The sequence below is a fragment of the Glandiceps talaboti genome, chromosome 9, assembly GCF_964340395.1.
Source record: "Glandiceps talaboti chromosome 9, keGlaTala1.1, whole genome shotgun sequence".
In the NCBI taxonomy this organism is placed as follows: Eukaryota; Metazoa; Hemichordata; class Enteropneusta; family Spengelidae; genus Glandiceps; species Glandiceps talaboti.
In genome coordinates this window covers 5,177,752-5,249,840 of record NC_135557.1, presented here as the reverse complement: position 1 = coordinate 5,249,840, position 72,089 = coordinate 5,177,752, and the positions used below count along the sequence as shown (strand labels likewise).

General features: G+C 34.9%; 3 protein-coding genes across 3 annotated transcripts; 1 reads left to right on the top strand and 2 right to left on the bottom strand.

The window, feature by feature from the left end:
* The first annotated feature begins 5,498 nt into the window (after window positions 1-5,498).
* LOC144440465 (uncharacterized) lies at window positions 5,499-9,653 on the top strand. Its single transcript, XM_078129833.1, has 2 exons — window positions 5,499-5,642; window positions 8,581-9,653. Exons 1-2 carry the CDS (start codon window positions 5,505-5,507, stop codon window positions 8,938-8,940), a joined length of 498 nt encoding a protein of 165 aa, XP_077985959.1. The 5' UTR covers window positions 5,499-5,504; the 3' UTR covers window positions 8,941-9,653.
* A 17,231-nt stretch (window positions 9,654-26,884) lies between these two features.
* LOC144440204 (protein mono-ADP-ribosyltransferase PARP14-like) lies at window positions 26,885-44,106 on the bottom strand. The gene is made up of 18 exons (XM_078129507.1): window positions 43,941-44,106; window positions 42,708-42,817; window positions 41,870-42,065; window positions 40,105-41,253; window positions 38,892-39,362; window positions 38,439-38,593; window positions 37,292-37,537; window positions 36,639-36,860; window positions 35,626-35,767; window positions 35,066-35,200; window positions 34,574-34,639; window positions 34,004-34,177; window positions 31,855-32,043; window positions 30,898-31,100; window positions 29,667-29,952; window positions 29,134-29,282; window positions 28,596-28,776; window positions 26,885-27,909 (listed from the first exon to the last, which is right to left on the bottom strand). The coding sequence occupies exons 1-18, from the start codon at window positions 44,050-44,052 to the stop codon at window positions 27,584-27,586; spliced, it is 4,512 nt and encodes a 1,503-aa protein (XP_077985633.1). The 5' UTR covers window positions 44,053-44,106; the 3' UTR covers window positions 26,885-27,583.
* Window positions 44,107-46,422: 2,316 nt separating this feature from the next.
* LOC144440451 (monocarboxylate transporter 12-like) lies at window positions 46,423-52,538 on the bottom strand. The gene is made up of 4 exons (XM_078129822.1): window positions 52,287-52,538; window positions 50,170-50,313; window positions 47,042-47,887; window positions 46,423-46,619 (listed from the first exon to the last, which is right to left on the bottom strand). The coding sequence occupies exons 1-4, from the start codon at window positions 52,501-52,503 to the stop codon at window positions 46,423-46,425; spliced, it is 1,404 nt and encodes a 467-aa protein (XP_077985948.1). The 5' UTR covers window positions 52,504-52,538.
* Window positions 52,539-72,089: the final 19,551 nt, after the last annotated feature.

Sequence of the window (72,089 nt, the reverse complement as noted above, 5' to 3'; positions counted from 1 at the left end):
GTCGTCTTCGGCCACGGTAAACAACAGAATCAACTGCACATATGGTCTATTGTTTCGGATAACGTAAGAGACTTACAGACTACAAGCTAGTATAGAATTCTAAACTGGTACAATTACGTTTTAATAACTTCATTACTAATACCATATTAGTATTGAAGTTTTTAAAACCAGTTTAGAATTCTAGAATGATTTCAAGCCAACAGAGCCAAATTTAATCACTATACAGCGGACGATATATGCATATATTTTGCCACAAAGCACCGGAAACAAGAGAACACCTCATCAGTAACTGTGAAACTCATACTAAATACAGAAAGAAGTTCATCAACACTATCAAGAACTCTACCCAGAAATAAAAATAATCACCAATACACCAACCATGCTAATAAGTCAGATTTCACCAAACTGGAGAACATACAAAACAAACTAACACACGCTTCCGGTGCGAGACTTGAAAATCTACAGACAGTCATCACAGCACAGCGATCACAGTGGCATGCCAGTATGTTGCTTCCATGTGTATATCGAGAAACAGGCTAATATTGGCTATTGCAACATACTGAACTGAACTGATGGCTGAAGGTCGGACGTCTGGTTATGGTGCCGATGGAAGGGGTGACCACGTACGTGCTAGAAAGTATTCGTCAAGTGACGACGGACTGAGAGATGTTTTCAGCATGCGAAAACGTCAACGAAGCGATAGTTCATATTCTAGTTTAAATTCGCCAGCCCCATTGCCTTGTTGTGGGTGCCCCGTGAGTGATTTTGGAAGAATCTTATATAGATCGTCGTGGACTGACAAACAAGTTAGGGCGTTGAAGTTTACTTCTAGTGGATTTCCACGTGTCGACTTTACAAAAGTGCCTTCATCTACGGTTTATCCTCTGCACTGCGCTAATGATGTTGTTGGTTCCATTTTTAAGCGCTCGTTTATGTCCATTCTACAATGGCTATTTGAGAGCGTTGAGTTCCAAACAGTCGACGGCACTCTGTTTGCTGGTAGTACTATACCTGTAAGCCAGGATGTAATTGATGTTATAGAAAAAGAACTGAAAGGTAAGAGAATATCTTTGAATATATAGGTTCATCTTTTTGTAAATAAATAATTTTGAAAATGATTTGCTTGGATTTTGACCACAGGCACTCGAATCAATCTGTATGATTTTTTTTGTTTAAATATAAAGTGAATAAGACTGGAATGTATTATATATTTTGTGAGTCATCACTTGAAACCACTAACCACTTTATTACTTTGCTAAACAAAACTGCATAGCGGAATAGCAGAAAAAAAGAAATATAATTCTATTTGGTTGTTATTATCTGTGACTGTCAAAATAATGATTTTTTTGCTGTAAGTGTAAACTATCCCATTTTCAAAAATTAAATGACATGTGGACGCAACAACAACATAAACATGTTTATACGAACGCTATGGGAGGGCCACAGGAATGTGTGTGAATTGAGGAACTTTGACCAGATTGTGGTTAGGGTTAGAAACAATAGGTTAGCATCCAGACTACATGTAGCTACCAATGTACAGCTGGATTGCGTCATCTTGCCCTAGTAGTTATGGAATGCAAACAGAGATGCCATGCACACCAATGTCAATTTAGTCCTGTTCAATATTCTCAGAATTTTTGGTTAAACAATCATGTTATCGTAAATATTAAGTAGTTCACAAACAAGCTGTATTAAAATCTTGTGTACTTCTCATGACAATCAAAGTTTTTTTATTCTATAGTTAATTTAAATTGAAAGGTACTCTTGTAGTTGTACTGAGCTTAAAAGAATACTCTTGTTGGTACATCTACATTTTAAAAAATATATTTGCTCATTCCTTATCAAATTTAAACTGTGAAACAAAATGTATGTACATGTATCCCATTGTAATATTATGTCACCCATTCACATGATAAAGAGTTGCAGAATAACTGGATTATTTCATTTACCAAGAATATAAAAATCAAAATAAATTTACAAAATAAAAATACAAGTCTATATTGTGCAGAGATTGGTCTGTGGTATTGCTCAAAATAAATGTGTTTGACAGCTTAATCGTCTTTCTCTGTAACTTGTACTTGTGTACAAACAAATACCCCTTGGGGAGAAAATGATTTTAAAAGATGTGATGAATTTGTTGATTTAATGCAGGATGGAACATTACAATGTAAATTCACATTTTAGCATCTACAATAGAAATAAATAGTAAACTGGCAACATTTAGTTTAGCATTATAGAGTCAAGATTTTGATGGCGGCAAAGTTTAGTATGACTGTTACTGTTAAAATACTCACGATAACAATGATAACATAATAAGACAAAATATCAGAAATTAGACAATGTAAAAACAAACGGTGTAATATTGTCAATGTTTAAAGTTTGTGGCTAATGACCTTTCTATGTGGCTAATTGAAAATGAATAATATTATTAGCCAAATGTGGTTAATGTGGCTAATGATTTTTGAAACCCAGCGTTAGCATTGATTGTGACAAAATACACATTACATGTAGGTGTTGGTTGTGGTTGTTGGAATTCTCGCTACCTGCAATAAAATTCGACACATCACTGTGGAGTCAAATTCACGTGTATTGACATAGGCGACCGGAAGTGTAGGTGTCGACAAATGCAAGCGCGGTAGCGAGACTGCGTTCCATTTGACTCCTTAGCGATGCATAGAATTGTATTGCAGATAGCGAGAATTGAAAGTAAATGGTAGATGCAAGTCATTAGGTTAGTGAGTAAATTGTGATAATTTTATTTCAATGAAACCCCCCCCCCCCACCCCGGCATTTGCAATGTTAGGGTATTTCATAAATTAAATGTGAGTGATTTTCTTCAAAATCCTGATGAAATTTCATCTAAATGCTACATTGTACATGTGTTTTTATTTTAGCTGATTATTAAGAGCTGTTCATGATTTTGAATATTTGTACGTGTCCTAAATTTGCACTAAAACTTACGTACATGTATAATATTCTATGTACAGAGTCCAGCTTTTGTAAGATGGCAGTAGCCATTCAAGAGGAAATAGAGCTGAAACGGGGAAATATGACTCATGGCAAAATGTGTGACATTATCATGGTAAGTATTTACTTAACATTTATATAATTGAACTACAATACATGTAATTAGTGAGGGTGCAATATTACAATTTATCACCCTCACAAGTGCTGACACTCTTCACCACATTGTTTATGGTGAAGAGACGTAAGCGAAGAGGGTGGCAGCCAAGTGTATGTGATAGCCTTTTTACTGAGCTCACTCTTCTACAATGACTGAACTACATGACTAGTGTGGAATACTCGAGGTATTTCCACAAGTGCTTGTAGTGTTCTCTGCTCCTGTACTTTCACGAGCATAAGGTAAGTTTGTCAAGATAATGTCTACAGCCATTCCATAGACGGTCATCAGGAGATACGTTATAATCTCTCTCCAGCCAAAGCTTAAGTCATTAGCCCTGTTTATACAGTGGTAACATTGCACACATGATGTATTATCACATTTTTGACAAGGCTCTCCTGCCTTTTTTCTGGATGGGCCTGCTGACTCAATAGAAGCACATCTCCCATTCCACTCATATGCACATACATATGTATGGTGGAACTGTTATGTTAATTAGCCCCCGTATGCAAATATCCTCAGCAACCATGACCACACCCATAGCCACGGCCAAACGGTGGTGTTTTTTACAATGATAACAACAGGGATTTTTAGACAAGTGAACAAACATTTTAAAAATGTGTCCAAATGAACCTAGCAAAAAGACCACGCCCATAACAACAGCCAAATGATCACGCATATCGAATTTCTTTTGTAAACAGGCTGTTTCAGATATTCCTGATGATGTCCGTATTATGGTTCTACAGTTATTCAAAACATGGTTTGAAGTTTATGAGTCGGCCAACCTAGCAGAAAGAATGTTGGATGATTTGCTAAGCCAAGTTGTTAACTACGTATACAGTGGTGAATATAACAAATTGATAAATGTGGGTTACAAGGTAAGGTGAGTGAGTATGCCTCCTCAAGGCACAGTTAAAGGGCTACATCACTCTGAAGAAATAGAAGTAATTTTTTTTTTAGCACAACTGAACTGATATGGTTTAGTAGACTAGTGCTAAAGGCATGGCAAAGTGTCTGTCTGTCTATATTGTTGTGTGTGTGTGAGTGTGTGTAAACCACTTAAAAGTCAAAAACCTCTGGTCCGATTGCCATGATATTTTGTGGGTATTACCTTGGTTGACTTGTTGGGAATGTTTTTAAACTGAAATAATCGAACCACTGGTGTAGGATTTGGGTCAAAAAATGTGATTTTTGATAAAAAAAACTTAAACTCCAAAACTACTCAACAGATCGATCTGAAATTTGGTTGGAACGGTTTTTAGAAGTGTTTACATTAAAAATTGTTCATTAGTGACATGCATGTTGTCAAGCTTATTGGTGTAGGCACAGAATCATCTAAGTATCAAGAAATGTTTTTTTCAAGTTCCCAGTGCATAAAAACGCTAGTGATTCTTTTTCGTTGTGTATGTGATAGTATAAAAAATGGTGTCTTGACCTAGACCACAGGGGCTTGAAATAAGCCTCATTTTACATTATTTCTTAACAATAATAGGTGTTTTTTTTAATTATTATTTTTTTTGTATTTTTGTTGTTGTTCTTTTTGCTATCAAGGTGCCATGTAATAAAGTGATTTGAAAATCTGGTGGTTTTTTTCTAAATCAATTTTAACTCGTTCTTTTGTTGTTTGTAATACCTTTTCTACACTAAGACGACCTTATTAATTATTTATGAGTTAGTTCTAATGAGCGCCCTCAATCTTTAATTGTTGACCCGCTCAGATTCAGCATAGCTGTACCATTACATCAGTACAAGCCATCAGTTACTCATGCTGACTATATATACATTGTGATTACACATATCGTTTGTCAAGGTATGTGTGAGCTTACATTTAGGCAAAATATTCAGACGTAAGCCGACACTACTGTTTGGCTAAATTTATGTGACAATGCACACAATCTAATTTTTGAGCTAAATGATAACATGGTGACTCCGTTGTGGTTTAGAAAATAGACATACTACTAGTTACAAAAATTCTTGTGTTTGACATTTGAAACTGGGCAAAATTTAATGCAAAATTTTGATAAATTTTAATAAATTCAAAACTGATTTGCTTCGGGGTAATCCTGCTGGGAAAAGTGAAGTTTAGACACACGCACGGTCGTTATCAATAGCACCGTAGATCTGCCTCCTGACAGATTAACATCATGACATGTTGTATTGTAAGATATTTATATACTATTTTAAAATGACAGCTTGTATTCTCATACTACGAACATTTTGAAACCAAGCCTTGAAATTAATCTTTAGCACAACTGAACTGAATTTCAAATTACACAAAATCTTAATAATATTCATACCAATCAAACCCTGGAAATTATGTCAGCAGTTGTGCTATATAATGTCCATTGGTTCTATTCTTTTTTCCAGATTAGACAGACAAACCATGAGATGTTTTGAAGTATGTGGTCAGAAATGTTCTTCATCATGTGATGTGGATGTGCTAACATATCAGGATGAGAGAACTTTCCCCCCCAAAGAGGACGACAACGATAGCTTATTAAAAGTGATAATGATATCTGAGGTATGGTTTTTTTTTATCACCAAACACCAGGCTTCAAAATTAATTTTTGTAACCCACCTACCCAGTTGGCAGGAAAATTACATGCCCAACCCAAATTTCTACCAGTACCTGCCCATTTTTTTAGCTCTGCTGTCCAGTGGTTGAGGTCACTTTTTCTGATGTGTCTGTGGGACAAGTTCCTACCAAAATTAGCGTCAAAATCCCATTATGGTGTGTCTTGATATCCACACTTGTGTTTACTGGAAGCCTGTCTCTGCACATGCTCTGACCACTCAAGTCAACACATTTGGCCCAGATTATGGCAGTCGTTGCATCACAAACTATTGCGAGTGTATAATAAATCTTTTAGTTCATGGGATATTTGACAGATATGGTGCCTGCATATAGATGTATTCAACCTTTTTGTATTTTGACAGTCTAATTTATCTGTGGACATTTAGATTGAAATAATTTCAGCTTCCCTAAGAAAAATATTCAAAAACCCTAGTTGAAAAAATTGATATCTAAAGTGACGAGTTTCTTACTGGTGCTTATAGTTTGGAATGAGTGATAAATTGTCCTTTAACTTTCCTTTGGCCATATGTAGTACTTACTACTTGTGTGTTATTATGATATACTTTGATTTTATCGTTAAGTTACTCATTAATATAATCTACTATAATATGAACTGTAGGAAGTGATACTGTAAGCACCATCGACATGTTATGCATGTGTACAAATTACGGTCATCTTGCTTCAGTCGAATCGCTAGCCTGCGGAAATGGTCAGCAAGATCAAAAGAATCAATTTGAAAATAACTGCACTGAACCATCTCTCAAGCTAAACCAGGGCTCGAAATTAACTGTGGTCTGCCATCCAAAAGCCACCACTTTTTAGCCTCTACGTTGTGCTCCGTTTGTCTGTCTGTCTGTCTGTCTATCAGTCCGTTCGTATCCACCTCAGTGTATCTCCAATATGCATGTGCAATTTCAACCAAACCTGGTACAAATGTCATGTTATGGGGGGCATATGCACGTCACTTGGTTTTACAACCCTCGCAACAACAGTGAAATTGCTGCCATATTTGTCGTAAGTAATCACACTTTGCCGAATAACTCTTGAAGTTTAACAGATGGAGACCTTGAAGTTTAACAGATAGAGACCTCATTCAAGTGTCTTTGGCGATGTAATCAATCATGAGCTTTTTAATGGCATATTGACTTTTGACCTTGACCTCCATCTCCATGGTCAAATAGCCGTATTATTGTCAAAGTGTTTATGTATATCTCTGATATGCATGGACTGATTTCAACCAAACCTTGTACTAATGTCAGAAGCTATAATCTGCATATACATATTGCTTCGTTTTCAATTCAGTGATAACAGCAAAATGGCAACCATATTTGTTGTAAATAATCACACTTTGCCCAATAGCTCTTGAAGTTTAACAGATAGAAACCAGATTCAAGTGTCTTCACCCATGTTATATATCATGAGCTTTTTAATGGCACATTGGCAGCCATATTTGTCATAAATATTCACATTTTGGCCGATAACTCTTGACGCTTAACAGATACAGACCCTATTCAAGTGCCTTCATCGTGGTTAGCAATGATGAGCTTTCTAATGACACACTGACTTTCGACCTTGGCCTTCATCTTGAGGGTCAAATAGCTATGTCTGCCTATTTTGAAATCATTAAGATAATATAAATATTAATGCTAAAGTACCTGAAATTGTCAAGGATCTACACATAATAGATAAGAAATGAACAACCCTTTCAGGTGTTGTCAGTGTATCTTTTTGATTGCCTTAATGGCCATGCCATAGTTGTTATCCTTTTTGAACTGAAAGCCTGCGACATAATGTACAAACTAAAAAACTTGGTGTAGTCACTACAAGAAATACTTTTGTGGTGGGGGGGGGGGGACTATGCCCTCCATGAAGACTTGTTAACTTAGGACCACCAAATTCAAAAAGTTGGTGGTCCATGTGTACCACCACTTAAATTTTGTTTGTTTTGTGTACTTTGGTGATGGCCTTGTTCGATAAATGACTGAACATCACTTCCCTAGTTGTTCTATGATCTTAGCTGCAAAGGCCAACTGAATCGCTGTATTGCCACTCCCAGCTGTCACTCATCTGCTTGTATTTGATCAAAAACCATTTCGCCTATCCATCAAACGAGTAACGTATGTGACTACATTTCCCAGGTATCCATGAAACTAATGAGAAATATGCAATAGCTACTTATCATATATGACATTTTGCAATACTATTGAACATCACCATTGGATACACTGTACAGCTGAAAGTATATCATGAATAAATTATGATAATAAAGGTTATCAAATGCCATACAGTTCTGTAATATTTACCGAGATTCCAAATATTGCAAGTCTGTGATCACTGACTTATTAGGACCATGTGGGAAAGTTCCTTTGATATTGAAAAGTTGACATTCCGAATAGGAGTGGCAGTTTATGTAAGTTTGGATTTAAATGAGTCCGTTCTGAGGCAAGTGATGACCCAGTCTCAGCGGGAAATGCAAGCTCAAGTACATTTATATCTCGTGGTGAGTGGACTTGCGCGATCACAGAAACAAATTTAATTTTACCTCTTTCATATACAGTTGGCTAAATACGTCAATAATAACGACGATATTATTGACATTTGATTGTACTGTGATGGAAACATTCTGTCAGAGTTCTATCTACCCTTGAGACACTTTGTTCTGTTTACTGATCTGATAACTGTAAGAGACACAAAGTAGTTTTATAAATCATATTATAAATACATATGTATCAATAATATGTTTCAAACCTTTATCTAATTTTGTATATTGCTAAGTAAATTGGGGATGCAATCTATATATAATTGCTTTTACCATTTATAGTTTTAATCATATTTTGAAAACTTGATAACTCTCCTGACAATTCTACCTTTTCTTCACTTTCAGAATAAAGTCGGTAAATATGGAATGACCACAGCATTCCCACAAATGGCTTGTCAGTTTGCAGCAGCTGCTAAAGATTCACCTTTTCACTCAAAGGATCATCATATTGTGTACGGTGTTTCAGCATGTGGTGTAGAAGGGATACTTCTATCAAGAGGTCATGTTTGCAAGAAAATGGCACAGAGAAAAGATAAATGTCTAAGGGAAGGCCCAAAATTTGAAGGGTCTCATGTGTTTTTCAGTTATTTGACATTCCCGATCCCCTATCAGCGTAATGATATCTACATGTTACTAAGTGTGTACTGGGCTGTCAAGGCTGTTGTTTTACTTGACAGGGAAAATAAAAAGAACAAGGCATGTTAATTGGCCCTTGCCAGACGTAGTCTGGGACAGATTCTTATAGAGTGGGCTGCATGTGTCCATCTGTGCATCCGGAGCCATTTCTTGGACACTCATTAACCATAGGGAGGCACATAGTGGAAAATAAGAGTGATTTTGAGGTTTCTCCACTTTTTAACAGTTAATAATATCTGATTTACTGGGATCACAAGGCTAAAGAACTTAGAAAATGGCGCCACCAACGTCAAATGTCATAATTGTGACATTGGACATAATTGTGGACATCAGTGATATACAATTTAGACTTGTTAGTCCCAGGAGGCACCACCCGGAGGTACATTGGGTTCTGTCTGTGTGTTAACCTTCATATCTCTAGATTCTAACCAAACCTTGCATAAAGGTAACATACTAGTGAGACATATGCACGCCACTTTAGTTTACAACCGAACCAAATAAATCCTCGCTTTCAACCAGAGTATTCCGGTATTTCTCAGGGATGTGAAGTCATGTGTTGTTTACGCAAGTCTCACATCAAAATATTGTCATAGACGTGTGTTAAAGTGTATCGGCCCACGTCTCTCATCAGACTCTGCATCACAGGACAATAGTTGCTAAATATTTCATCAAATGCAATGTACTTGAGGACATCCATATCTTCAGATATTATTTTAGAAGACAATAATCATAGATGTGTAAATGTTGGTATGTTTATGTGTGATTAATTAATTTTGAGTTGAATGAAGTGGCCAAGCATGAATTCAAGCTATGATTTGTAATTTTTCAAATATGTGCTCAGTAATGATACAGTAATTAAATAAAGCTGTCAATGATAAGTAAAATGCATACATTTTGTTGTATGTGCTTGTTAATTTCTTTCATATCTTGTCGAAAGGTGATCCACAACAAGGGATATCATGTGCATGACGTATGTTGTATATATTTCGTCTTTCGGATTATTATCTTGTGGGCATATGAGTAGGGATGTTTGCAAGCAAGGTTTCATGTTTTCTAGCACAACTGAACTGATCAGGTTGTGTGTGTGTGTGTGTTAACAACTTAGTCAAAAACCGCTGAACTGTTTGCCATGACATTTGGTGGGTGTATTACCTTGGGTGTCTAGTTGGGGAAAATGATCTTACCAGCGGTGTGTGATTTGGGTAAAAAAACGTGATATTTGGTCAAAAGACTTGAAACCATGGGGCAGATTTGGGTGAAACATTTTCCAGGGTCTTTATATTAAGAAATTGTTCATGATATGATGATCCAATCATTGACATGCAAATAAGGGCTAAAAATGTGTCTTTTTGGACGAAATTCAATCAGTTCAAAACTGCTCAGCAGATTGGGCTGAAGTTTAATGGGGATGCATCTTGGGTGTATAGATAGAGAAATATTAAACATATAGTGATCTTGTGTGATATGCAAAAAAGGCATAAAAATGTGAATTTTAGTCAAATTTATCTCAAAAACTTGGCCAGTGAGACTGAAATGGTGAGATATTTCTAGAAGTATTATTCTGCAGATTTTGTTCAACATTTTGACACAATTCGCCATAGCAACCATAACCATGCCCAATAGCAACAACCAAATGAGGGTACATTTGGTCAAATAACATCATCTGGTTCAAGTGATTAACCATGCAAAAAAATATATGTAAATATCCATAGCAACCATGACCACTCCCATAGCAACAGCCAAACGGTGCTGCACGTCACAAAGATGACAACAGGGACTCTTAGACAAGTGAACATTCAAGAAATGTATGTAATTGTGCCTAGCAACAAGACCACGCCAATAGCAACAGCCAAATGATTTTGCACATTGCAAAGATAACAATGAGTTGGATAGACAACTGTATAGTCATTCAGAAATGACCACCTATACCTAGCATGGCTCATCATGTGGATAAACATTTTTAAAACTATACAGTTGACACAGTCTTTGTAAAACACTATGTATGTGTGCATGTGTGATGTGATACTAGTAATCAATGAAGTTTGAGTCGGCAGCCAGACATGAGGGTAAACTGACACTAAAATGACCACACATGGTCTCAATTGTTTACTTTCCAACTGATAACCAACACGATTACTTGTGTGCTACAACTTAACAAACCAGACAGTCAGTTAATTTCAACAGTACATGTTATACGACTGTAGGGCTCTATTTACATAGACTTATTTGAAACTATATTTTAACTACCTGATGTACATGATAAAAACTAGCATAGCTAGCTAAGGAGACGTCTGTACACCATAAAATGCAATATATGCAAGAGTGACACATGATATATATGAAGACGGGACTTTTATAATATAGCATTTTGGCCTATAAAGCATGACAGCTCTGCATTACGGTATTCTTTTACTTGAATGTGTGTCTTTAGACAGGGGGCCTCCTCCTGCCCTTTGCCTTTATGGCAACCCGTCCTTTGCGTGGCTTGTCTAGGGGTGCCCACTTAAAGGATTTCAACAACAACAAAATGTTGTGTGCGCACTTGACGGAAGTACTTCAATTATAAAATATGCATCAATGAGAAACTCTCCGTATGTGAGTGATTTTAAATGACACCCCTAGACAAAGAGCTAGCTTCAGTGATAAGATGAGGGAAGGGAAAGGTGTTGAAAGTTTAGAGCTGGGATAATTAAGAACTTGGTGTGTTGATTTAATGTCGGGAATAGCCAAAACAATGCCTACATCCCAACCTTATAACAGTATGCAATATTCCTGAGCGGAGTGATAAGGCTTTGAATACAGTCCGGGATTGGTCAAGCCGTTTTGGTCGGATTATTTAATGTCAGACTTGGACGTTAGATCGCCCTTACGCTTTCACACTGAGTGGCCCCGGAGCATTACTGTTACATAGAGGATGGTCTCAACAGCAGCAAATTTCATGTAGATCTTGAGATATGTATGGTTTTTCAGCTTCTCGACCAATTTGAACGGTTAGCCTGCATTTCAACATATACTGATTGCCTTTGACATGACAAACACTCATTGCAGAGGAAATAACGATATAAATTATGCGTTTTCTGTGACAAATGATGTAGTCCACAATGGAAGGTGAAAAATACTCCATATAACTGTTTATTGGTTTTACACAGAAAATAAAAACATACTTAATATTCATTATCCTTCGACCCCCGCAAGGAATGAATAGAGAATGACCCCATATGTACTATCTGTAGACAACAGGGATTCCCATAAACATACCCCAAGATCAGTTTGTGTGTGTGTGTGTGTGTGTGTGTGTGTCTGTGTGTGTCTGTGTGTGTCTGTGTGTGTCTGTGTCTGTGTGTGTGTGTGTGTGTGTGTTATCGATGATAAATTCGCAGTATTAGTAATTATCAGTAATTTTAGTTGTTTTTTTTATGTTGAAGGGTCGATGACATTTATTCGCGGGTATAGAATTAAGCCATTATGGGTCCTTACACCAGTTAGAAGAAAGGTGTATATTTCTCAGATAATACAAATTTAATAGATAAAAATAAATAAATTTATAATAAATAACTTACCATACTCCTTATACAAACAAAAACGGATTAGTTCAATGTCTAACTTTTGAGCAAAGTGAATCTGTAAAACAACTTCGACCAAACCGTTTGAATAACACATGTGTGGGTTCCATAGTCGGTCTAACAACCGAGATTGTAGTATATCTGACTTCGTATCAGATGTCTTCATTCGTGACCCTGCCCAGGCTATATCAGGTGATGAATTGTGGGTAGGAAACCTTCCATCGGTTGCTGCCCAGGGATTATCCAAACCAATTATGTATCGATTCAGTGCAATGTTGTATAATTCTAAATAGGTACAGCAAAATTAGACATGTGTTTATATAACTACATATTGTAAGCTATTCCCATCTGCTTGTTTCGTGGGTAGATATTTACGTTTAATCATGATATGAAAATAAAACTAATGTCGGTTTGTTTGTATGATTGGACATATACCTATGAGTCGAGCTGTCGTCTGTCTGTCTGTCTGGCTACATAGCTGTTTATTTATGAATGATTTCAATTAATAATTGAGATGTTTCCCAAACGTAAATGACATATACATTCTCAATGTCAACAAACCTCTTTTTCGTTTATAAAAACAGACACTCTCTTGTTCATCCCAACAACAGCCCGCCTCCTCACATACCAACTTCATCGCAAGTTGTATATCACATGTAATTCTCTCTCGAGGACGCAGCCAACAAGCTTAGAATGAGGAAGGAATTTTAACATGTATTAATTAAAAACAAACAAAACAGTTTTACAAACTGGTGTTGAAATAATTGTACCTTGACTGCTTAGCTGTCTACCTGCCCACACACCCAATAGACCTTCCATCCGTCCGTCTGTCTGTCTGTCTGTCTGTCTGTCTGTCTGTCTGTCTGCATGCATGCCCATCTTTCTGACTGTCTACTTATATGTCTTTCTATCCGTGCATATGTATGCATGAATACTATGTTTATTTGGCAACACAACTTTACATATTTTCCTAGACTGTTTTTTTTTTTTCAATTTTGATCGCACACGTTATGTTTAATTATGAGTTTACAATATCCTTACACACCAAACACATAATCAGATCACCATTTCTCTCTAAGGGAGTGATCAGTTTTTACGGCCGGGGGTGGGCCGGTGACTTTTTGTTCATGTTGTACTTAAAAATAGTGACCCCCCCTGCAATTCATTCACAAAACAATCCAACCCCTCTCTGACAAATAAAAAAACACAATGACCCCCCCCCCCCATCTGTTGACAAGAAACACTTTTTGTTCTTGCAAAAGACACTCTATTCTCAAAGCATAATACCACACACTGCACAATTAATTTTAAATGTTACATTTTCAGTAATTTTAAGTGTATCTGGTAAATTGCTATCCCAAATCCATTGCTTCACATGTATAAAGCTCTTTAGATAGGAACCCTATGGAAAGTATGATTGTCTGTTCACGGACGTACAAAATATTCATGGTTTAGTAACCAAAAGTTCTAGGATATCTCTTAGATTGAGTGAACTATTAATATTTATTAATTCAGCTAATTATCAAGTACAATATTATAAATGGGGTTAATATACTTGTAAACCCATGTCAATAACTGTCACACATAATGACGTACTTGCATCATATAATGAATTGTTTACATCATATAAAGATATGTTCACATCATATAGTCAATATATTGTTTTCTTCAGACTTAACACAACTGCGGCTTTCCATACATGTACACGTTTGCACTCCTCAAGGCACTTGTTTGTCCTGTTCATTATTGTTCAGTTTAATCATGTCACTGACTCAAAACTCCAACCCCCCCCCCCCATTCATTGACCACGCTGAAAGGTTTTGAATAATGAAATGTGATAAATGTCATTGGTTTCAAAATAGAAATTAAAAAATGTCATAAAAATGTTTTCTGTACTACAGCAGTTTCTAAACTAGATTACTAATTCAATTCACTTACTACTGGCTATATTGTCCAGTATATTGCTGGCAACATGACAGCCTTGCAAGTAAATACACTCTAATGCCAAGGAATTCGAAATGTAACATTATGATCTGCTGACAAAATTTTACTCTCAGTATACAGTCACTCAATGTGGATACTAGATATTCCAGAGGAGATGTAAAATATAATTTTTAACTTTGCACCATGTCAGTACTATAGAAGTTCTGGCTACAGTAAATAGCCCTTTACTAGATCATCATCAAACAAGTCTGTGTTTATAACTTTGTTTATCAGTCATTCACATAATATATATTCTCCGAGAATCCGATTAATATTGTGTTCACCTTGGAATATATTTCTTTCTTGGTAGTTTATGGTGTAAAACAATAGCAAGACAAAAGGGGGTTTCACATGTAGGCTTGTAACATGCATTAAACTTGGTGATGGTCACAGGTATCAGAGAAGAAGTGAAACACAAACACAGAAAAGGTATTTTTGATAAGACATGTGGTTCGTACTATAACTATGCCAAGTAACAGTTCAATAGTTTGTTCATGTATGATAAATCAACATATTAGGGGTGAGATTAGTAGGTAAAAAAACCTAATTCTTTTAGTAAGGCCTCAGAACCCCTTCCTCACCCTTTCTAACTAAATTGGTAAAATTGTTGCAGACAGCACAATCAATTTCAAATCAGTATGTAGTATCATGTAGTGCTATGAATACAAAGCCAGTATGTAGTGAGGAAAAAATAGCTTTTTCATTGGCACAATAATGTATTTTAGGGCCATGCATAACAATTTGTTTTCCCATTTTTCAATTTGACATTTTTAGAAATGTCTTTTTGTTGTGGTACAAAACAGATTTCATTATAAAGGACCTCCTCTCACCCCACCCCTACATTGAACTATTGATCTCAATCATAAATCAATTTGGAACTTCTAATGGAGATTATCGTAGTTATCATACATTATATGTACAAAAATGTATAGGAACTAGACTAACTATATACATGGACATTGAATATCCAATATCTAGACACAGGCTGGGTCAGGCACTTTCAGTCACAGTGTTTGCCACATATTATTTCAAAGTATCCTACATTGATTTTGTTTGTACACAATTCCACATGTTCAGGTCAATGGAGGAACAGATTTTAGAGCCAGTAAATCTTAAGGTATTTCATTTCTTCTGTTTTACATGTACAGCAACACATGCAAGTTTTTGTACCACAAGATGACACAATGCAACTCATGGTGTGCAATAGCGAGAAGTCAATTTTCTAACAAATAACTGTTGCTTAAAGGTGGCCATGGTGCAGTGTTGTGACGCCATACCATATGTATTGGATGTATTGAGAGACAGAGTTTGTTATATTTGAATGTATATTTATAGCTATTTGTTTATGGTTTATTTTCTGCACTTACATTTTTTGTTTAATAGCTTGCACAGCACCCACAAGTGGCAGCATAGTGGCTCAATGACTAGTACTCATGCGTGTCCTATACACTAAGCGGTGTTTTCTTGGTGGTTTTACCCAAGGATGCATTGCGGTACAATGACTACGCATGGAAGTTCTACATGTATGTACGATGTGTAATCTCCATGCCAAGGGCGCTATCTATGATATCATTGTGAGGCAGCCGGTCACAAATGAATCTACCCAGCTGTGCGAGCTTAGGGGCTTTGGCCTAGTTATGATATTAAATGTATGGACATTAAAGTACAGAAGCATGGCTCATGATTTTGTTTAGTTGAAAACAAGGTGACCCCCCCCTTTATTCACCTCGTAAAAATGGTAACCCCCCTCCCTTCTTTGAGTCCCATATTGAGGTGCCCCCCCCCCACTGATTTACCGGCCCACCCCCGGCCGTAAAAACTGATCGCTCCCTAAATACATAGCAAGCAGCACTCTTAAAAATCCCAAAAGTTTGAGTCCCTATTTATTTCACAAGTTACAATCAAGTAGGGATTAGATTGAGTCATTTTATATTCGTGACTACTAAGCTATTACTTCCATCAGATAAATAGTCATGCATTTAAATAGTTCATATAATAAACATTCATGTTTGCTAATACCCATGATGCAACGATGTAACTGAAAAAAAAAACAGTAGAGTTGTAAAAGAATTCATTTGTGTTCCTAGGCAACCGAGCGAGTTTTGTACTAAAGGTTTATGAAGATGCCTATATTTCCTCTAGGGGTGACCCCTTTTAAGTTTTCATCCAGTGCAGTGTTGATAATATTGAATCGTCGTACAACCTAGAGGCGGTGTAGTTATGTTAGGCGCCATATTGCAAGTATCCTACTCTAGCTTATGAATTAAGTGCATTTAGAGAGAGAGAGATTCATCATGTTGGTGTGTACATTTTATTTGATCATTGTATATCTAAAAGAGATTCCATTCAAACTTGACCTTGAGTGAACAGAGAGACTTGGTTCACTGTTTTTCCCCTCTCAATGCTGGTTTCTCAACTTGACCTTTGCTATCTCTTTCACAGAGTGCACTAAATATGATTACATATACAATACATCTCTTTTTAGATGTTGATGTTTGTACAATTATTAACTGTTCTACATAATGTTACTAAATAAATATATGATGATTGCTCCCTAATGCTTTTAATTCTCAAGCAGTAACACATTTTTTACAAATGTAGTACATGTCAATGACATGTATAGATTTACGATGAAATGAATGCAGTTACAGCTTCAGGTATATTTAACCATATGGTTCAAAATTCATGTATTGTTTGTTGTTTAGAAACAGTGAATATTTCACTTGCAAAGAGGGACAAGAAACAGAATTTTGTATAAAAAACTTCAGTACATGGATGTAATGGAGATTAACCTAAATATATCCTAGAAATAACTTAAAAAGAGAAAAGACTGTTGTCTTGGCCTTAATTTTCATCCGTATATTGTTTACTGTAGATTTGAATGGTAGGTCTACACTCATATAGAATTGTTTACAACATAAATGTTGCTTTTCACATATTGTGGGTTATCAAATATTAGTAGAACTCTACATTCTCCTTCTTATAGCGATTAAACACAACTGCTGATATTCCAGGAAAGTGTTCGTGGTAAACACACTAAAGTAAATTAGTTTTTATTTACTAGCAAACACCTGCACACGTCTAGTGTGTGCATCGGAGTGATTGTTTTAATCTCCCCAGATACTGTCTTTGAGAAAATTTGCATTCGTGATTTACTTAATATTCACTGACCATATTATGGAAAAGAATTTATATGTCGATAAAATGTCAAATCGCAAGCATTGAAAGATAAACACAAAACAACAGGAACTTATAAAATATGCATATGTACGGATAACTATGTGACGCAGGTTAAGAAATAAAAAGGAGAAGTCGATCCTTAGTTTAAGTTTGTGTTATCTATGTCTTTTTTTTTATTTGACTAATTTTATGAAGAAACAAACACTTACCTTGATCGATACCACTCGTAGCTTGACACACCCAGAGGACCAAAATCACAACAATTGACATTTTTAGGAATACTACATGTAGAGTTGGAAATTACAAAACCTCCTAACACTTTATCACTACTGAAAAGACAGCATTTTTTCCCTTTAGTCTAACGACGCTCGTCTTTAGAGAACTGCCAACCCGAGAGTAAATGCATATTAGTTGTGACCACACCTAGAAATTCTTTTTTTTTAAACCCCGATCGCCTGAAGGGAATACGTGTTGTACTTCGTTCGGTAAAACATCAAAGGAAAAAAAATGAAAGCATTGATGTTGTACAATATGCACTTTACAAGACAGCTGTTGTTTTATGGAAAATATGGCTATTAGAAGTTGTCAAACATGTCATGTCAGCTCTTTTCATTGGGATGTAGATGGCCGAGTGGTTAAACCACTTGCCTCTTACCACTACGGTCGGTTCCAACCTAGTCGGACTTTGATTAAGTTTACCACGCTGTAAGTAAGAAGAGTGTCGTTCAGTTTGAATCTACTTTCACCGGTTACTCCGGTTTCCTCCTGCACTAACACTGAACCCTCCTCCTGTTTTTGTGAAATGCCTGTTGGATGATAAATAACTAAAGAGATAAATATTGTAATCGATAATCTTAGTGTGATTTACGGTGATTGCCGTAGTAGCAAAGCTACAATATGTCGAGAAAGGGAAAACACCTTAAAGGCTTATAGAATCCCTCGCTGTGTTCAAAATTTGTATTGACATATGACGTGTTTAGAGAAGTAATTCCTGATGTCAACTTTGAAAGTAAATTGTGCGCACTTTAGTAACTATAAGAGGTGGGGGCCATGTTGGCCGAACTACAAATTCGTAGTGTTTTCTGAAAAAAAAGTCATAATGTACTCTCGGCACTATTCCCTTATGTCCATAAGTCAAATTTAAATATTCTTTTGGAACATTATCTCTCTTCATCAAAATCCTTTGTGATTAATAGTATCCTACACCCCAATGGGCTCGGCTGACATAGAATATCTCACACGAGTGTGAGATATTCCATCTCTGCCATTGGTGTGTGTGTGTGTGTGTGTGTGTGTGTGTGTGTGTGTGTGTGTGTGTGTGTGTGTGATTCCTTTTTCTCGTGTCCCTTTTTTTCAGGAAGGAAAACAAGTCAAAACTTGGTTATTACTGATATGATTATGGTTATGATTGAAATAGGACGTCTTTACTTTGTGTGTGTTTTGTGTAACTCCGCATAAACACTTCCTTTAATTCACATTCATAACAACTAATTTCAGACACCATAATTGAGATCAACACTGTTTTTATTCTCAAAGACTCACATTAGTATTATACACAGTAATAAATATTAAATTATTAGCACAATATGATCGTTTCTGAGTTCTTTTATATATATACTTTTATCAAACTGTGATGGATAAGTGTTAAACACGTTTTCCAACAACAGGTAGATTTCATGTTTTAAATTATATGTACATGTAGAATAAATGTAAACAACATTTCATTTAAAACTTCTGAGCACTTGATCGACCTAAATGCTACTACTTATGCTAGACAAGCTAAATTTGTACACATAAGTTAGTATGTTGCAATATGTGTACTTACACAGAGTAAGACCGAAAATGCTCGTGTTACCAGGGCTCGAGGCACACGATGGTTCGCATTCAAACATTTTATAATATCGATAATACATGAATGTTTACAATTCATTACTAGTATGTACATGCACACAAAATATCAAGTTTACATTCCATTGTCTAGTGTAGGTCATCGGGGGATAAAGCCGCAAAATGGCTCCGACGACTTGTAGTTGTTGGCATTTCTCTGATTGCTCTATTGCAGTCACTGGTATGGGTGGCTCCATCATTACGAAGTCTGTTGCGAGCTGGTTTGAACGTTACGGTGATTTATTGTTCACCCGAAGCGTCATCACTAAGAGTGAACAGTCGATATGTTCCGAGGGGTTTAAATTCTCCGATAATAAAAAACCACGGGAATCCTACCTAAATGTGTCGCCAATATCTATCATCTCCGGCGAGTCATGAATGTCAACATTATTAGTCCGTTCACTTTGTTATCGTCTGCCGGAATGTACGTAGTTCCGGTTCTACATTACACGTTATTCTATTCGTCAATCAATACCTACGCCTGTTGACTACGTAACGTAACAAACCAATCAGCAATAGGTTTACAAAATAAAATTGACCTTGCGCATTGATACAGAGTGTGAGATCAAATCGATCTTTTACTACACTAAATGTCCCACACCTCCAGCTTGAGAGGAACAAGAGAACTCTGTATCTTGATTGGTCAACTTGGCAGTATGTAATAACTGTACTTAGCATTCAGCTGTAAAAAAAGATAGGGAACATAGTATTATGGTCAAATTGTCTATGGCCATTTAAACTGTAAAAGTAATACTCATACATGTAGTTAACTATAGCTACTCGTGAACATGTATGATCATGAACATCCCTATACCTGTCTGTCTGTCTGTCTGTCTGTCTGTTATTGTACAAAGTGTCGTTTAGGCGTCTTCAATGTTCCCATTCATTTGTACTGTATTGTCAATCTAGTTTTTGCCAAATGCCTTCTATATTTTTGGTATATTTGTTTTGGGTCCACGTTTATAGGTGTTAGTCACCTGTGAGGACAGCCTGTCTAATGAAATTAATTAACTAACACGTAATATTTAGTTTATATATAAAGTTGTTTTTTTCACTCTGTGCTCAACGCAAGTATTTCCTGGGACCTATGAAGACAACACGAGTACTTGACTTGTAATTTACAATGAATTATATATCATACAATTACATTATCTATATACAAACTGGTATCTTTCAAGATACACTAATATGCAGTTGAGATGACAGGGGTCGAGTAAAAGAGTTGAGATGACAGGGGTCACATTGTACAGATTGTAGACGTTGGAACAAAAGGCAGGTCAAGTAATTAACAACGCTAAAATAAAATATGTACCAAATTTCGAAATGACAACTTCCAGATTCCAAACAAACCACTCTAACCATTTAACCATACTAATAACTCAATAGCCTTACCTCAAGACAAGTGATTGTATGAATAGTTTGTACAATATTTTAACACACGACGAACCTATCATTACGTCATTCATGATTCATAGTACAGTCGGAAACATTATGTAAACTAGCCACTCAATACAACATATTATACAAATTACTTACATATCTGGCATAGTATCCTATGAGCTGTCAGGTCACATGGCTCGTCATTCCATTGATAATAGTGCAATGACCTTTATGTTAATATAAATCAATAACTCAGTAGGTACAATACCAGAAGTAACGTTTGATATATATATATATATATATATTATATATATATATATATATATATATATATATATATATATATATATATATATATATATATATATATATATATATATATATATATATATATATATATATATATATAACTCGGTGAGTATCAATCTGCTAAAACAGTGCTCTATACCGCAGTGGCAGAGCGTAATAGTTTTGGTAGTACTGGAACTCTTTCTTGGTTGTAACTCCGAGTTACAACCAAGAAAGAGTTCCAGTACTACCAAAACTATATATATATATATATATATATATATATATATATATATATATATATATAGGAAGTCAGTGGTAAGATTTGTCCGTAGTACAGTGCTCGATACGTCTGCACGCAGAGCGGAGTATATGTTGAGGGTAGAAGAAAATCAAGTCGGGTTTTTCGTCTCTACAAGCCTGTTTCGTGAGTAAATCACTCGTCAGGACATCAACATCTCCTGACGAGTGATTTACTCACGAAACAGGCTTGTAGAGACGAAAAACCCGACTTGATTTTCTTCTACCCTCAACATATATATATATATATATATATATATATATATATATATATATATATATATATATATATTATACACACACACACACACACACACACACACACACACACACACATATATATATATATATATATATATATATATATATATATATATATTCCTGTACAGTACATGTATCATTTCTATTGGCCTACTAGTCCCTAATTGTTCTTAGTCTGACAGGAAATGCAAACAGTTACATTGGCAAAAGCTAAAAGTGGTAAATCAGCTAATCTAGGAAGAAAATGAATAGTTCTGAAAATACTACTCTATCAAGATTAATGAATTTGACGAGTTATAATACTTGGGTCTACTCATTTACAGCATTTGCTGTGAGGTTTCCGATACGTACATTTTCGACACGATGCAATCTTCCCCGCTAGGTTCACCAGGTCTCCAGTAACTGTATTCCATCCTGCTACCATCACTGTACACCCATTGACCATCATTTCCCAAGTCGTTGCCATCGATTCTTACATTATCTAATGAATTTTAAATTGATAAGTAATTAGATTTTAGTCCCAACATATTGATGCAAGCTCATCTGTTTAACTTTTTGAAGCACTACACAAATTTGTAAATAGGTGAAAGTAAAAACTGAAACTTTCGTCCACACCTCTGGACTTGTTCACTAATCTGATGTTGTCTGGTGTTCATTCCATTCTTTTGTCACGTGATACCAGTGCTGAGTCATGTGACCAGAATATCCTCAAGAGTGGGCTTAGATTTAGATTCGTATATTAAATATTATAATGAATAAATGGTTTAATTACGATAAAAAATAATAATTAATTTGTTAACCCTGTTTACTTAAACGTCAGAGCTCTATTTAAAATAATTGAGATAGTGTCGTTGATTTTGGTCCCTAGCCGACAATGTCTAGATTTTAGCTCGGCAAATGATATCAAAAACATTCAATTAAGTTGGAGGAAAGAAGAAGTGCCCTTAAAATTAACTATTCATTGGTAGTTGTGGATTACTGAATCCTTACTACTGAGTCCAAGTCTTGGATTTCATTTCAATTCTAACTACATCCTAACCCATGTGATTTTTAAAAAAGGTTGAACATGGGAAGACTCATGTTTTAGAGATAAGAAATTGTGGAGGGCTATTTATGCGACAGACCCCCACCCCTTGTTTAATCTTAAGGATCCCCATCACTACACGAATGGGTTATAAATTCCGTGTATTCTGTTTTTGCATGGTATAATCGATTGTAACTGACCGTCAATTCCATGAAACTCAAATAAGTTTATCAAGAACACTTGTATGTCCTCCCTTCTTACTCTGGCAAGAATGCATCCTCTCTCTTCACATAACGTTACTGATTTATTGTAATTACGAGCCCGGGGTACAATTATGTACGTCAGCATATCTGTAGGAATTGTTGTAGAAAGAAGTTAGCGAAATGTTCGATATTTATCATTATAGAACATATCATGTCTGTCTGTCTGTCTGTCTGTCTGTCTGTCTGTCTGTCTGTCTGTCTGTCTGTCTGTCTGTCTGTTTGTTTGTTTGTGTGTGTGTGTGCACATAGGTTCGACTGTACGTCGTCTTGGTGATCGTTTCGTTGAACATCTCCGTCTGACCTGACAAAACAATCGTAACTATATCCCGTATCTATGTATTTTATTACCAACGATAATTTATCAGATATGTCTATTTCAGGAATTTGCGAGGTTACTGGGGATGAGAATCGATTGAGGTTGAAGGTGAAGGAAATCATTTTATACTTTGGAACTGGAACCCCTTGGAATTAATAGATTATTTACATCATTCGCGCCAAATATCTAACTACACTTATTCTATCTTTCAGGTATGTTCTATAAGGTTCTTTTTGGTGCATGTGAATTTGACATACATACATACATACATACATACATACATACATACATACATACATACAGACAGACAGACAGACAGACAGACAGACAGACAGACAGACAAGTCTGTCTGTCGATTGGATCCAGCCAATAATTTTGATTACATGAACAGACACCAACTGATCCGGAATTACCTGTTGAGCACACCTGTTCACAGGCACCATTGTCTATTGCACATATAGTTTCATTTACTGTAGATCCAAACATAGTAACTGTTGTATCTGGAAGAATATGTAATTTGATAAACGAATTGTTGTATCTTCGAAAACAAATTGTTCAAATTAAAAAAATATAAAACAAGTAACACTTTATGTTATTAATTATGATTAGGACGAAAACAAATTGTTTGGTTCCGGTAACCCGACCACACCTAGTTTTTCACTGCCGACCCGAAGCATTTTTTACGTATCCGAGAAAAAAAAGAATTTGTGAAGTCTCGTGTGAAACAGTGGATGCAGAAACTGACATCAACTTAAAAAGAGAATATAAAACTGTTCTTCCAATTTGTAATGGTTGTACATCGGATGAAAAGAAGCACAGATAGAATATGGAAAACAACAGAAAACATGAATTATATAGACTCTCACATGAAACAAAATCTACCTACCCAACCTATTATAACATTGACCGTAATCGGACTCACACACATTGTTTTTAGGATTAAATAACAATAATTCTATATCCTTCATATGTAAATCCACAATTACAAAGAAAAATGACGTACCTTGTCCGATGTGGCTAAAATATATCAAGGGTATCACGAGAATACAGCCCAATATGATAGATGTGAACAACAGTACCGGTATGACAATAAAACGAGAGACAACAGCCATTCTTTAGTTTTTACCGTGGTAAAATCTGTATATACGATGCGTGTAATACTTTCTTGAATAACATCAGGACAAAATTAAGTTGATTGCAGAAAACACACTGACGCACTAACATTTTATAGATTTATGCACCGATTTATGAATATATTAGACGTGGCGTTACATGATTGGATAAGACATACCATTTAATCTATTTACAAATTGTGTGTGCAATGAATATCTGTTATCTAAATACTAACTCTACAACATATGGCAGCATTTTATGTGTATTTCCTATCCTATAGTAAAGAAAATATGTATTATAATACTTTAAGATTCACAGAACGAATATCGAGTATTAGAAGTAATTGGTGAAATTATGGCTCTCAGACGTCGATCGAAGAAACGGCTGTTGAATGGTAACCTGTCTCGGATAAATTATTAAATCTTATTATGTTTTAATTTTATTCCTAAATTATCCTTCAGTATTTTACAAGGCTGGGGACCAAGAGAGAAATCAAGTCTGGTCTTTTGCATAAAATGTATCCCCCCCCCTAACCGATTCTGTATTTATTCTGTGAGATACAACCAATCAGTTTGTAAACATTCACACTGGGTTGGGATCAAAGCTAAATCCCACGTCACCAGTAATGGGTGAAGAGGTCAACCTCTCCATGCCACCATATTTATCCCAATATTTTTATACTGTTCCTCTTTACTCCTGTGAGAGCCACTCCTCTTCGCTAAACACAATTTAAGATTGATTCACTGTAAATTATGGTTGTCATCAGCAATGTAACTAATATACTATATTACTACACGATAACGTTGGTAGGGGTGGGATGCGATAGCAGTGGGGTTTGGAACCGTTGGCAGTGTTGGGATGCTAAGTTAGAGAACAAATTGAGTCGAAGTAAATGTCACCGTATCATATTTATATTTTCTAAAATACGGCCCTCTCCGACGACGTGATTTTTGAAAAGTACCCCCTCCCCATTCCCAAATCTGCCAGGTCCTTACACACACACACACCCACCCACAACCACACCCACACACACACACACACATATATATATATATATATATATATATATATATATATATATATATATATATATAAATACACACGCATACTTCAAATGCCCCTTCATAGAGATAAAACAAAATCAAATACTTCAATCACATAGGCAATGTCAGCAACAAAGATCATATAACTGAAATGTATTTATTAAGTATATCAGTGAGCAGTGAAGGAAAACATTTGTTCCAATGAATACTTCTGCCGCTGTATAAAGCTTAAGAGACACGAAACATAAGATGTAGACAACACTATTATATTGCACCATCTGTTAGCATGATGCTTGCCCTTTTACTTGGGAATCATTCGCAGCAGATACATGCCTTATCTTTATTTTTAAGACTCACCTTCTACAGATATTCAGAATGAAAAGGGCCAATATTTTTCCAATTTAAAACATAGATACAGAAGCTAAGAAAAGAGCTATGAAACGAAATGGACCGGCTTCATGATTGCAACTCGATCGATTGAGGGAGGAAATGTTCATATTTTCGACATGGGAAGTTATTTGTAGCGACACTGGGTAAATATAATCATTTATTAATAGATAAACTACTAGTAATTAAAAGTAATTAACGGATTTTTGCATGATGATGTTTTAAATAGTGAAGTGACATGGCTTTGTAGACTTGCAATAATGTGGGAATTACTTTGTGTGCATCCTATCTGTTTACAAACCACTTACTAGGATTTATCAATGACACTTTTTACACAATTGTACTTCCAATAAAGGGGATTTGTGTGAATGTGTGCGTCTATCTATCTATCTATCTATCTATCTGTCTGTCTGTCTGTCTGTCTGTCTGTCTGTCTGTCTGTCTGTCTGTCTGTTTGTCTGTCTGTCTCTGTCTGTCTGCCTGTCTGTCTGTCTGTTGTCTGTCTGTCTGTCTGTCTGTCTGTCTGTCTGTCTGTTTGTCTGCTCTAAAACGGCAAGGTCAATTAAAATGAAACTGGTTACATATTTTACTTATGACAAAATGAAGAACTGCTTAGGTGTTGGCAAACATCAATGAATAGTAATAAGGAATTTACGAGAGGCATTCAACTCAAATCTTGTTTTTTTTCAGAGTTTGAAATACAAACTTTGTGTTGCTTAATTTAACTTATTTTAAGTAGGAACAGTTAATTCATCAAAAAAGCAATCCAAATACTATATTCTCCTTAGTATGTAAAGTTTGTAAAGTTTTGCTCAATCGTGGTATGTGCTATGTTTTTCCATCTTACTTCTTCACAAAAACGGTCATATTTATTTGAAACCTTGTTGTCCAAAAAAGACGTCGATAGGATAACAATGCTGTATATTGTGTCTGACATTATAAACCAATAATATAGAAAATATTTATACAAGTATTTGGGGTGGATAAACTAAGGTCATAGCACCTTCCAATCACACACACACACACACACACACACACACAGAAACACAGACAGACATACGCTTTACGATGCCTTAGCACTACTGAACCTCAATTCGGTTGTGCAAAAAAACCCAAAAGTGTGTAAATACAAAACCGTATATATTATAGGTAGTTTTAGTCGTCTTCGTCCATTGAGACTGATATAATGTAGAAAGAGTTTCGGCAATTCATAGTGATACGTTTTACCTCTCATATACATAGTAACGTGGTTAGTGTGGTGTTTTACTGATGGACACTGAATTTTTTGACACAAACACAGACAACTTCAAAACCCAAATGAATACTAATACTAATAATATAGGTGTTACAGTTGGAATGTAGACGTGGACAAGTGATGTTGTTCATCGATCATTCTAAGGAAAGTAAACATTTAAGTTTTTAAAATCATTTCGTTTAAGACTGTGCAAAGACATTTCTACTGCACTGTAAAAGAATATCACTGCCTGCCAGTTTTCAATGTGATTAGGTATCAAAAGGATCCCATTATTTGGGTATTGTCTCTGTTATTATTATTCCAGGCTTGAATGTGCTTATCCCTGTCTAAAGTAAACACCATCTCCCATTAGGAAAACAATGTGAAGCTGACCTGTTTCCACTATCAAATACTTCTTGCAAGATTGTACATGATGCATAAAGATAGACGTATTTCAAAATGGATTGAGGTATACTTTACAAACTTTCGCTTAGATAAACTGCATTGATGACAATGATGTTTTGTCATCTTCTTTAAATGTAATTAGATATTTGGGATACGCCAGTGCTTCACCGAAAACAACAAAAATAGTCGGCGCATTAGTGTCATCAACAACACTGTCATAGCAAAGAGTGGGATTATTGGGTACTATGGCAGGTGGTACAATCATGTCCGACTTTCCAGCTGTGTATTCCCCTGTAAGAACCATACATTGGTACATGCATTTGTTGCCGTTGGAATCAGGTGGACAAGCGTTGCCATCTGCTGCAGTGTTAGAATCAACGGAAAAGTAACAACCTTTACCAAATGCCATATCTGTTGAAATACAAGGAAACTAATGACATACATCATTTACTTTTTCCCAGAAAAACATAAAACGACATTAAAATTACATAAACAGCATTGGATTAGAAAAATGAATGCTTCTATGCTTTTCATAGTTGTTGATATTGTAAACTCTCGGCATATACACTGGTAAAGTGGCTATTCATTTCGCTTCTAACCATAGCCGTAGAGGGCATCATTAAACGAAATATTTTGCCAGATTTACCAAATATGGCGTCGTTCCGGTACTAGAAACATAAATATGACGGCTACCGAAAAATGGAAAGACGAAAATCCACGTCATGGAAATTTAAATATATTATAATAAATATGGCCTGATAACTAGTTATAAATATGGCTCAAGACTCGCAAATGGGGACGTGATCGTTCGTTATACATGAAAGCGCGTGACTGCATGGTGCCATTTTTAGGGCAACTGAGTGCCAGTAAAGGGTATTTGCTACGGTCGTGAAAGTACAGCCACAGAAAACACTGCAATCACTTGTGCAAATTAATCGAGTACGCCAAACTTGCACTGGCGTGTCATGGGGTTCACTCATTAAGTGTCACACAGTACCAATATTGGAGAAAATTTTATTCATTTGAACACAGACAAACATTCTGGTGAGTGTACAAAGTTGACCAAATTTGAATTTGCTATTGTTGCCTAAACCTACCATGCTTTGGTTCTAATATCCTACGGAATCCATTGGTAGTGATCTCTAAATTGTCCTGTGTGGAAGAACCATGGTAGAGAACCCTCTCCGTTATTGCTCCACTATGGACAGTCTTGCGTTCAATCTTCTGCTTATTGGACATATACCGGTTATACAGCTGTATGTTCTGTACGCGTTCGATCTGATTTAAATAAATGAAAACATAATTTTAGATTTATTTATATATTGTTTGAATCATGCCCGAGGCCCACAAAAACAAACATAAAAAGTAGTGACAACAATCAATGCAGAATATCCCTTTAATTCCTTTACTGGGGAGAATCAAGGTACATACATTAACGCAATGTACCTAAACATTGCTACTGTCTGCCATTTTCTTAACAAAGTTGTAGATACTTTCCCGAATTTATATCATAATTTCAAACACGGTAACAACACGAGGAAATGGTGGTGCGCGAATAATGTCCTTAATTCATTTATATTTTCCCTGTGAAAACAATCCAGCAAGTTCTCATTTTCCCACAGTGATTTTACTCACCTTAACTATTTGAGCAACTCTTGGCGCGATTGTCTTTAGGAAAGCTTCTTCAATTTGTTTATATGTATTAGAAGACACTTGAAGATTCACTAGCTTGACCTCATTGTCAGTGTCCAACTGATTCCAGTCTTCCGGGATTGGAAAGGCACCTAGGGTGGGTTACATGTGATATAAAAATTAAATAAATAAATAAATAAATAATATATATATATATATATATATATATATATATATATATATATATATATATATATATATATATATATATATATATATATATATATTATGACAAAGGTGATTTATGAGTGTCCTTCTACAACTCATTGACATGGACCTGCACACTTATATTATGTAAAACAAACTCAGAATTTCATAAAATTCGATTTAATTATAAGGTACTGTTAAATATATCTCTACAATTCAATAAAGTGAACAACATACATAATATCGAAGCGTGTGTCTGTGTTATTTACAGAATACCCTCGGGAATCATCGAGATTGTATTCAATTGTTCCTATTCCATTCTATTTTACCTTCTCTATATTCTCTTTTAACTTTTACTTCCGTTCCATCAAAGCGATCCTTTTCTGTCATAGATCTGAAACAAACTTGATAAATATGTTTCCTAATTTCGAACACCACGTCGTCTTTCATTTCCTGGTATGCTGTTTCGATTTTCCCTGCTATCTTCCTGTCGTATTCTTCAAACTGATCACTATCCCCACAGTAAAACCATGATACATTGGCCAGGTCAATGCGTGACATCCCTGAGTGCGTTCCCTTTATTCCTAACTGGTCATTTTTATCACTCGCACCAACCTATGTCACCACAAGCAAACCATTATTAGCACACAGATTGAAAATATCATAGAAATTATGATGGGAATTATCATTCTCTAGTGATAAGATAGTGTGCGATTGGTCATAGTTGCAACAAACAAACAGACAAACAAACATACATACATACATACATACATTCATACATACATACATACATACATACATACATACATACATACATACATATACATACATACATACATACATACATACATACATACAGACAGACAGACAGACAGACAGACAGACAGACAAATAATTAACCAGAGACATACCTGCCCAGATGTTGAGGTATCGTCTTCACTCAAATTAACAAATATCTCTCTATCTAACACATTCAACGAATTGAAATTCATATGTGCGTTTTAGGTTGATCATACATACAATGTACATTCAATGGCTTACTGATTAGTTGTATTGTGAACCATACCTAATCAGAATGCGATTGCATGTTTATTTGGTGTGATAATTTTCCACAAGATAGGATGGTCGGTAAACTGTGAGGGAAGCTCATATCTTGGTAATTATAAGGTATGCAGTGTTTTCATTTATATAAAAATAAAGATAGAACAACTGACATGTTAAATTTTAATTGTTGGACTGTTTGATTGTTAGCATTCATATTCCACATAAACATATTTCGATGTGCTAGATCAATCATTTTGAGAAGTACTAACGTGCGTACTAGCGTGTCGTAAAATCCATGCCTGTCACCAGCATCATGCCGTGTTATCGCACATGCTCCTGTTACCAGCATAATACAATACAATATCGATAACATTAACTTGTTTAGCCAATTGCCTATGTCAGTATGTAACGTTGAGCCAGTAATGTACCTCTTGTTGGTGACAGTCGTCTTTGAAAATACAAACAAACATGTAGTTTGAAATATTGAAGAAAACACATTAATTGTACATAGTTTACCTTCTTGAAACAATTCTCGTCGAGAAAGTGATTCGTCATCTGGATAGCCATGTCAATACTTTCATCCGATTCAGAATATATATCAAGATATACCGTCTTCTTGTAAGTACATTGCCTTCCATCCCTGAGATGTTGTGTTGTCTGACCACCCTCTGCTTTGTACAGGACTGGTGTCATGTCTGCTCCATCCAAGAACATGTGTTCTTTAAATTCAAAAAGAAGAAAATATGTTACATCAACAAACTTTACGATACATCAATACATATAGTAATGTGTTGTTGTAAAGACTCATTTCTCACTAATACGTCAGTGGCAGTGTTTATCAACTTAATTGGATGGATACTTACTACACAAAACCATAGCCCCTACACTGTAGGGTCTATGACAAAACAGGAAGGTTGTAACAATCGGCACCATTCCATTAGGATATGAAAACAAAAAGTCGTACACACCCACCGCCTAGTAAAAAGCCAGCGCTAAAAACTTTGGGTAAAGCAATTTCTCTAGTAACCTTTGTCCATGGCTTTGCGACATGTATCGGGTGGAGAATATTGGACCTCATCTGGTTTTAGGTTTTACCAACGTACAAACATGAAACAATGATGTACATAAAGCGAACAGATTAATTGTGTATTTCCGATAACACGGTCTCAGAAAATAGGGTAGTTAGGTAAGGAGTTTATTTTAATTATATTTATCTTTTCAATTTTTAATTTGTTAAATATTGCTTCGACCAAATCCAAACAAAATGTCGGTCACTATACCCATTCTGTGATAGTTTGATGAAATATGTACAAACGTTACTGGGAAACAACAACAACAACAACAACAACAACAACAACAACAACAACAACAACAAAACAATGACAAAAAACAACTACAGCAATAATAATAACAACAACACCAACAATAACAATAACAACAACAACAACATAAATTGATGAGGATCATACTCACTTAGACCTCTAGTGATTGATTTTCTAAAAGAAGGTGAACAGAAATCCTCCATAGCTTTCTGATAGTCCTGCACTAGTGTAGGTTCATAGATGACAATACGGACCAGACTGACAGTCTTTAATGTCGGTGATGCTTCTATACTTTTGAATACTTGCTTTGCCATTTCTTGTGGGTCATATCCAAGCACACCTAAAGTAAAAATCATTGGCTATAAAATAGTCTTCAAGCTGTTTATTTTATTTTAGGTTTAGTCATAAGTATATATAGTAAGGTTTATAATTTTAGTTTAGTTTAGCTTATACTTGTCTTCACTTGATTGTAATATTACACTGCACTACCTGTGTTGTCCTGTACTGCACCGCACTGTAGTATAGTGTAGTGTAGTGTATTGTACTTCACTGCAGTGCATGCATTGCCCTGTAGTGCACTGTACTGCACTGCACTGTGGTATAGTGTAGTGTATTGTACTTCACTTCACTGCACTGCACTGTGGTATACTGCTCTGTATTGTAGTCTACACTGTAGTGTACTATACAGAGGTTCACACCACCGTAGTGTACTGCACTGCACTTAGCGCTGTACAGCACTGTAATGTAGTGTACCGTACTGTAGTACACTACACTGTACTGCAGCGCACTGCACTGCAGCACGGTGTACTGTACTGTACTGTACTGTACTGTACTGTACTGTACTGTATTGCACTGTACTGTACTGAACTGTACTGTACTGTGCCGTACTGTACTGTACTGTACTGTACTGTACTGTACTGTACTGTATTGCACTGTACTGTACTGAACTGTACTGTACTGTGCCGTACTGTACTGTACTGTACTGTACTTCATTTACTTTAACTTTGCTAAATTCTTCCCTGCCCTTCACTTTGATACAAAAGTGTATAAGTACTGGAAACCTGCGTGATCACATAAAAATTACTCACTAGTACTGCAGAAAATAATGCTGATATAGTTGTAGCACAATTGGTACTATATGCACAATGATGGATGATGTAATTTGTAAGAGTTTGAGTACTACGACATTATTGTCAATCTCTGTCATCACAAGATAATTCATATCCGTCACTTTTGTTGTCTTTCAAGAATAGACACGTGTTTTTCAAGAGTGGTAAGTGGGTTAAATCTACCGGATTCCCATATCATTTTACCGCGGTTCTTCACCAAACTTATGATAACTTATATGGGAAACACTGCTAGTTTTATCCCTTTCACCCTTTCTGTTACTGGGGTTCCCAAACCTTGGCAAAAACCCTGTACACTATAATTTCACCGTTGTTATATGCTATGGGTGTTTATATGTTTCAATTGTTTTGGATGTTTAACTACACGCCTATCCATCTCTGATGTTACCTTTGTAGTTTACACCTTCATCGGGCTACTGCTATAGGCGTGGTATTCTTCCTTATTAAGCATACATTTTTTTAACCTATTGAAAGTTTGTTATATATCCTTATTTATTGTATTAGTAAATTATATATCGTTTTGCTATAGAATGGTCTTGTTGCTAGGCAAAAGTGTACCTTTTTTCATTTTATATCAACTTTCCTATACATATATCTATGCCATTGTCTAAGCAATATTTACCAACATTTGGTTGTTGCATGGTCTCGTAACTAGGCATATAGGTATTCATTTTATGAATGAGTAGCCCCTTGCCTACCATATCCTCTCCATCAAATGTGAGACTGTCCTGCGACCTTGTTCCAAATTGAAAGGATACGATTTTGAATGAAAATAGCATTTTAGACCCAATTTACATATCGACAGCGTGATAATCTCGTTTTGAAAAGTGTCTAATCTACCCACCCCTAGAAACATCCTTGCCAAGTTTCAAACTAATCCATCCAGGAGATCGTGACATTATTTTGTGTGTACCAATATTACTTTTAGATTTAATTTGCAGATTAATAATCCAGTTGCGTCAGTTTTAAACAATTTCCGAACTCAAGCCTCAAGTAACATCACAAATAAATAGCAATGTAATCAATCCAGCCGTTTATACACACACACACACACACACACACACACACACACACACACACATAGACTGCCAGACACTTTACCATGCATATATCAATATCTACTTAATTGTGTATTTGTACTAAATGACTTCTACCTCAACGGCATTTCATTACCTGTTCCTATTGTGGGAACTGCCAATGAATTCATTGACAATTTATCAGCTCTTTTTAAGACATTGTGGATACTATCCTTAATGTTATCTGGATCAGTTACCAAATGAAGAATGTGTTTACATTTCAGGTTGCCAGGGGAAGTGATGATCACACTGCCAAGTTTTTGGGGTTTCGCTATAAAAAAAGATAAAAAGTAAAGTCAATATGCGTGCTACATATTGATTGAAAATAAGAAAATGATAAGATAAACAGATCTTTATAAGTAGAAGATAAATAACTGTGCTAACATTATTAGCACAAAGCTTAACATTTTACAAACCAAGTTATTGCCTTTGACCAGAAAATATGGGTTTTATGTATTACACTGATCGTTCTAACACAAACCATTTCTTCGTCACTGATTCTGTTGTGATTAAAAATGAGTCAGACATTTCAAAATTACTGTGATATTTCATAAATTGCGATTTACGAGATAAAAATGTCATTCCCAATATTTTTCTTCATTCATCCAGGAAAAAGAATGTCCCTCATATTTGTAATAGTATATAATTATGTATCATATATATTTACTTTTTCCCTTTAATTCTTGTTTCACTTTCTCTCCACCCGCTGTAACTATAGCACGAGATACACCACCTATAGGGCGAAGATCAGAATAATGTTTCAATTATTTTTCTTATCAGAGTAATATAACTGTAAGTCTATACAAAATAATCGAGTACATTATTTCCTCTTCTTTCAAGATTGTAACCTTTAAGAGAAAAAATATTCAACAGAAAGAGTTCTAATCATGTATTTGAAAATTGGACAAAAAAATTATCAATTATTCCATTTACATACTTCTTAAACTCATAAACGCTTGATGCAACAATCGTATATATTTTTTCTGAAATTGCAACTTAAATAGAATTTACCTTTTCATTCATGTTTAATTTATTTGCAGTTCACTACACTATTTGTTGTTTCTTTACAATTTTGCGAGAGAAACCAAATGTTTTAATTTATTGAAAACGGTTCGTTTTAACAATCATGTTTCTTGTTTGGAAACTCTCAAACTTGTACCTTTGTAACCGAGATGATATCCGGTGCAGTTAACGATGACGTCTGTTGTTTCCTTGGTGATGTCTCCCTGAACAATTTCAACACGAACCTTTCCCATTGTCATATGATAATTAACATCAGTACTGAACTGATTGCCTAAGATAGGAAATAGATCAAAAGAAATATATTTCAAAAAAAGATTAAATTCTTATATTGCGCATATCTAAAATATTGGAATATTTTCATTTCGGCAAATAAGCTAATAAACTCAGCTTGTGACACTGATAAAATTATTTTATAACGTGTCTAAATATTCAAATTACACTATTATAGTGAAACCATAGCTTAAAGCTGTACTAGGTCCTACTGGAATGTACTTTGAAACCATTTGGTTAAATGTAATAAACAGTATTGAATCACTTAGGAGTTAAAGTAGTTGTGTAGCTGTACATATTGCTATATGCTACAATAAATCCGACCAAATGGACAAAGTGTAGAAATGCCCTTCCGAAATAACCTGTGTTCCTCTTAACATCATCTTTTACTACTATACTTATAGTCAATATATTTCATTAATTTACCTGGAACTTCTTTGTAAAACTTGGCTGAGGATTCACCACCTCTATTTGTCCTAATACCGTCTCCATGGCAAATGCTCCTACTGGTGGTAATGTTCCTGTCTTGTATATGTTGCACTGGTTTTGAAAACGCCTCTCTGAATGCCTGTAATCGATATTTGTATTAACTATACTGTAAAGTAGTGACTAAAATGCCTTCTTGAACATGAATACAATATAATAATTTCCAGTAGTGAAATATCTAGGTAATTATACAGTAACTGTATCTCAAATAGGAAAGTCAACATTTCTATGTTATTTCCCATATTTCTCTTCGTTCAGCCAAGGAAAATATCTTGACAATTTTTGCGAGAGAAACCAAATGTTTTAATTTAAAATACGAATGACTTGAGTGGGCTTTAATTTGTCACTATAGGTCGATAGACGAGTAGTGACAACCATTAGGTCACAAGTATTTTTCGACTGGGTGACGATAAATACTTGAGAATAGCATACATATATACCAGTGCCAGTAATATCAACAAAAAATCGGGGAAGAAATGGCAATTTGGAGATTTTTGACTCACACTTCGAACACAATATCAGTGACGTAGAAACGCGTTGTCGTGACGTAGAAAGACCAGAGTATATATTCCATATTGTTTTTGTTGAATCTGGCCCGTGCATGGTATAATATCACATGTATAATATAAACGATGGTCACAATGTTCTATATTCAACTTCCTTTTATGTGATAGGAAATATTACTAATTCGTATAATGCATGGATGATAATATGTACAGTTTTGTACAATAAGATTTCGTATCTAAGTCACTGCCAATATTTTAGTGCTTTCTCAAGTATGCTTAAAATATCCAAATATCATTCTTGTTTGACCAGTCTGTTAGATACACCATGTCGTTCCACAGTCAGGGTTGACAGATGTACGTGTGATGGCGTTCCACCATGGCGTACCTTACAAAACACATATATGCAAATTCGTTTGTAATCCTGAAGAGTTTGCTAATTTAGTTTACCTCAATCGCCTCGTAGTCTCCGCCATACACAACGAATTTGACATCTTTCACTGTACTTCCGGGATTGTTCTTGCTAAAAGCCACTGCCTGTTGTAGCATAATACTCGCAACCCTTTGAACTGGAAATCCGAGCCGTCCTGTACCAATGGCTGGAAATGATATAGATTCCATCTTTGTCTTGTTGGCGTTATGTAAGGAACCTGTCACAATCCTCTTCAAATGCTATCAAATCATAACCAGAAAAAAATGCAAAACTTTCACAATAATAAAAATGCATGAAAGAAACTTTACTAATTGTTAGAGTGACCGACTCGGAATCCGTCGCTGCCGTTTGTTTCTGATTGGCTAAAGTCCTTGGGCAAGATTTGAACCATGACTGTGCCTTAGTCCACCCAGCTGTACAATCGGGTACCTGGTAGGATAGAGATGCAATGTGAATGTTTTAATCCTATGCACTTATAGAGGCTGCAATGGATTGTATGCTCCCCACGTTGAGTACGTATATAGGGCCGTTTTGCCGATATACATCCAAGCTAGGGGTAACAATTGGAAAGCGCTTTGAGCACAGAGTGGGAAAGTGCTATATTAAAAACTAACATTATTATGAGTGAAACACACGAGTGTAAACATGTTTAATATTTTCATGTATTTACCTGTTCAGCAATGCAATCATAACCTTCCCAAGAACTACATAGGGAATGATATATCGCTTTGCACTTTAGGGCTCCTCCACTTGTCATTATGAGTTGGCCTTCTTTTGTTATGGTACCAAACCCTGGTCTGTGGTGATCCAACTCCTGTTGAATCTTTGCACCACCTTGCTGGAGTATGGCCTTGGACACCGGCCCAGCTTGTTTCAAATCAAGGCCCACACCAATTGTGTTAACGATGACGTCAGTCTTCAGAAGAAAACAGATATGACATGTCACCTATTGTCAAGTATAGCGATGTAAGACTACCCTTATCACGATACCACATCTAAGACCAAAATTAGTATTACAAAACATTTGAGAAAGATTTTGAATTTCATTTAAATGGTCAGCGTGAAAACGATATGCTATTAACACTGAAGCCTATACAAAGAATATTCTTCTATCTATCTATCTATCTATCTATCTATCTATCTATCTATCTATCTATCTATCTATCTATCTATCTATCTATCTATCTATCTATCTATCTATCTATCTATCTATCTATCTATCTATCTATCTCTCTCTCTCTATCTATCTATCTATCTATCTATCTATCTATCTATCTATCTATCTATCTATCTATCTATCTATCTATCTATCTACCCTACGCCTAACCATACATATATATATATATAACTCGGTGAGTATCAATCTGCTAAGACAGTGCTCTATACCGCAGTGGCAGAGCGTAATAGTTTTGACAAAACTATATATATATATATATATATATATATATATATATATATATATATAGAGAGAGAGAGAGAGAGAGTTGTCTGATGATCGCGCAATGCGTGAAACTCCGAGTTACAACCAAGAAAGAGTTCCAGTATTACCAAAGCTATATATATATATATATATATATATATATATATATATATATATATATATATATATATATATATATATATATATATAATTATGTCTACATAGATAGATAGAGATAGATAGATAGATAGATAGATAGATAGATAGATAGATAGGTAGATAGATAGATAGATGGATATAACATTTTCAAGAACCTAGTCTGTTTGTCTGGCTATCTATACACACAAACACATTCAATGAACGCCTTGATAACAACACTGGTTGAAACTCAACTCACTTCTTGATTGGCAAGACTGCCCTCTACGAGCATTATCATTTTTCCTTCAGCGGTACACACCATACTATTGTCATCAGTCACGTTGGTAGCTTGTTGATGAAATTGATGTTGGTCTTCATCACTCTCTGACGTCACTTCCTGTTTAGTGACTTCTACTGAATATTGAAACAAGAGCACACAAAAGTGTAAGAAATATCATAACAGTACAGAAATATTATAGTAATATATGGCTGAGATGATGGTGACGATGCCAAATTTATCCGTATATTTTTCGTCGAAAATTAGTATTTTTGGCAATCAACGAGTTGGTTGGGTACACTGAAAATTGTGTCGTTGTGGACGCTTAACCGTACGGTTCACACTGCTGGGTGTAAGTCATAAGTGATGACAATGAGCGGAACCCATACAACTTAACAGAGTCTAAAGTTAGAATGCTTATAAAAAATACATCACCTTGTGGTTTAGCTTTGGCTGTGTCAATTCCAATTGTTTCTATCAGCGACTTTTGGAAATAGAAACAGGTATCCTCGCTGTTATCAACCAGGTAAATACTGTGCAAATGTTTAGGTGGATTTGTCTTGCAAAACTTGTCGATAGATCTTAGAATGACATCAGCGCACAAATCGAGTGGAAATCCGAAAATTCCAGCACTAATAGCGGGAATAGCAATGGACTTGCACTGGTATTTTTCTGCTTCAATTAAACTATTTTGAACAGCATCAGCGAGTAGGTTTTTCGTTTTTGAGATTTCAAATTCCCGTTGTTTTTCGGCAAGTTTGTAGTTTACGTTCCACCGTGGTCCGACTGCATGAATGACTCGCCTGCAAAGTAATCTGCCTGCACCAGTCGATACGACCTGCCCGTCTCGTACTTTACCGAACTGTCTACGCAATTGGTTACTCTCGTCCTGGATGATGCTACCACCTAACAAAATGAAGAGTAAAAAATGTTATACAGCAGATTCTTTCACAAAATGTTGTTGGTGCTGATAATAGCGAAAAAGTTGGACTTAGAGGGAAGGAGATATTGCCTGTGTTGGTATGTTGCTCTAAAGATCGTCCTACTTAATTCTGTGGTTCTCATAATCCGACGGTCTCTACATTTAATCAATCTGGCGAAATTATAAAACATGTCGCCCTCTATGGCGGAATTTGGAAAAATATCACAGCTTTACTGATTGTGCAATATCCATTCTCGAGTGCATGTCTGAATGAAATCATTTATTGCTTACGAAATTTCGGAACTTTAATGAAACAAGTAGTTAGAATTGTCTTTCTGACTTTGTTTATTTCAAAATAATTCAAACTATTGAAGTATGGTCATGAAAGTACCCCCAGTGCACACATGCTTTTCTTATCTGTAACCAACCGTCGACCTACCGACCAATCATTTTCAAGTTGTTACGATGAGACAGATAGCATTAAGTACGGGCCCCCTAAGACACTGGTTCGTTTTCTGTTTGCTATGAATGATCAAAAACCATACCATTTTGTAAATATCTGGAGTAGTATGTATTTATACTATTCATGTTGACAAAAGACTCCTGGTGGATGATTGTGTGTAAAACTATGGAGCCCACAATTTCCCATCATCCTCTTTAAATGTTAACTTACATTAATCGCACAAAACAAGTTAACTATAATTATGGCGTAGACATTATTCTCACCTGCATCTACTATAGCTTTAGCTAGACCTCCGCCGTGTTGAAGTGTATCATTAGCGGCATTGACGATGGCATCAACGGTCATACCTGTTATGTCCCCAACAGCAACGGCAATATTTCGTCCATCTCTTACATGTGTAGAGGCAACTATCACTGCCTTAGCTTTGGGTCTTCCCCGCCGGTGTCTTTGATTACCATGGTGTGCGCTCGTTAAACCTGAAACTGTAACATCTATACGGCAATTAGTTCCCTTTTCTACTTGTTTAATGTATTCCTTCTGGTTGTCCATGAAGACCATTGACATATCCGGACTGTCAATATGATGTGTTTTGTGACGAATGTCTCCGAGAAGCTGTTCAATTTGTTTGACGGTTTGTTCCATTTTCATTCTGGTGGCGTGGATCAAAATCCCGCATTTTCTGCCGTTATCAATTGTCTCAATAAATGAAAAGCCTTGCTCGGTAATCTTCGTCAGCTCATCGCTTTTAACTTCAAGTACGTATCTCAGCTGGGCTGGCCGTGTTTCTATCAAATAGTCTACCACTTCTCCAGTCTCTAAATAATTTCTTACCTCCGTGACTGCATATTCTAAGTAATCTTTGAACCCAACAACGATTAGCACCGGCTCGCCTAATTTATCGTCCATGATAACTTGTACAGAGCATTCATCTTCGATGGCGTGCGCAAACCGATCCCATTTTGACCCATGTGCGGCGTGTGCAGAATAGGTGTCTAAAGGTACCTTTAGGTGAGAAATAGTTGACATCAAAGTATTCACAGCTTTATCAAGCTGGGTCTCGTCAATTGCATATACGTTGACAACAGCTCCTTTGGTATAGAAAACTGCATGAATGTCGTTACTGTGAAAGACGTCTTCAAGTAAGTGTTCTGCTTTTTCTGACTCCAAATATAAAGCGATGTCAGGTGCGTCCAATTCTCTTCTCTGGAAATCTTTTATCCTTTTCTTCATCAAGGCTTTCACGGATTCTACGTCTCGCTCTTCTCCATCAAATATGATGTCGTTTTCGTTGATCTTCATTTTCACTGATGGATGTGCCGATTTAACGTCCTTGGCAAACTCTGACAAAACTAATAACCTTATTGTCATTGCGTCTAGTTTCTCTCCAGCCGTATCTTTCCCATTGTCATGTCCTGAGCAAAACATTTTAAAGTGGAAACAACCTTAGACTAATCAGTCACCAGTGTAAGATGTCTGACTGTCATTGCTGTCATCGTTAGTGTTGTTGTTGCAACTGTTGTTGTTGTTGTTGTTGTTGTTGTTGTTGTTGTTGTTGTTGTTGTTGTTGTAATTATGTGTGCCATCAAGTTCAAAATAACACGTGTGGTTTTCTTAGTGTATGTCACCTTGACCTTTTTGAGGAATGTCAAATTAATGACAGTACTAGAGTTGTTATCATTGTTGCCATTGGTAACAATGGTGTACGCTGTTTGTGTTCTTAATAGTCATTGTTCTGTCAACTTTCCAAGTAATATGGGTTTCCATTATCATACACATTATATCATTTTCTGATTCACCACTCCAGATTGTCTAACAATGATAATAATAATACTGAAGTAAACTTATAGAGTGCCTAATCTCTGTAGGCAAAACTCAAGGAGCAGAGATTGAAAATTACTATATGACCAGTATGGTAAGAGGAACAATGGAATGTTTACGACGTTTGACACCCACCGTCAATAAATATGTGAAACATGAGATAAGGTTGTTGGTATGTAGGACGAAGGTCAGTAATGATTTACTATCTACCTTTTGAATTCCCCTTACACGTCCCTTCAGCATTGTTTTCTCCACGCATGCGTTGTTCACCAGCCCCGCTTGACTGGCCTTTGAGTGAATCAAGTGTTTGTTGTTGGCTTACGGTGACACCGTTCTCTGTATGCTGATCACGTACAGACTGGCTTGTCGTGTCTTTTCGATTTCTATCCACTTGTTGACACATGGCCTAAGGTGATAGAGTACGAGTATGTTTTGTCAGATTTACAAAACACAACATTTAAATTTTACTTCCGAAGTTACGAGTCGGTGTATACCTAGTTTGAGCTCGTTCTCTCTGTCTCTAACTCTGTCTGTCTGTCTGTCTGTCTGTCTGTCTGTCTGTCTGTCTGTCTGTCTGTCTGTCTGCCTGCCTGCCTGCCTGCCTGCCTGTCTGTCTCTCTGTCTGTCTGTCTCTCTCTCTCTCTCTCTCTCTCTCTCTCTCTCTCTCTCTCTCTCTCTCTCTCTCTCTCTCTCTCTCTCAGCTAGAGTAACATTTTACCAAAATTAGCCTTTGGAAATCGAAATTTAAACACAGGAAATAAGCCAGCCCGCACATGGTAGAACATGTACTTGAATGGTACGTAGCTTCCTGCTCTCAACATGACTCACTCGCATATTACCAGGCATATTTAGGCAGCGGGGATTTTTCTGATTTATCTTATTAACTTTCCCGTGGAGAGATTTTGGCAATGTAGTGACACGAAAAAAGTCTCAGAGCAAACAACATGCAACGATTGTCATCTTAACATTAGTGTGATGTCTGTATATACATTCTAATACTAGTACTGTGTACCATAGGTCAATGATATCATAGATGGGGTTGAATTACCTGCTGTATTAATGATTGGCCTTCATTGATAATTTGATTTCTTTGAGTTCCGTCTCCATTTACATCTTGATATCCATTCTTCTCTTTGTCATCTGGTATATGTGAGCTGTCTGTTAATAAAATGATATTTTACAATTTTTATTTCCACGACATGAGTGACTGTTGACAATATTCATTTCCATTAATTTTTTTAAAACAATTATTCAGGTTCATGCTTGTGTTGTATTGTATGTCTCTAGAAATATTTTCAATTGAGACTGATGTTAATGTATTATCTACCAATAATTATGTTTGGCTTCTTATCTTATACGTATATATATCTGGTCATTTCTTTTCTAAATCGGTTATTTTGTTCCATTCGTTTCTATGTAATGTATTGACTACTGTGTTGTGTTGTGTTGTGTTGTGTTGTGTTGTGTTGTGTTGTGCTGTGTTGTGTTGTGCTGTGTTGTGTTATTTTGGGTTGTATTGTATTGTATTGTATTGTATTGTATTGTATTGTATTGTATTGTACTGCATTATATTGTATTGTATCTATATTGCATCGTATCCTATTATATTTCTATGCTGTTCTATTAGTGTAGTGTAGTTCAGTCTATATTGTATGATACATGGTATATTTTTCTTAATATTTTTAGGCATATGACTGTACAGATTAAAATCAGCTTTCAACTTCAAAAAACATTAATGACATAAAGGTGTCCTTAGTACAATATAAATAAATTGTCACCTGTGAATATTAGTTCAAATTTAACAAAATGAAATACAGCAAAGATTTGAAATTTAGAAACAAATAAATATTTCTTCATGACTGACATTGTGAACAATCCGTCACAAGACACAGGTGCAGACCTCAACAAAGCTGGTATGTAATCGTGTGCGATTTATGCAAAATAAGCACTCCAAGCCACTGCATTTCGTCATCGTAGTGTGCTGTCATGGATACAGGATATATTTATATTACAGGTGTTAATACACTCGCATAATACAATGCATATATATGTACATGGTACAAAGTCGATAATCTAGCTATTGTCTATGGTAGTTGGTATGACATACGTCATTTCAAAATGGCGCTGTCGGCAAACGTGTACGTTTGTTTTGAATGTAGACTGCTGTAATAATCGGTCTTTCTCCTTCCTCTTGTGAAACATACAGTGGGATATAGTCGCGGTTATGGTCAAGATATGGTGCAAACTGTGAAATATAGGCCCGTGAAGTTAAAACACTTACCGGGTTTGGTTGAGTTTGCTGCCTGTGACCCCCGTTTCATTGACCTGGTAGCGGCGATACGACCTTGATTACCAGTTTTAAGGGATTGTGTTCCGGAACGGTTAGAAGCCATATCGGAAAGATTACCAGTCTAGTCTGAAACAAGTAACACCAGTTTTGATCTCAATCTGTTTTCCCCTTTTATCTTGAAAGTCACATGATCTGCATGTCTCATAAACTCATCAGACGGGGAATTCCCCTTCTATGACGTCACACTGTGATATGGGGTCATCTTGCCATGCGTTCTATGCCACTGTGTGGGCCTATAACTACAACACTCTTATATTCCGCATAGGCTTACAGTGCACTGTGCAATATCTTACATACAACTCTCTCTGATTGGTATGCTTGGAAGTTCCTTATTTTATAACTTCTTCAATAACCCATATTTGTCAACATTTTAAGCATAGTAATTACGTTTAATTAATATGTAACAAAAGTACGTTTGGGAATCAAAAGTAAAGTTCTAAATTTTGCATAAAATGTGCTAACAAGTAAATGAAACATGTACTGTGAATAAAACACTTTTCAATGTCAAAGTATCAATAACTTGGGTAGACAGTGTATATGATGAGTTTTAGTATGTACATTTCTTTTGTCATACCTATTCAAATAAATCTATATCTTTGGCAAACACATTAGCAGGTGTATATATTTTCCTTAGTTTTGTGGAAAATATTTTGAATGTCTTTCAAGAAAATCTGTTGACAAATTTCTAAAATTGACACTCCTTCTACATAAATCATTGATACCAGAACCAATGAAAATATATATTCAGAAACCCATCAGTGTCAATTTGAAAATGGCAAAAATATTCTTACAAAATCCTGTACACAGGTGAGATTTGTCTGACTTCAAGGAGCTGATGTCCAACAGTACAAATCAGAGAGAGTTGTTGGTAAATTCTTGTACAGTGCAGTGTATTAATTCACATTCAAATTCCATCGCTAGACATGTGACGAGTTGACGCCTATACTAGCTACGGGGATAAAAATCAAGTACTGATTGGGGGACAACTTTAATGCGTCATCGTAGCATATTGAATTTAACGTTGGATAAGTTCAAATTAATGCAAAGCATTCCCTGGATCCGATATAATGTGATATATTTGAATGTTAATTTCGCCAGCCTACAGCTAGCCCCCTCTTTCACAGAAGAGCAACCCAAAATACATTATAATCAAAATAAATGTAGTGGCATCGATAGTTTGGAGCGATAAACAGTGTCAGAACCATAATACGTTTTGCGACTGTTCTGGTATAAGAATAAAATGTGTACATTTTCTAACTGTAGACATAGTGGTAAGAAATCACTTGCCATAAAGACAAATAAGCAAAGGGGTATGTTCAAAGTAAATGAATAATTACTAAGTAAATTCAACTTGAAATATCATATATGACTCGTTTTTACATCCTCCGTGTATAAAAATATTAACCACGTCACATAATACATGAAGTTTAGACTGCTTGAAAACAAATAGTACAGTTTGGCTATAGACTTGTTACCACTGACCTATATCAAGTCTTACAGTGTGTCTAATATTGACATTTAAAAAAAATAGATGTCATCTACAAAACCTTCCAAAAATACAAAATCGAATACTGTGTTATGTAATTGAGTTAGTAAGTAGTACCTCATTCCAAATGAACCATGGGTAGGATTGCCCCCCCCCCTTAATATGATGTTCTACTATTTTGCTTGAACATCAAGTAAATTAGTCATCTTCCAATGGTCATTATAACATAATAAGGTCTTAGGCCTAATAAAAACAACCACCTGGTTTCGATTACGCTCAATATTAGAATAGGTGGGGTTGGTAGATTTTTTGTTATATTTTTGTTTCATGTATGAGTGTCCAGTTGAGGTATTTCCGTTGTTTTCCATATTATGGTCTCTGTGTTATTGGTTTCCTTCCATCAGATGTACAACCATTGCAAATTGGAAGAACAGTTTTATATTTTTTTTAAGACGATGTCAGTTTCCTCATCCACTATTTCTCTTTTTTTTCGCAATTTTATTATGTTTTACTCGAATACGTAAATCAATGTTTCGTGTCACAGGTAGTATTCCTTCGCGTCGATTTTCTTTCATGTGTTTGTCCATACAGTCTGCCGGTCTGGGTAATAACGCAAAATATAACCCTTTATATCTAAACAATGTCTAAAACTTAAAACACTCTTTAGCTAGCTATACTTCCTATTCTATTTTGACACTTTGTCATATTTTGATTTAATTTGCTTCTTATTTTGGTAAAAGAACAATAGAAATACAAATCCCACCTGAGTAATAGATTTTGGTGTCTAAGATAAAACTCAATATAGAACAAGGTTATCGACTCATTCTCACGTGCGTGCCTTTTTGTAATGCATGTGTAGAAAGTAGAAGTTAGTTCTATTGCAGGCATTAATGAGATTTGGACACTACATGGCTCGCATGTTCTTCTTTATCCCGTATTGGTAGCTGTTGAAACCATTTTCACCGTGTACACTTCAGACTTGATCTTACTATCTGCGTGTATTTCCTTCTGACACCGATCGGTAAATGGCTGAAGAATGAGAATAGCAAGGCCAGCAAATACCATACAGGAACCATAGAAGTAGAATGTGTTGTTGTAGTCTCTGGTAGTATCATATATCCAGCCTGTGAGGTAGGAAAATTAAAAAGAATGTTCAGTTTACAAACAGATAGATGTTCGTTCAAGATTCAAATTATATTGTCTTCCATACCTTTTGTTCTGTGACATATCTGTCTCCTTTAATTACATACAAAACATTTAAACTGTCAGACAAGATATCAATTTAAGGCTGTGGATATAAAATTATGTGAATGCTTGGAGAGAGGTATTTGCTCTAATGTATACGCAGAGCTTTCACTGACTGTTTTCCGATACAGTTGCAACCAGCATTCTTCGTAAGCCTAATACTGTTGCTACAATATGAAGAACAATTCTCAGTTTGGCAACATTTGATATTATAGTTCAATTTCAGGATGTTTATATAATTCATCTTAACCTAGGTTGGGACACAGATCATTTTTACATTGTCTTTCAAATCTTTACTCACCGCCTATCAATGGACCGATTAGTCCTCCTATTCCACCAAAAGGAGAACTTACAGATAGACCTGCAGTCAGGTTGGTTGGCCCTACAACATCTTTGATTGTCTGTTCATCCAATCCTAATACGATGCCGCTGAGGAATCCCAAAAATGCTGCATTGACGCTATATTTCAAGTACGAGTCAGCCAGTGAACTCAGGAGACAAGTTAATCCTAAAAAAACATGGGCCCATCCATACAGTCTTACACTTGTAAGTGCAGGAAATTTGAAATGTAAGATAACAGGGTTTACTAGCCTGCCCACGATCGCCATGATACCAAATATGGACATAGCCAGGGCAATTCCACTCTCGGACCCAAGGTTCTTTGACAGTGCACGGGCAAATGTATGTGGCGGCACTCCAGTGAAAGCAACTCCAACACCAAGAAAACGTGACGCAATTGACAAAAGTGTAAAGGTTGGATATCTGATAATTAAGCTACAGTCACAGATTTCACAGATCTTCTCCATGGTGGTTTGCTTGTTGGTAGATCTTTGATTGTCATCTTGATTGGTCAAAATGTCATCAACACTTTCAGCCCCTCTCTTCTTCACCATCAACTTTGAGGTTCGGATTTTCGGATCTCTAAAGAATGTTCCGCAGATGCACAAGTTGGCATTGATTGCAGCAAATACGATACATGCTCCACGCCATCCATACCAGTCTATCAGTAACTGCCACAGTGGTGTAAATGCAAACGCTCCTGTTCCTGTACCAACGCATACCAGGGCATTTGCAAGTACATACCTTTTCGTCATGTAGAAAGGAACTATCCCATACAAAGGACTCAGAATAAAACCATAACCACAGCCTGTATGTGTGTATGAAAAATAACTGTTAGATCCCTCAGGCTAATCTATTCACTGTGAAGGCGACCTAAGGCAAATGGTGAGGATAATAGCTTGAATGGTGTTTATTGATATTGTCATCCGAGTCAGTCTTCAAAGCTGATTGAATATTGTAAAGGTGAACATGTTTAGTTTTTGTCAAAAACAGAGTGTCGGTGTCCTAAAAAGAAAACTGGCAATTTAGAGCCCAGTAGCAGCAGCTAGAATTTCTGTCTAGTTATAAATATTTGGTATTTTATGTTCTTGCAGATTGAAGTCGTCTTATGATAAGAAAATGTTGTAGCAAATATTTGGATTTCCATTTTCTGTTAAAATGTCATTTTTTTCGATGAATTATATTCCACATTATTTTCATTCTCCTCCATCCTATGCAAACTTTATATATATAAGGCTTTCTTAAGATGATATGATATGATATGATATGATATGATATGATATGATATGATATGATATGATATATGATAATAGTATATGATACGATGTGAGGTGATGTAATGTGATTTGATATGATACAATATAATATGATACACTACAGTACGATACGATACGATACAATAATGATATATGATACAATACGATGTGATAAAATATGGTATGATATATGATATGATATGATATGATATGATATGATATATATATTATATATATGGTATGATATATGACACATGATATTCATTCATTCATTCATTCATTTTATTGCCAATTTTTAAAGTAAGTTACAATTACAAAATGACAGGAAATAAATAAACAGATTGGCAATTTGGAGTCAAAAAAATATGCATCATATGCATCAATAACAATAAGGGCTACACAGAACTAGAATAAAAAATATAAATGGAGAAAATTTCAAAAATGAGCTAACAATGCAAGAATATGTATTATATTCACTAGTTTAAATTTCGTCAAGTAGATACTCTTTAAAAGCTTTCTTGAACAGATGTTTTGATGTGAGACATTTCATTTCTGTTGGCAAACTGTTCCACAATTTTGTGCCTGAAAACCTGATGGAAAATTGACATTTCTTGCAATGAGTAATTTACATAATTAAATATTTTGTGGCATTAGGCCATCTCTCAAAAATGCAATCTCCAATGATATAATATATGATATAATATATGATACAATATGATACGATACGATACGATACGATACGATACGATACGATATGATATGATATGATATGATATGATACGGTACGGTACAATACGATACGATAAAATACGATATGATACAAACACTGGAATTCTGGTCCATGCATGTTCTTGAGAGCCGATAAAATTAACTGACATTAAGTCTATCATACGTATGAAGTTTGACGGAAGCTTCAATTATCACGTAATTCGACACAAACATTGACAAGTGTCATGTGATTCTAGTTAATCTAGGTTTTAATTCTATTAGTAATTTGCATTAAAAATTGCTTAGGCAATTACACCATATCTTAAGAATGCCAGCTTAAAATTCATAACATAAAACGCCTACGTTGATTTGTGAGACATGCACACGTGTACTGTAACGTTTGGTAATGTAGCTTGTAATTCTAATTTGGTATTCAGGCAGTATCCAAATAATGCAATATTCACATTTCATATTATTTATCACATAAATTTATGGTTTAAAAGCGTACACGTACTATAAAGCTTGATGGTGGACATTTCTTGCAATGAGTAATTTACATAATTAAATATTTTGTGGCATTAGGCCATCTCTCAAAAATGCAATCTCCAAATTTCATATATCACTTTGGTTTATACATTGGCAAAAACAAAGTTCACATGCATCCTGAAGCTATAGATGTGGCTTATGAGTTTAATTAGAACTTTGCATAATTAATATTTTATGGTATAGCTTTGGTTAATTTCAAAGAAATTGGTTAAGTATCGCAGAGTGCAAAGTGTATATATTCAATATCGCTTGGTTATGTAGTTGTTATTTACATAATTCGTTCATTGATTTATTTGCTTTTAATGAATTGTGATAATTATGCAAAATCTTAATTCACACTAATGTGACTTTGACCGTGCATAAAATGATTGTGTGGTTTTCAGGTAGCTGGTTTGTCGTAAACTTTAGCGTCACATGACGGTGATTCAAATTTAAAATAAATAATGATCTCAGAAATGAACGTATTTCTTACAAAGAGGTTATGGCATGGGTATTTCATGTGATAAAGATGTAGCCTAATTACTGAAATTGGTCGACAGGCAGGCAGCACACACAGAAGGGTATGCAATGCGAGACATACCAGTTAGTAATCCAAAACTGAAGTACAAAAACTCAAGGTTTGGTGCAAAGGCAGACAGTACGAATCCAAGAGAAGATAATATGCCTCCAATTACTACTGTACATCGATAACCTATCTTCTTCACAGTGATGTTAGCAACAGGGCCTGGATATGGAAGGAAATACGTTATAAGGCGTAATGGATACCTAAGCTAGCTGATAACAGTTAAAAATAGGTAACATTATATAGATGACAAGTTGTTAGGTCAATATCACAAACAGTGTGAAGGTGGTGTGGAGTGGAGGTTGACGATTTTCGCCGTGATCCGTTATTTTTGTTTAAGCCCACCTCCTCTGCCTTGTAAAAAATAAACAAATAACAGACGTTATAAACCAGCACTACACGAAAAATCCAATTTACCCACCTTTTACCGAACCACTATTTCTGTCAAGGGGTAGTACGAGACGCAGTACCACTTTTGACTGTCTACAGCCCTCCATGGGTGAAATCACCGTCGATAAATTAAGTCAAAGGTGGAACTTCGTTTCATAGTCACCTCATTTACAAATCAGTTTTACCCAGTGTGGAAACACATGGTCAAATATGCCTTTTCGTATAATGTAGATGTAAGCAGAACTGCCTTCCATAAGTGTTGCTGTTCCCATACCCTCTGTTTAATATCACCAATACCAATTAGGCTAACCCTAACCCAATTTGAAGTGAGCAATCTAACGATGTTGCCTAATTACCGATAAATATCAATTACGCAAATTATTCATTACAATAAAAAAATACCCCCCCCAAAATAAAAACAACAAACAAACAAACAAACAAACAAACAAACAAACAAACAAACAAACAAACAAACAAAAAAAAAACAAAAAAAAAACAAAAAAAAAACCCCCAAAAAACCAAAAAAACCAACAACCTTAATAGGACAAATGCAATTTCTTTTTTAAACTTGTACTGTCGAAATATTGCTTTATTGCCGGAAATCACAAATTATGCAAATAAGTCAATAAGACTATTGAGCGACATCAACCAGCTTTAGAGGAACCGTGTGCTTTGTTAATATTAACATATTTACCTCATTAAATGCAATTTGAAGCTGGTATTTCTGTTGTAATTGGGAATCGTTTATAATGCAAATCATGGGATGTTTACCACAATGTATGGCATTAATACTATGAGAAAAATTTCAAGCAAGTTGTAATATAATTGATAAAACAGTTTCTGTGATATCGCGTCCACAGTCAGGCAAAACAGACAGACAGACAGACAGACAGACAGACAGACAGACAGACAGACAGAAAGTCGTCACACACACAGACAAATAAACATACAAAGACAGTCAGAGAGAGAAAGCGAAAGAAAGGCAGACAGTAGCTAGGCCATTCCAGACTGCAAACAAGAAACTCGCTCGCTCAAATTGGGGGTATAATTTCCTCTTTGTACTGTTTCTTAACAGCTTTGACCTTCCGTATTCCGTAGAAGTGTAAATCAGGGATGTTTGTTCAGGGTAACAGGACAAACGCCCCCCTTCCCCGACATCTAATTCAAACTAAAGCGCAGCCATTTAAAATATACATTAATTTAGCAAAATCTATTGAAGCTCCGCCAAAAAAATGTACAATTATTAAATACACACACATACACCCTTATTTAGATAATGGTTTCACATGAGCTCAGTACACCATACTCACAATCATTAATATGCAAATGCATTTAACATGGCTGTCAGCCATGGCCATTTTGAAATATATGCGGAAGAACTGTCATATTGCGACAAAACCATACATAAATTTGCAATTATACCAAGTCTATGACTGTTCCTCCTGGGGTTTAATTTGGTTACATTCATATGAAGAATTTTCATGAACCCCCTTTCCGGCCATCAGAATATTCAAGCCCCCCCCCCCTCCCCCGTCACCATACATTTTTCAAGGTTGTAGTGTGAATAGTTCGTGACCGGTAGCTTGAGACCACAACTTTTTCATGCCTTTATTCTCCTCAGTCCACCCCCATGCCGTAAGTACTTCTCGTTCTTTAGAATGTTTCTCACAGGAAGATTGCTAATGTATATATTACTGCATATTGTGTACATCTTTTGTATCTGGTGGACTTATATATCAACTTACCGAATGAGAATAGTGTAAACGTAGCCACTGAGAGAATCCATGACGTCCGAGCTGACCCCGCATTGAAATACCTCTGTAGTTCTACAAATAGAGGTCCTATTGACTGGTAGGTTCCAGACACGAACATACTACCAACGTGACAAGAAAGAATCAGAAGCCAGCCATATATACCGCCGTCTTTTCCCTCGATCGCCATTCGGTCATCTGTCCTCTTCATTGTCGAATGGACGATGCTTATAATAAGTACCAAAATCAGGATCTCCAAGTTTTTAGACGTCGTCAAAGTGGTATAGAACAAATATAGCTTTGGCCAGGGGGAGTCACATCCGATTCACCTATTCATTATTATTGCAGTGAAATCAGAAACATATAGAACACAGCAGTCAAATGGACTTAAGTAACGTTACTCTTAATTGACCAAATAGGTTCCACCTCTTTGGGAATTTGTTTTTCAGATTCTGGTCTGAAAATGTATATATCTATACAGTATCAGGAATATAATTATTTCACACAATTTTATACGATGCTACGCTCTGTAATCATACTCAAAGGCCTTCTAAAGTGAGTAATCGTTACAACTCAGTAAGCAATCCGACGACACGTAAACAAATACAATAACTCTTCCACTCGACAGCTATTATATATATATATATATATATATATATATATATATATATATATATATATATATATAACAAATATTTATACATATACATATATATGTATATATAACGAAATACATGCTCATTTGAATACATATTGATGCACCGCATGAAGTAAAATAGTTGACCAATAAATCATAATTACCAGACATTTACACTTCATGTAGAGCTGTCTGAATGTACATAATTAAACCGAGTCAATGTGGCTACTGCACATCAAGTAACTGATACTGTCCAAGGATTTCCCAAATCAATATCTCGGTATCAATATCTCTTTCTTTTCACAACTGATGACTGATATGGCTTATATTTCACTAAAGATTTGCTGTATTGGATCATTTTAATGACCTGGCGAGTTCAATTGCATATGCCAGGCGGTTGATGGTATTTTTCTTTTGTTCTTGTCCTTTTTTTCCATTCTGACGTTTAACTTGAAGCAAACGCTACACTTCTTGCTAGGCAAACTCAAATAGACAACTGACCAGACTGAAGACATGATCGAGGTTTCAGCGTACGATCCGTTACAAAATATTGCATGTGTTGCTACTTTTACCGATTTCGATGGGATTGAGGAACCTCTGAACATTCATTGGGTCCTGAAGGCTCCATAATTAGTGATGGATTTGAAAATGCCCGGATTTTTGGGCAGTTAATGCATAAAATAGGAGAAAAGTCCACCAAACTTTGCTTGTGATTCACACCTGGATCGCTTCCTTCTATTTGCGTTAACGTTACAGAAATTGTAGCGTTTGATTCCAGTTAAACATTGGAATGAAAAAAAAGTACACAAAACAGATTCTGAAGAAAACCCCTCAAAATAATAACAAGAGCTACAATTATTACAGCTAATGTCAGTCACACTGACGACATTGCCCGAGTAACTAAACCACACGAATTATTGTCGATTTCAATATAACAACAGTTATCTCCTCTCTGACTCTTCCACATTGTTTCAACTGTGCTCTAAATTTCATTTAAATCAGAGAACCCCAATGACGATTACCACAAACAAATAACAAACCTTCTCTTAAAGGCCAAACTCAATTCAATTCAACCACAAACGCCGATGCCCTCAGCCTATGAAAGCCCGAGCACACAATATATATTCTTGAGTGGACGAGATGATAAGTCGTGTGATAACTTTTCGTTTTCCAAAGCGAAAACAAATATCTCGAGATCCAGAGACAGTTTGTCGAGATAATGAGATAGTTTCTCGACATCTTGAGTTTTCATTTTTGGAAAGAAAAAAAGATATCGTGATCTTGAGATAGTTTCCCGATATAATGAAAGTTTCTTGAGATAATAAAAGAGCATATCAAGATAAAGAGATAACTTTTCGTTTACCGACGAAAGCAAAAATAAATATTTCAAGGTCCCCAGATAGTTTCACGAGAAAATAAGAAAGTATCATCAGATCACGAGATAGATTCTTGAGATCTCGAGATACTTTCTAGAGATAACAATATAATTTCTCGAGATAACCAGGAAGTATCTTGAGCAGACGAGACATTTTAATTTTTTTTTGTAGATACCACTAACGTGCTTTCATAGTCCGCAACTATACACTACGCACTAAATGTAAACCATGATGAAAATTAATGTGTACAGCTATAGACAATCCTATCATTTATCAATACATAAATCTTGTAAAGTAACAGGTCACATGAACTGCAACACCTGTAAACTAATATGCCATCATCTGCTAGAAATGCAAGAAAAACGTTTTTGGAGAAACCAAACAAGGGCTCCATACTCACATCCATATAAACGAGCACATTTACAGCACCAATTCAACTAAGGAAGCCGTCAATATTTATGACCAAGGGGGTGGGGTTGGAGGAATCGCTTTGAAAATACAGCAAAGTTGAGTAACCCCTCTGCCTGGCTTGAAATTCTTTCGTAACCTCACACCTCCTTGACTCAAAATGTTTTCAAAGCCCCCCCCCCCACCCATTTTACGTCCAGAACTGTTAATGGCATTCTAAAAACATTAAACAAATTGAGATTGGGTGTTTTATTGAGCAATCCATCCATCCATTCATCCATATATCCATACATACATACATACATACATACATACATACATACATACATATATCCATACATACACATACATACATACATACATACATACATACATACATACACATACACACATACATACATACATACATACATACACACATACATACATACATACATACATACATACATACATATATCCATACATACATACATACATACATACATACATACATACACACACACACACACACACACATACATACATATATACATACATACATACATACATACATACATACATACATACATACAGGTCAGACAATTTATTAGATGCGATGACATTTGAATAAAGTGATCCCATAGCAGGTCTGCTTTATGATAGTGAAGGTAATAACTTGAAGGCAAATATTAACCACATATCAGGTCAGTTAAGTTTAGACAGCGTGGATCGATGCATCCAAATTATAATATACATAGGGAATTATATTACAATGAACCAAACAGAAACATAAAGAAGAACAAATAAGTAACAAAATTGAATATTTGTGTATTTTTCACAAGTCTTTTTTGCATATTGAATGATACTAAGTTTTGTGTAATGTAATATATTTCCAATATCTGACGTCAAAAGAAAGTCTGTCGGTAAAATGTCACTTTTTCGTGATGAAGTGGTCGATACATGATCAGTTCGTACTCATCTTCATATTTGACGACACATGAATACTTTCTTTCGATGCACCGTACGTTCTACACCAGTTTCCAATCGTTTCAATTTTTGGTTGTACACGTAGAGTCATGGTCACGTTATTTAGATATGACTGAACTTTTCATTGAAATTGATAGCAGTAATCAATACATGTATGTTAATTGCAGAGAAAAGTATGGCTGGACTTAAATAAATGTAAGTACATAAAGAAGGTTCCTCCCTTTAGAAAAAAGGGAGTAACCCCACACTAAACCTGAGGTGAGGTAAAATTACAGGTTTCCTAGAATCAATTTACAATAATTAGTTAATTCTTAAGTCATTGTATCTTCGAGTCATCAATCGATTATCAATAGATATGCTAATCAACCAATCAATCAATCAATCAATCAAACAATCAATTAATCATATATATATATATATATATATATATATATATATATATATATATATATATATATATATATATATATATATATATATATCTGTCCATCTATCTTCCTGCCTGCCTGCCTGCCTACCTGCCTAGATCTCTCTTTATATTCGCCCGTCATTGGCCAATGTATCCGACCAAGTCGTCCGTTCACGAATCTACCACACGATCAAAATACCGTGCATGAATGAATGAACATATTTTTGATGTCATAATAAATATTAAAATTATTCAAACACTGTAAGCTTATTGTTTGCAAACAATCTCAGGTAAGTGGGAGTTGGCTTATGTCTCATATGCATCATATATTAAATTATTTTATAAGTACATCTAACTCTTTCCAGAAAATAAGACTCTTTTATCATTACATTTCGATAAAGAAGAAATAGAGTAAACTAGCAAGAACAACTTGCAGAGAAATCCACCATACAGTAATATAATTATTTCCAAGATATTTTTCGCTATAGTCTCTCTTGTATTTATGATCACTTACTTATAAAAGGCCGTATTATTCAATGGTCTATAATAGTCATACTTTTTCATGCATTCTTAGTTGTGGATCTGTACATCTGTCGTCGTATGCATTTGGTCCTCGTCTAACTCATTGTTGTTTTTATTTCCTTCACAATGAATGTGACCTTCATCTTTTCCCACTACATCATGTGACATTTCACTCTGTCGATTAATTTCTGACTTCCTCGATTCCTCTTTGGATATCTTGCTACCTTCATCTTTATTTGTCATCTCCTTCTCGCCAGCACTTTTCGTCCTTGCCTCTATTTTTGTTTTCCCGACAGACTCGGACAAAGCATTCAGTTTATCCACCATCAAAATCATTCCCCAACAGTCTCGCTAAAGTGAAGATGAAAGAATAAGAGGGAATGTTAAATGAACAATTTTAGGTAGTCTGGCAGTCTATTTAGCACGCGGCAGCTTGACTCAGAGAGATATCTTTTTAATTCCCATTATTTGGATCCTATAAAACCTCACCTGACGAGAAAACGAATATAATGTGTATAGCTGCATTGTCCTGTGCAACGTTATAATATTTAGTTTTATTTTCTTTCAAAAATTGACTGTAGAAATTGTGTCAATTTTACTGTTCGATTGTTGTTTGTTGTGATGTCTTTTGGAATGTTATTAATTGTGATGGTTCCTATGGTAACGTGTAATGTTCTGTGTATACACTTACAAGTATATTTGTTAGTCCCTAGGGATACAAGCTTGACCAGCTTTGCTATTTCTCGATCCCTTTTGTCATGTATATTCTGTATGTGTATCTATTTTAAGGTTGATTTTATTATTTTGGTGAGTAAAGATTATTATTATTATCGTTATTAATATCCCAATGACTGTTCCTGCGCCTGACAGCAGTGTAATTACCTCAAATTCATTCACTGTGTGTATGAAATTGCTACATATACATAACAATAGCATTTGCCAACGACATAGCTGCGCCATGTGTAGTTAGATATGATTTGGAAGTTGCTATAATATGCAAGATTCTAACATAAAACATACATATCCCAACCCAAATGTGTCTACTTTACTGAGAGATACAAATGTTAACTCTTTTTACAGTCTGATGTATAGAACACGTGTGTGACATATTACTATCGTTAAAGAAAAACACATTATGTACAATAACCAATGGTAGCTGTAAGGGTTAAATGTCAGAAGGTTTGATGAAAATAAGCAGCAAAATAATATAATTACACCAAACAGTGAATGTATATCAAGATTATTTGTGTTTAAAATTCTCAAAACGTGCATTTTTTAGGTTATTTATATCTGGTACTTACATTACTCATGTCAGTTAATACATGATTAACATCTATATCGCCATGATATAATTTACATTTATGTAGAGCATTTATAGCTGTAGCCAAATCGTCGATCATTTGTTTTTTATCATCGGTGAATACAATGTCCCAATCTGTGAACTCGTTTAATTTAACTAGATTATCTGGGCGGTTGCTCAAGATGGGTGACCAACACAACCTCCTTTTCCGTACCATCATCTTCTGTTCATCTTTGAAATAATGCAATTTCACTGGAATTTTGAAAAAAGAAATCATAATGATTTGACCTCACACTATGATTTGATCTCACGCTAGAAGGTCAAACTATAGAAGGCGAAAGTTGAAGTATTCTCACGTAGACATATGTACTATAACTCATTAAACGTTAGTTATTGTGTCTAATATTCCTTATTTTTATCACTTACCTAGGGAGTACAATGTTATTACTAACACCGAGAGTTCTGATTGCACAATCTATATACTTATTTCATTTAAAAAAAATAATTTTGATAAATTAACTTACAAAGGTGAAATAAAAGTATAAACAGTTATCGTTGCCTATAAATAATCAATTAAATAACAATTTGACATACAATTGACCTTTTTCAACTCAGTCATCTTGACTAGATTTAAACTGAATACCTCTCGAAAGGGCAAACCATAGGTTTCTGCTCATACACATATTGTTTGATTGCATTCATATTACGATATGGCCTAATTACCGAAATAAATTAATTATGCACATTAATCATTGAACATAAAAACTACTACACCACCAACTTTTTTGGATATGTATGTTTTGTTATGATTGACGTATATATTGAATTTGAAGCTTGCGTTCTATAGATATGGGCATTAATTAGTAAATTCAGTAGTTATGCAAATTATTCATTAAAACTAAAATACCATGCCAACATTCGTTGAAGAACATGATTGCTTACTATGGTTTCTTGGGAGTTCTTTTGATATGCCTTAATTACTGCAAATCATTAAATATGCAAATTACTCATTAACACTAAAACATAGGACAACTGGCTGTATATGACATGTGTGCTTTGTTATATTAGATATATGTACGAAATATAAATACTGAAAATAATTAATTATGCAAATTTATAATTAACACTAAACACTATGCAAAAGAGAATATATATGATATTTTAAGGATATGTGTGCTTTGGCATGGTTGTTGTAAAACACACGTAGGCGCACGCGCACACACACACACACAGACAGACTGACAAAAGCATAACATAACCCCCCCCCCCCCTCTTACGGGAGGTAAATAGACTGAATCTCTTTTGTAGTTACTGTTTCAATATATGCCATCTCCTAATTCTTGACATGCACGGTGAAACTATTATATCATTCATTGTGATTATATTGTATTAGTGCATGTACATTACAATATGATATGTTACATTGGTGAATTGACTGACCTATTCCTAAGTTTCGAATCAACTTAGCAATTCCTGATATGAAACGCTCCAGACCGATAATTCTGAATTCACTTGATGTGTAGGAGTATTGAAGTGGGTGACAAACACTGTTCATTGGTAGAAGAACTATAGCAATCCAGGGATAAGTTGTACTGGGAAGTTCAATTCCTGCAAGACCAACTAGGGTAAAAATGATGATTGGAACATTGCTTAATAAATTACTTCCGACGATCAGCATTACTTTAATGATTAACTTCTCGGTTTCTCTTGATTTACGTGTTCTCGTTAGTTCCTTGCCTGTTGATAGCTTGTCATTAACGATGATGGCATAGCAAACGGTGATGATTATTATTTTTATAGCGATGAGGATAGTGTTGATGGCAACAGAGAATTCCCATCCACGTGGTCGGTCATGCCGTAAATGCAGGGGTAAACAAATGCGGTTCTGTCCATAGAAGTGTTTTCCGAAATATCGAAGATTACAAGCAGGCAATATTGATAAAATGAAATGAACACATAATCCTGTGAAAATAAGATAGCTGGTTTTCTTTGGGCTCAGTTTTAGTTGCTTCAGTGGATTTGTCAATACAATACATCGTGTCAAAGCCATGATAGCTTCCAAAAACATGGACATTTGGCTGGAAAGAGTAACAACAACACCCATGATTATACAAAGTATACCATTTCGCCATAATACGTCATTTTGTAGGTAATCATCTTTGTAGTAGATGTCTGCAATTGCCAAAATGATCAAGTAGACACTTTTCAGGCCATCAGCTATTGCCAAGAAAAATATTAAGAGTGCATCACTTGACTTAGTCAACAACTGTCTGTTTTCTTTTAATAATCTCCAAATAATGCTGTACAGGTTTAAACAGAATGAAGATATTCCCATCACCCAGGTAAATTCACGCATGATCGTGTTTGGCAGAAGATCATCACATGATGAAAATACGTCAGCTTCCGGTAGGCACTCGGTAAGATTGCCTTCTTCGACGCCAGCGATACAGCAAAGGGTATACAGATCAGAATGGCTTTTTGTTGGTAGAGAAAAAAGTATAACATTATAACATTAACCGTTTCACCAAACCAGATCAAATCTGATTCAGAAATACGTACACGACCATGATTCATTATATTGTCATACCACATTGGTAACCAATAGTTATAACGTTTTGCAACATCAAACCATGTGTATAATCAGGGAACCAGCACAGGTCATACATCGTAACTAAAACTTGTATTAACAGGTGGTGTTCTTTCCGTCAGTTGTATTTTCAAAATATATTGATACACTTTGTTATAGTTATGAGCAGAGCCAATGAGTACAGTTTGACATGTTAGTTAAAATCAATAACCTAATTCGTGTCTAAGGTAATTTGATACTACTTATCTACACTAAACAGTTCATTAACATGTTCACTGGATGTGCTGTTTACTGAATCATATGTCTGTAGTTTCGCTTTAAAACGACAAAAAAAGAAAGGTTAACAAATTGAAGTCCAATATATTAAACTAACATATAGAAGGGTTTTTAATTTATGATCTATAAAATAGAGAAAGAGGAAGTCAAATTCACATTTGGTTACACAAAAAAAGATGTGATAATATAGAACTTACAGTCTGACACAATATAGAACTTACAGTCTGACACAAAATAGAACTTACAGTCTGACACAATATAGAACTTACAATCTGACACAATATAGAACATACAGTCTGACACAATATAGAACTTACAATCTGACACAATATAGAACTTACAATCTGACACAAAATAGAACTTACAATCTGACACAATATAGAACTTACAATCTGACACAATATAGAACATACAGTCTGACACAATATAGAACTTACAATCTGACACAATATAGAACTTACAATCTGACACAATATAGAACTTACAGTCTGATACAAAATGGAACTTACAATCTGACACAATATAGAACTTACCGTCTGACACAATATAGAACATACAGCCTGACACAATATAGAACTTAAAGTCTGACACAAAATAGAACTTACAATCTGTCACAATATAGAACTTACAGTCTGACACAATATAGAACTTAAAGTCTGACACAAAATAGAACTTACAATCTGTCACAATATAGAACTTACAGTCTGACACAATATAGAACTTACAGTCTGATACAAAATAGAACTTACAATCTGACACAATATAGAACTTACAGTCTGACACAATATAGAACTTAAAGTCTGACACAAAATAGAACTTACAATCTGACACAATACAGAACATACAGTCTGACACAAAATAGAACTTACCGTCTGACACAAAATAGAACTTACAGTCTGACACAATACAGAACTTACAATCTGACACAATATAGAACTTACAGTCTGACACAATATAGAACTTACAGTCTGACACAAAATAGAACTTACAGTCTGACACAATATAGAACTTAGTCTGGCACAATATAGAACTTACAGTCTGACACAATATAGAACTTACATTCTGACACAATATAGAACATACAGTCTGACACAATATAGAACTTACAATCTGACACAATACAGAACTTACAATCTGACACAATATAGAACTTACAGTCTGACACAATGTAGAACTTACAGTCTGACACAAAATAGACCTTACAGTCTGACACAAAATAGAACTTACAATCTGACACAATATAGAACTTACAGTCTGACAGAATATAGAACTTACAATCTGACACAATGTAGAACTTACAGTCTGACACAAAATAGACCTTACAGTCTGACACAAAATAGAACTTACAATCTGACACAATATAGAACTTACAGTCTGACACAATATAGAACTTACAGTCTGACACAATATAGAACTTACAGTCTGACACAATATAGAACTTACAGTCTGACACAATATAGAACTTACAATCTGACAAAATATAGAACTTACAATCTGACACAATATAGAACTTACAGTCTGACACAATATAGAACTTACAGTCTGACACAATGTAGAACTTAGTCTGACACAAAATAGACCTTACAGTCTGACACAAAATAGAACTTACAATCTGACACAATATAGAACTTACAATCTGACACAATATAGAACTTACAATCTGACACAATATAGAACTTACAGTCTGACACAATATAGAACTTACAGTCTGACACAATGTAGAACTTACAGTCTGACACAAAATAGACCTTACAATCTGTCACAATATAGAACTTACAGTCTGACACAATATAGAACTTAAAGTCTGACACAAAATAGAACTTACAATCTGTCACAATATAGAACTTACAGTCTGACACAATATAGAACTTACAGTCTGATACAAAATAGAACTTACAATCTGACACAATATAGAACTTACAGTCTGACACAATATAGAACTTAAAGTCTGACACAAAATAGAACTTACAATCTGACACAATATAGAACATACAGTCTGACACAAAATAGAACTTACCGTCTGACACAAAATAGAACTTACAGTCTGACACAATACAGAACTTACAATCTGACACAATATAGAACTTACAGTCTGACACAATATAGAACTTACAGTCTGACACAAAATAGAACTTACAGTCTGACACAATATAGAACTTAGTCTGGCACAATATAGAACTTACAGTCTGACACAATATAGAACTTACATTCTGACACAATATAGAACATACAGTCTGACACAATATAGAACTTACAATCTGATACAATACAGAACTTACAATCTGACACAATATAGAACTTACAGTCTGACACAATGTAGAACTTACAGTCTGACACAAAATAGACCTTACAGTCTGACACAAAATAGAACTTACAATCTGACACAATATAGAACTTACAGTCTGACAGAATATAGAACTTACAATCTGACACAATGTAGAACTTACAGTCTGACACAAAATAGACCTTACAGTCTGACACAAAATAGAACTTACAATCTGACACAATATAGAACTTACAGTCTGACACAATATAGAACTTACAGTCTGACACAATATAGAACTTACAGTCTGACACAATATAGAACTTACAGTCTGACACAATATAGAACTTACAATCTGACACAATATAGAACTTACAATCTGACACAATATAGAACTTACAGTCTGACACAATATAGAACTTACAGTCTGACACAATGTAGAACTTAGTCTGACACAAAATAGACCTTACAGTCTGACACAAAATAGAACTTACAATCTGACACAATATAGAACTTACAATCTGACACAATATAGAACTTACAATCTGACACAATATAGAACTTACAGTCTGACACAATATAGAACTTACAGTCTGACACAATGTAGAACTTACAGTCTGACACAAAATAGACCTTACAGTCTGACACAAAATAGAACTTACAATCTGACACAATGTAGAACTTACAATCTGACACAATATAGAACTTAGTCTGACAGAATATAGAACTTACAATCTGACAGAATATAGAACTTACAGTCTGACAGAATATAGAACTTACAGTCTGACACAATATAGAACTTAAAGTCTGACACAATATAGAACTTAAAGTCTGACACAATATAGAACTTAAAGTCTGACACAAAATAGAACTTACCATCTGACACAATATAGAACATACAGTCTGACACAATATAGAACTTACAATCTGACACAATATAGAACTTACAGTCTGACACAATATAGAACTTACAATCTGACACAATATAGAACATACAGTCTGACACAAAATAGAACTTACCATCTGACACAATATAGAACATACAGCCTGACACAATATAGAACTTACAATCTGACACAATACAGAACTTACAATCTGACACAATATAGAACTTACAGTCTGACACAATATAGAACTTACAGTCTGGCACAATATAGAACTTACAGTCTGACACAATGTAGAACTTACAGTCTGACACAATATAGAACTTACAATCTGACACAATATAGAACTTACAATCTGACACAATACAGAACTTACAATCTGACACAATATAGAACTTACAGTCTGACACAATATAGAACTTACAGTCTGGCACAATATAGAACTTACAGTCTGACACAATGTAGAACTTACAGTCTGACACAATGTAGAACTTACAGTCTGACACAATATAGAACTTACAGTCTGACACAATGTAGAACTTACAGTCTGACACAATATAGAACATACAGTCTGACACAATATAGAACTTACAATCTGACACAATACAGAACTTACAATCTGACACAATATAGAACTTACAGTCTGGCACAATATAGAACTTACAGTCTGGCACAATGTAGAACTTACAGTCTGACACAATGTAGAACTTACAATCTGATACAAAATAGAACATACAGTCTGACACAATATAGAACTTACAATCTGACAGAATATAGAACTTAAAGTCTGACACAATATAGAACTTACAGTCTGTAGAGATTGTGTAATTCATCGAAGATAGTGGCTCTAAAATGCACAATCCTATTATTTCGGAGATCTCTAAAAAATCAATAACATTGTCATCCAGTGAAAAACAAATACAAATATATGTGGTTCATTGTACAATTACTGATTAATAATTATTGGTTAGCAAGAAGTATGGAAATCAAGAAATGAAAAAAAGATTATTCCACAAAGAGAGTTTTATTTATAAAGTAATTGACAACAAATGATTAACGAATCGCTATCTTAAAAAAGAACCAACCATCAAAAAATGAAATAGATGTCAAGAAATTACACAAATTATATGTTTTAATAGTTAATTAGGCCTAAAAAATTGTGTGGTTTTGATTATGCTTAATTTTAGAATAGTGGGGTAGGGTAGGTAGATTTTAATTTCTTCTTCATATGTGTCTAGTTTTAAGTTGTTATGTTTTCCTTTGTTTTCCAAATGGTCTCTGTGATATTGGTTTCTTCCCATGGTCTCTGTGATATTGGTTTCTTCCCATCAGATGTACAGCAGTTACATATTTGTATTGCTTTATTAAAGTTGATGTCAGTTTATACATCCACTATTACTACTGAGACTTAACAATTTTCACGATTTTATTTTTACCAAAATTGTTTTTTAAAAAGTTTAGGTTTGGCAGTGAAAAACTAGGTGGGGTCAGGTAACCGGAACCAAACAATTTTCTTTCGGGCCTCACCTAACACACTGTGTACTACCGGTACATCACGTACACATGTAATAATAACTTACATAAATTTCAACTTCTGTAAATCTTTGAATGCCATCTCTGCTACACCATACAAACGATTATTTGAAATGTCCCTGTAAAAACATGGAATATAGTGGATAAACATTTACGTGTTTCTCTGTTACTCGTATAGATCTAGATTCTAGTACTTACACAATTGGAATGTAAAGTGACGAAACTTAAGTATGCAATCATGCATGAAACTGGTGGGAATCCTTTTTCATACTAAAAAAACTTCTGTATTGTAATGTTTGCTCAGGTATATATTTTGATAAGTATCACATAATATGTATAGCATTCTATATCCTTGCTTGGTATTTTATTACTCACATAATATGTATAGCATTCTATATCCTTGCTTGGTATTTCATTACTTACATAATATGTATAGCATTCTATATCCTTGCTTGGTATTTTATTACTAACATAATATGTATAGCATTCTATATCCTTGCTTGGTATTCATTACTTACATAATATGTATAGCATTCTATATCCTTGCTTGGTATTTCATTACTTACATAATATGTATAGCATTCTATATCATTGCTTGGTATTTCATTACTTACATAATATGTATAGCATTCTATATCATTGTTTGGTATTTCATTACTTACATAATATGTATAGCATTCTATATCATTCCTTTGTATTTCATTACTTACATAATATGTATAGCATTCTATATCATTGCTTGGTATTTAATTACTTACATAATATGTATAGCATTCTATATCATTGCTTGGTATTTCATTACTTACATAATATGTATAGCATTCTATATCCTTGCTTGGTGTTTAATTACTTACATAATATGTATAGCATTCTATATCATTGCTTGGTATTTCATTACTTACATAATATGTATAGCATTCTATATCATTACTTGGTATTTCATTACTTACATAATATGTATAGCATTCTATATCATTACTTGGTGTTTAATTACTTACATAATATGTATAGCATTCTATATCCTTGCTTGGTATTTCATTACTTACATAAAGGTCAATCGCTTTAGACCTAGAAAAGTCGAATCGTTATTTGTCATTTTATACCTGTACCTTTACTTTTACTGTTATTTATGTAGTCATATGAATTGTGTATCTTATAGTATTTATTGTAAGTATTAGAAAATTACAGACGTGGCCAGTACGGCTCCACAAGTTTAACTTTTGTGTGTATATAGGTAGAGAATAAAGATAGGTCAACTACAAGTTCCGAGACTTATTATTACTCGTAACCATGGTGACATAAATATGATGACATCCTTCGTGTGTATATCATACTTTGCAACATGTGACGTGAATGAGCTATACTTTACCCCACAGCATGTATATAAATGCCTGGATATTAACCAGGAACCATTTAATTTCCAAATCTGTATGTTCAACAGGACATAGTAGACTGAAACACATGAAGATATACCACACTCTGAATAAGGTTAACATTTCTTTACTGAACCAGAGGTGGTGGTAGTCAGGTTACATCAGGAGGATTACCACTTTATTCACTTTATAGTGTATGACGAAGATGAAAATCAATACAACTCCCCCAGTAACTCTTGTAATCAAGTACAACTTGAATAATAAAAGCAAGTTAACCATTCCTATAAAGCATCGTTGATAATGACAGCATCTGTAATTCTCTTCATAGCCATTCTTGTATGGCATGGTTGGTACGGGACTCGATTCTTGACTTTCGTTTTAGGATATCTTTTTAATTCATTCATTCATTCATTCATTCATTCATTCATTCATTCATTCATTCATTCATTCATTCATTCATTCATTCATTTTATTGCCAATTTAAAGTAAGTTACAATTACAAAATGCAGGAAATAAATAAACAAATGAGCTTTGGAGTCAAAAAATAGCTTTTTGCTAATCAAGTTTGGCTCCAGCTCAGGGTTCATATGCATCAATAACGATACGGGCTACACAGAACTAGAAGAAAAAATATAATGGGAGAAAATATCAAAAACAAGCTAACAATGCAAGAATATGTATTATATTCACTAGTTTAAATTTCGTCAACTAGATACGCTGTAAAAGCTTTCCTGAACAGATGTTTTGATGGAGACATTTCATTTCTGTTAGCAAACTGTTCCACAACAATTTTGTTCCTGAAAACCTGATGGAAAATTGACCGGCAGCTGTGCGTATTATCGGAATTGCCAAATTTCGCCGAAGTTTAAATCTTGTGTCTCGGCTATGATCGATCACCTGGAAATAATCGCTTAAATCACGAGGAAGATTCTTATTATAAAAATCAAAAATAAAATTTCCTACACCAAGTTTATGAAGTTTATAAATATTAAGAAGATCCATCTTTTTAAATAAAGGAGAAGACGAGTCTCTGAAGCCAGAGTAAGTCATACATCGCACACACATTTTCTGGATATACATAATTGGCTGTAGATACGATGAATATGTACTGCCCCAAACTTCTAAACCATACATTATATTGGGCTGGAGAAAGGCTTTGTAAAGTAACAGTAAAATATGATGGGGAACAACATTTCTCAATTTAAATAATCCTAACACAATTTGTTACATATTCAATGTGATCTTTCCATAATAAATGTCTGTCAATGATAATACCGACAAAGGAAACTTTGTCGACCTCATTTAGAAGTTGATCATTGAAGATAAGTGCACCATGTTTGCTAACCATTTTACGTTTGCTATGAAACATTATGTAGTTTGTCTTCCCTATGTTAACGGTCAAACACAAAGCTACTACATCCTCGTTTAGTGATTGCATGGTATACAACATAGGTTGAATTATAAAGAACATAATTTATACCATCCATCTTTTCGTTCACAATTTAACAGTCAGAGGGTTATTTCCTGTCGTTAGTGGGTCGATTTTTACAATGCGAGATATTTAATTTGTTGTAATTGAGAGGTGATCAAAGAACTACTACCACCTATCCAGGAAAGTGATAATCTTTATTTCATTCCATGAAAGGGAAGCTTAGGACAAATGATGGTAGTGTACATAGTATAGGGCAATAGTGTTATTGTGACAGGATTTTATAAACAAATCTCATCAATTTCTACTTCAACCCATTCTAACCAGCCCAAGTGATACTGAAGTGGTAACATAAGGCCTACTTTGCAAACATCATTAATTATGCAAATTCTAAATTTGAACAAGATTTACACCAAGCATTTTGGTACTCATGTGCACGATAAATTTCAATATAAGTACAAAGTTATTTTAAAATCAAAGCATATATTCTGTAGATATTGCCTAATTACCAAAATCATTAATTATGAAATTTATTTGTTAATATGCGTGTATGTCTACCAAAACCATTCCTCTTTATTTCACTCCCATAAAGAAGATGTGTAGTAAGTTCATTAAAACTGATCTAGAGTGAGGAATACAGGGATATATACAGACAGACAGACAGACAGACAGACAGCCAGACATACATACATATATTCACAGACAGACAGATGGTCATACTGGTCAAATGAAAAACTACTATTATATCAGTTGGTACGGATTGACGATAAAACTATTACTTTTGATATGATATGTAAAATGACTTCTTGTATATGAACTCTGTGATGCTTATATGAAATATGTATAATTTGTGATGTGATGTGAAATATATATATATATATATATATATATATATATATATATATATATATATTTATTTATTTATTTATTTGTGTAACTATGATAAATATATACATTTGTGTAACTATGATGAAGTGATAGCTGTTTAAATGGTTGCAATTTTGGTCGGTCAAATAATAGCTGGTAGAGAAGATGCTTTAAAGTATCTGATGTGGCTTACCTTTTTTGATCTATATCAGATAAATTGCATATTAAGCTCCAACTAAGTAGCCTGTAACATCAGCCATAAGGCCTAATAAATACAGAATGTGGTTCCGATTACACTTAAAATAGGTGGGGTAGGTAGATTCTTAGCTTTATTTTTATTACATATCTTTTTTTTTTTAATGTGCGAGTGTCTACATGTAGTTCAGGTTTTCCATTGTTTTCCAAATGGTCTCTGTGTTGTTTATTTCTTCCTATCAGATGTACAGCCATTACAGATTAGAAGAACAGTTTTCTTTTGTCTTTTTAAGTTGATGTCAGTTTCCGCATCCACTATTTCTCGTGAGACTTAACAGTTTTAGCAATTTTATTTTTTTTGCTTCAATACGTAAAAAAAGGTTTGGAGTCAGCAGTGAAATACTAGGTGGGGTCAGGTAACTGGAACCAAACAATTATTTTTTAGGCCTAATTTTAGTATGACAGGGAATTGTGTTGATCACAGCTAGAGTTTATACATTTTTCCGCCTACAAGAACAATAGGCTTATATTTATTTCCCAGTATTCAGAATTCTATTTAAAATAAAAACCTGTAATACAGCATTGCTATAATTTATTGTACACTGTCATGTACTTTCCTTGATCACTTTTCTCTATTTTATAGAAATAATTGATTTGTGATCGTATCAACCAATATTTACTAGTAAATCATCTACTCAGCTGTCCTAAATATCTCTCTAGAAATTAATCATTTGATAACGTGGTTTTGTACAATGTGGCATCCATTTTTGAAAAACCAGATTGCCTATTTTATTTACTCTGATTTATATCACATGATATACATGTATGTTTAAATTTGTTGTTGCTGAAGGTTGTTTTTTGTTTTATTTGTTGTATTGGGAATGAAAGGTGGTTTGGCTTTTAAAGTGAACAGTTCAAGAATGACTTTGCTTGTATGTCTATAAACCTAGCTAGCTCAATTACAAACACATCACTTCACTTCACTTGAACTTGAACTTGAAGGGTTAATGTCTCTATCAGCCCTATCATAACACCAGGCTAAAACTGAGCTTGCACTGACATCTCGCAGGTATCAAGTTAGCAACTGGTACAGTGGTAGGATTAATGCCTGCACCAGGGTAGCTCAGTACTACTACTAACACCAGGCTGGCACTAACACGCACTTCACCAGTATGTGTTAGTAACTGGAAGGGTTAATGTCTACACCAGTCCTATGTTAACACCAGACTAGCTCAGTGCTAACTCTGGGCTGGCACTCAAACACCTCACCAGTATGTGTTAGCAACTGGTAGGGTTAATTAATGCCTGCACCAGTCCTATGTTAACAATCTGCTAGCTCAGTTCTAAATACTGGACTGACAGACACTAACACCTCACTACATGCAGTTTGTGTAGGCAAGTAAAAGGAGTAAAGTCACTGATAAATTACTCAGCACTGGAAAGTGTAGGTATTACACATTATTACACAGGTTTAGAAAGTGGTTATTGCATTTTGAGGGAGAATATTGTACTATAAATAACAAAATTCATTTTGAGGGAGAATCTTGTACTATAAATAACAAAATTCATTTTCATTAAGACACATATCACATAGAAGTTGATAAAGGAAATCTGATGAATTTCAAAATTGAAAAAAAAATTCCTTGAAAGGAAATATGTAGTGTAGAATATTAGTGATAGTCACTCTTTAGGTGCTGTGTCAGTTTTAGAATGTAACAGACACTTTCCCGCCAAAATAGATTTGAATAAATTTTTTTGTGTGTTAAATCTATAAATTGTTAGCATGTAGTTGATCTCCTTTGTAGTTTTGTCAAGATTATAACAATTCTTCCTTAATTTTACTCACAAAATTTGTATAAATTTATACAACATTTCATGATAATGAATTACTTATATTTTTGTTAATGTGTAGTCTGCTATTTAAAAAGGTTAAAGGTCACATTTGTCAGTTCCTAAAGGGGTAATCTGTCAAGACAAGTTGTTTGTACCATCCTTCTTGCTAGTTTCACAACTGAATCCATTCAATATTTTCAATGCAGTAGCATCACATCTTTAGTGGGTATTTATATGAGAAATATGCCACACCTAAATTATTTAAAAACCGAATGAATTTATTGACTGTTTTATACACTGTATATGGTAGCTGTATGCTGATTGGTTGACCATCATTATAATGGAATAATTCATCTCCTATGGGCCATTCATTTGTTGTCTTTTATTTAGTATAGTTGTGTGGGTAGCTTGGCACGTGTAGGTGAGTATTAGAAATGGAAAATTTACCAAATAGAGTTTAGTACATGTGTAGGTGGTAGACAATTAGTTTGGTTGTAGACAGTAGACATTTTGTCTGGCTAGAGATCACTATGTTTTCAGTACCTTACACAGATCAGCATTTTTTGTCGGGTTTTTATCACAGATTTAGTTCCTTGTGGCGTTTGATGGTCATGTATGGTTACCTGTAGGTGATAACACTGTCAGCTGATGTATTATGAAGTCATATTGGTAAATATATCTTTTTTAGTCATTTTCATCTGTCTATCACATTTCTACTAAAATTACATGTATAGAGTTTCAGATTTTCAGTAATTTTTTCACACACCACATTTTAATTTTAGACTAAAGTGAAAGAAGTAATTCTGATAAAAAATTCACATTTGATCACACTAAATGTCAATTCTATGAATTTTGTGTCATTTCACTTTCCCGCCTAATTTGTGAGACTACAAAATTTGGCTATATCAGTAATTGTTTCACACACCACATTTCAATTTT

What these genes read in the sequence shown, in the direction of transcription:
- LOC144440465 (XM_078129833.1), top strand. Translation starts at nt 5,505, where the DNA reads ATGAGATGTTTTGAAGTATGTGGTCAGAAATGTTCTTCATCATGTGAT. An exon ending in AAGTGATAATGATATCTGAG is followed by an intron (nt 5,643 to 8,580) that starts GTATGGTTTTTT and finishes CTTCACTTTCAG; the next exon opens with AATAAAGTCGGTAAATATGG.
- LOC144440451 (XM_078129822.1), bottom strand. Translation starts at nt 52,503, where the DNA reads ATGAAGAGGACAGATGACCGAATGGCGATCGAGGGAAAAGACGGCGGT. An exon ending in CAGTTTTGGATTACTAACTG is followed by an intron (nt 47,888 to 50,169) that starts GTATGTCTCGCA and finishes ACACACATACAG; the next exon opens with GCTGTGGTTATGGTTTTATT. An exon ending in AATCGGTCCATTGATAGGCG is followed by an intron (nt 46,620 to 47,041) that starts GTGAGTAAAGAT and finishes CCTACCTCACAG; the next exon opens with GCTGGATATATGATACTACC.
- LOC144440204 (XM_078129507.1), bottom strand. Translation starts at nt 44,052, where the DNA reads ATGGCTTCTAACCGTTCCGGAACACAATCCCTTAAAACTGGTAATCAA. An exon ending in ACGAGAATTGTTTCAAGAAG is followed by an intron (nt 29,953 to 30,897) that starts GTAAACTATGTA and finishes GTGGTGACATAG; the next exon opens with GTTGGTGCGAGTGATAAAAA. An exon ending in GATATTAGAACCAAAGCATG is followed by an intron (nt 27,910 to 28,595) that starts GTAGGTTTAGGC and finishes GTATTTCAACAG; the next exon opens with ATATGGCATTTGGTAAAGGT.